The sequence below is a fragment of the Salmo trutta genome, unplaced genomic scaffold, assembly GCF_901001165.1.
Source record: "Salmo trutta unplaced genomic scaffold, fSalTru1.1, whole genome shotgun sequence".
In the NCBI taxonomy this organism is placed as follows: Eukaryota; Metazoa; Chordata; class Actinopteri; order Salmoniformes; family Salmonidae; genus Salmo; species Salmo trutta.
Genome location: NW_021822911.1, coordinates 11,467,657 through 11,539,745, shown reverse-complemented (window position 1 = coordinate 11,539,745; position 72,089 = coordinate 11,467,657). Strand labels below are relative to the sequence as shown.

Sequence of the window (72,089 nt, the reverse complement as noted above, 5' to 3'; positions counted from 1 at the left end):
CTGTAATGACCTGGCTAGATCATAAAGGGGATACTAGTTTTGGTGTCTGTATAGGGTAGAGATACTGTATATACTGTAATGACTGGCTAGATCATAAAGGGGATACTAGTTGGTGTCTGTATATGGTAGAGATACTGTATATACTGTAATGACCTGGCTAGATCATAAAGGGGATACTAGTTGGTGTCTGTATATGGTAGAGATACTGTATATACTGTAATGACCTGGCTAGATCATAAAAGGGATACTAGTTGGTGTCTGTATATGGTAGAGATACTGTATATACTGTAATGACCTGGCTAGATCATAAAGGGATACTAGTTGGTGTCTGTATATGGTAGAGATACTGTATATACTGTAATGACCTGGCTAGATCATAAAGGGGATACTAGTTGGTGTCTGTATTATGGTAAGATATACTGTATAATACTGTAATGACCTGGCTAGATCATAAGGGATACTAGTGGTGTCTGTATATGGTATAGATACTGTATATACTGTAATGACCTGGCTAGATCATAAGGGGATACTAGTTGGTGTCTGTATATGGTAAGATACTGTATATACTGTAATGACCTGGCTAGATCATAAAGGGGATACTAGTTGGTGTCTGTATATGGTAGAGATACTGTATATACTGTAATGACCTGGCTAGATCATAAAGGGGATACTAGTTGGTGTCTGTATATGGTAGAGATACTGTATATACTGTAATGACCTGGCTAGATCATAAAGGGGATACTAGTTGGTGTCTGTATATGGTAGAGATACCGTATATACTGTAATGACCTGGCTAGATCATAAAGGGGATACTAGTTGGTGTCTGTATATGGTAGAGATACTGTATATACTGTAATGACCTGGCTAGATCATAAAGGGGATACTAGTTGGTGTCTGTATATGGTAGATTATACTGTATATACTGTAATGGCCTGGATAGATCATAAAGGGGATACTAGTTGGTGTCTGTATATGGTAGAGATACTGTATATACTGTAATGACCTGGCTAGATCATAAAGGGGATACTAGTTGGTGTCTGTATATGGTAGAGATACTGTATATACTGTAATGACCTGGCTAGATCATAAAGGGGATACTAGTTGGTGTCTGTATATGGTAGAGATACTGTATATACTGTAATGACCTGGCTAGATCATAAAGGGGATACTAGTTGGTGTCTGTATATGGTAGAGATACTGTATATACTGTAATGACCTGGCTAGATCATAAAGGGGATACTAGTTGGTGTCTGTATGGTAGAGATACTGTATATACTGTAATGACCTGGCTAGATCATAAAGGGGATACTAGTTGGTGTCTGTATATGGTAGAGAAACTGTATATACTGTAATGACCTGGATAGATCATAAAGGGGATACTGGTTGGTGTCTGTATATGGTAGAGATACTGTATATACTGTATTGACCTGGCTAGATCATAAAGGGGATACTAGTTGGTGTCTGTATATGGTAGAGAAACTGTATATACTGTAATGACCTGGATAGATCATAAAGGGGATAATAGTTGGTGTCTGTATATGGTAGAGATACTGTATATACTGTAATGACCTGGCTAGATCATAAAGGGGATACTAGTTGGTGTCTGTATATGGTAGAGATACTGTATATACTGTAATGACCTGGCTAGATCATAAAGGGGATACTAGTTGGTGTCTGTATATGGTAGAGATACTGTATATACTGTAATGACCTGGCTAGATCATAAAGGGGATACTAGTTGGTGTCTGTATATGGTAGAGATACTGTATTACTGTAATGACCTGGCTAGATCATAAGGGGATACTAGTTGGTGTCTGTATATGGTAGAGATACTGTATATACTGTAATGACCTGGCTAGATCATAAAGGGGATACTAGTTGCTGTCTGTGTATGGTAGAGATACTGTATATACTGTAATGACCTGGCTAGATCATAAAGGGGATACTAGTTGGTGTCTGTGTATGGTAGAGATACTGTATATACTGTAATGACCTGGCTAGATCATAAGGGGATACTAGTTGGTGTCTGTATATGGTAGAGATACTGTATATACTGTAATGACCAGGCTAGATCATAAAGGGGATACTAGTTGGTGTCTGTATATGGTAGAGATACTGTATATACTGTAATGACCTGGCTAGATCATAAAGGGGATACTAGTTGGTGTCTGTATATGGTAGAGATACTGTATATACTGTAATGACCTGGCTAGATCATAAGGGGATACTAGTTGGTGTCTGTATATGGTAGAGATACTGTATATACTGTAATGACCTGGCTAGATCATAAAGGGGATACTAGTTGTTGTCTGTATATGGTAGAGATACTGTATATACTGTAATGACCTGGCTAGATCATAAAGGGGATACTAGTTGGTTGTCTTGTATATGGTAGAGGATACTGTATATACTGTAATGACCTGGCTAGATCATAAAGGGGATACTAGTTGGTGTCTGTATATGGTAGAGAATACTGTATATACTGTAATGACCATGGATAGATCATAAAGGGAATACTATGTTGGTGTCTGTATATGGTAGAGATACTGTATATACGGTAATGACCTGGCTAGATCATAAAGGGGATACTAGTTGGTGTCTGTATATGGTAGAGATACTGTATATACTGTAATGACCTGGCTAGATCATAAAGGGATACTAGTTGTGGTCTGTATATGGTAGAGATACTGTATATACTGTAATGACCTGGCTAGATCATAAAGGGGATACTAGTTGGTGTCTGTATATGGTAGAGATACTGTATATACTGTAATGACCTGGCTAATCATAAGGGGATACTAGTTGGGTCAGTATATGGTAGAGATACGTATATACTGTAATGTCCTGGGTAGATCATAAAGGGGATACTAGTTGGTGTCTGTATATGGTAGAGATACTGTATATACTGTAATGACCTGGCTAGATCATAAAGGGGATACTAGTGGTGTCTGTATATGGTAGAGATTACTGTACTATACTGTAATGACCTGGCTTAGATCATAAAGGGGATAATAGTTGGTGTCTGTATATGGTAGAGATACTGTATATACTGTAATGACCTGGCTAGATCATAAAGGGGATACTAGTTGGTGTCTGTATATGGTAGAGATACTGTATATACTGTAATGACCTGGCTAGATCATAAAGGGGATACTAGTTGGTGCTTGTATATGGTAGAGATACTGTATATACTGTAATGACCTGGCTAGATCAAAAGGGGGATACTAGTTGGTGTCTGTATATGGTAGAGATACTGTATATACTGTAATGTCCTGGCTAGATCATAAAGGGGATACTAGTTGGTGTCTGTATATGGTAGAGATTACTGCATATACTGTAATGACCTGGCTAGATCATAAAGGGGATACTAGTTGGTGTCTGTATATGGTAGAGATACTGTATATACTGTAATGACCTGGATAGATCATAAAGGGATACTAGTTGGTGTCTGTATATGGTAGAGATACTGTATATACTGTAATGAGCCTGGCTAGATCATAAAGGGGATACTAGTTGGTGTCTGTATATGGTAGAGATACTTTATATACTGTAATGACAGGCTAGATCATAAAGGGGATACTAGTTGGTGTCTGTATATGGTAGAGATACTGTATATACTGTAATGACCTGGCTAGATCATAAAGGGGATACTAGTTGGTGTCTGTATATGGTAGAGATACTGTATATACTGTAATGACCTGGCTAGATCATAAAGGGGATACTAGTTGGTGTCTGTATATGGTAGAGATACTGTATATACTGTAATGACCTGGCTAGATCATAAAGGGGATACTAGTTGGGGTCTGTATATGGTAGAGATACTGTATATACTGTATGACCTGGCTAGATTCATAAAGGGGATACTAGTTGGTGTCTGTATATGGTAGAGATACTGTAATATACTGTAATGACCTGGCTAGATCATAAAGGGGATACTAGTTGTGTGTCTGTATATGGTAGAGATACTGTATATACTGTAATGACCTGGCTAGATCATAAAGGGGATACTAGTTGGTGTCTGTATATGGTAGAGATACTGTATATACTGTAATGACCTGGCTAGATCATAAAGGGATACTAGTTGGTGTCTGTATATGGTAGAGATACTGTATATACTGTAATGACCTGGCTAGATCATAAAGGGGATACTAGTTGGTGTCTGTATATGGTAGAAGATACTGTATATACTGTAATGACCTGGCTAGATCATAAAGGGGATACTAGTTGGTGTCAGTATATAGTAGAGATACTGTATATACTGTAATGACCTGGCTAGATCATAAAGGGGATACTAGTTGGTGTCAGTATATGTAGAGATACTGTATATACTGTAATGACCTGGCTAGATCATAAAGGGGATACTAGTTGGGTGTCCTGTATGTGGTAGAGATACTGTATATACTGTAATGACCTGGCTAGATCATAAAGGGGATACTAGTTGGTGTCTGTATATGGTAGAGATACTGTATATACTGTAATGACCTGGCTAGATCATAAAGGGGATACTAGTTGGTGTCAGTATATGGTAGAGATACTGTTTAAACCTTAGTGTGATTGTAGTCTGTCATTGTCTCCGGTTTCTTCTTCTGGTCACTGACGGTGGCAACAGTGGGGTGAATGGAAGAAAACACTCTCCATCACACTGTGAGTGTTGCTTTACCACTCTCCATCACACTGTGAGTGTTGCTTTACCACTCTCCATCACACCGTGAGTGTTGCTTTACCACTCTCTACATACTGTGAGTGTTGCTTTACCACTCTCCATGACACTGTGAGTGATGCTTACCACTCTCCATCACACTGTGAGTGTTGCTTTACCACTCTCCATCACACTGTGAGTGTTGCTTTACACTCTCCATCACACTGTGAGTGTTGCTTTACCACTCTCCATCACACTGTGAGTGTTGCTTACCTCTCTCCATCACACTGTGAGTGTTGCTTTACCACTCTCCATCACACTGTGAGTGTTGCTTTACCTCTCTCCATCACACTGTGAGTGTTTGCTTTACCACTCTCCATCCACACTGTGAGTGTTGCTTTACCACTCTCCATCACACCGTGAGTGTTGCTTTACCACTCTCCATCACACTGTGAGTGTTGCTTTACCACTCTCCATCACACCGTGAGTGTTGCTTTACCACTCTCCATCACACTGTGAGTGTTGCTTTACCACTCTCTACACACTGTGAGTGTTGCTTTACCACTCTCTACACACTGTGAGTGTTGCTTTACCACTCTCCATCACACAGTGTGTGTTGCTTTACCTCTCTCCATCACACTGTGAGTGTTGCTTAACCTCTCTCCATCGCACTGTGATGGAGAGAAGCTCGGAATCGTCTGTGGCCGATGATTGAGAGAGCAAGGAAGGAAGGGAAAAGTGCATACTTTGCCGGAGCTAAGGCTTTTGGTAATGGAAGGGAAATTCACGCTGACGCCTAGTTTGTTGACTGCTGGATTTATCAAGTGAGTTGTGCAGTACTGAGTTTTATTTGCATCTGATAAAACTTTATATTTCTTGAGGAAAGAGCATTGTTTGTGTCAGCCAAACTTATTTTATATCTAAAAAAAAATTTATGGCAGGGAAATTCGCACTGACACTTAAAGCTAGCTTGATGGCTATTCGTTTTTACCAATCTATGGTACAATGTTATTTGCTATTGTATAAAAATATGTATATATATAATTTAGGTCAACCACTTGCGTGGTGCAAAGGACTGTTTTTATTTGCAACTAGTAAGAACTTTTCTTTTTGTGAGACCCTGATTCGTGTGAACGTATACAAGTTTAATATTCTTCATATAGTCACTGATAGTAAATGTCCATTTCTGTTTTTTCTATTAATGCCAGGGGAATCCGTAATATTTTGAAAAGGAAATATTATTTCTTTTGTATTGTAAGGGTAAGAGTGCCGACTTTTATTTCATTCAAGAAACTCATGCCTGTTCCACAGATACTGCGTTTTGGGAGTGTCAATGGGGGAATGATATTTGGTTTTCATTTGGTACTAATCGGTCAGCAGGTGTCGCTATTTTAAAAGGCAACTTTAAGGGTCATATATTGAGTCATGAAGCAGATAATACAGGGAGATGGATTATACTATTGGTAGATGTCAACCATGTTCAATTCATTGTTGTAAATACTTATGCTTCCAATAACAAGTCAAGTAACTGTATTTTATTTAGAGACATTGAGAGGAAAATAAGTCAAATTATGTCTAAATTCCCATTGGCCAAAGTAATATGGGGTGGAGATTTTAATACATGATAATCTAGATAGATGACCTCCTAAGGATAGCAATTCTGTTTGTGAGATAAGGAATATATGTCTAAGGTTAGGTGTTCTAGATATTTGGAGACATAAGAACCCAGATAAGATTATGTTTACATGGAGTACTAAAGATTTATCTATACAATCCCGTATTGATTTCTGGCTGATATCTGAAGATATGGCTGACAAGGTTGAAACAGTCTCGATTGAACCATCGATTTTAACAGACCACAAAGGGATCTCAATAAAGATAAATATGCATGGTTTGTCAACAAAAAAAGTTAGCAAAGGTTACTGGAAATGAACAAGACTTTACTAGAGAAGGAAGTAGCAGGAATTAATGATAAATACTGGAATTGTGCCTGTGTATGAATACGTTTGGAAGTTACTGGGAGCTAATGAAATTTGATTAAGGCTTTTGGCTATTTCAATGGGGAAAGAAATTGCTCGTGCCAAGAGAGAAAGAATATGACATCATAAGGAATAATGGATATACTAAAAAAGTTAACTAACTAATCAGAATTACTGGAGCTATCATCATGCAAATACAGTTAGACTGTATCTACGAGGAAAAGGCCCGGGGAACGTTTATAAGGTCAAGACGAAAATGGATGGAAAAGGGAGAGAAAAATACAAAATATTTCTTTAATTTAGAAAAAAAGGCAGGCGAAAAGACTTCCATATGTAAATGAATGATTAATAATGCTCCCAATGAAAATCCAAAAGAAATCTCTCAGCATGTTGCCCAGTTTTATCAGAATCTGTATACATCAGCCCAGCCAACTTCCAATATGGATCTTTTCTTAGACAATGTAGCAAACATTGCTAAGAAGATAGATAATGATTTCAGGGATTTTTGTGATGATGCGTTATCTGAAATTGAGATAAAAGACTGTATTAAAAGCCTTAAGGACAATAGGTCCCCTGGAAATGATGGTTTATAAGCAAGTTTTATAAAGCATTCAATGATAAATTGATTCCTTTCATTCTTGCTATGTTTCAAGAATCAATAGAAAAAGGGGAGTTACCGGCTTCAAGGTGTAATTACTTTGATTCCCAAACCTAATAAGGATACTCTTTATACAGACAACTGGCGACCCATTAGCATATAATTGATGAACAATCTGGTTTTATGCATGCTCGACACATTAGTAATAACATCAGGTTGATCTTAGATATGATTGACTATAATGACCTCATCCTTGATGATAGTTTTCTTATGTTTGTTGATTTTATAAAGCTTTTGACACTGTAGAAAATGAGTTTATGTTCAAAGCAATATGTTTTTTGGGGTTTGGTGACTATTTTTTGAAAGCAGTCCAAACTTTATATAGTGGTTGTACAAGCTCTGTAAAATTAGCTCGCGGGAGATCCCAAAGATTTGATATTGGCCGTGGCATTAGGCCCAATTAGTCCATTTGTATTTTTATTGGTTACTCAAATTATGGCCTTTCATATCAAAAAAGGGAATTTATGGTGTTTCAGCACTTGGCAAGGAATTTAAACTATGTCAACTGGCTGATGATACCACCATATTTTTAAGAGACAGGAATGAGGTTTCTAAAGCAGTTTCCTGTATTGAAGAATTTTCCTTAGTTTCGGGTTTGAAAATTAATATCAATAAGTTAGTCTTATTTCCACTCAAGGATTGTTTTTTACAGGAAGTATATGGTATCCCAATTAAAGATAAGGTTACTTATCTTGAATTGTTATATCCAAGGATGAAAAACAAAGGAGTGAATTGAACTTTAACCTCCATTATTGAGAAAACAAAGAAGAAATTGAACTTCTGGTGATGAGAGATATTTCGTTATACGGTTGGGTTTTATTTTCCAAAGCTGAAGGGTTATCCATATTGGTTTATGTCTCGTTATCACTTGGCTTACCCCCTAAAATTGTAGAGGACTTAGATAAGATTCTTTATCATTTTATTTGGAGGAACAAGCCTCACTATCTACGAAAATATATTCTCACTAATACCCAAGAACAAGGTCTTGAGGTTTTAGATTTCAATACTCCAAATAATACTTTTAAAATCAATGTAAAATAAATGTTAAAAAAAAATGGATTCTGAAGTATGTTAAGAACCAGAACAGTATTTGGAATGTTTTCCCTAAGTATTTATTTGACTCTGTTGGTGGTTTAGAATTTTGCTTCGATGTAATTTTGATATTGATAAAATCCCAGTAAAGTTGGCCAAATTCCATAAGCAGACAATTCTAGATTGGATGTTAGCGTATAAACACAAATACTTTTTATGGAACAAAGATATATGATTTAAAAATAAGTATTTTTTATAACTGGTTTGAGAATACAATTATTTAGTTGGTCAGTTACTGAATAAGGATGGATATCTACTCTCATATGGGGAATTTCTTGATAAGTTTAAAATTCCAATTACCCCAAAAGAATATGCAATTGTTTTTGATGCGATTCCAAGGGGGGGGTTGTCTCCTTTAAATTCCTCTGTGGTTGATGTAACAGATTTACATGAAAATATATTCATTGGCATTGGTATTGGTAGAGCATGGTGTTTGCAACACCAGGGTTGTTGGTTCGATTCCCACGGGGGGCCAGCACAGAAAAAATAAATAAAAAATGTATGAAATGAAATGTATGCATTCACTACTGTAAGTCGCTCTGGATAAGATGACTAAAATGTAAATGTAAAATAAATGTAGTAATAAACAGATTAGGAATATTGTTTATGATACTACAATTCTCTCAGCAAGATTCTTTTGGTCAGATATCTATGGTGATATACAATGGGGGAAAGCATGGAAAATTGCTAACAAATATTGTATCAGTAACAAAGTAAAGGAAGTTTCATTTGAAATGTTACATAGAATTTATCCTGTGAAACATGTTTTGGAAAGATTCAAGCTGTCACGACCGTCGTATGAATAATTAGACCAAGGCGCAGCGTGAGTAGAGTTCCACATTTTAATAATAGTGAAACTTCCAAAACAACAAAGCTATAACGATCGTGAAACACGTAGCGCACATAGGCACTCACACAAAACAATATCCCACATCGCAGGTGGGACAAAAAGGACACACTAAGTATGATCCCCATGAAGAGGTAACGATTATCAGCTGCCTCCAATTGGGAACCATATACACACACCAACATAGAAATATAATACCTAGAAACCCCCCTAGTCACGCCCTGACCTAAAACACCATAGAGAACCCGAGGGCTCTCTATGGTACAGGGCGTGACACAAGCTGAATATTGAATATAACTGTGATTTCTGTGGAATGGAAAAGGAGACCATTTTGCATTTGTTTTTTACCTGTATTTATAGCAGAATGTTTTGGATTGACATACAGAATTTTGTTACAAAATAAATTGGGCCGGTTGTACTATTTAATGGTTTTGATATAATGATTTATTTCAGAAATTCTGACGAGATAAGATGTAGCATATTTAATTCAACTGCTATAATACTAGGTACATTTCATATTCACAAATGCCAATGGCCTAATTCAAAACCTAACTTTTTTCACTTTATAAATGAGTTTAAACAATATGGCATCACTAACTAAATGAAAAACAAAAAGGCAATTAAACTTGTAGTCTTAAGGAATATGATTTGTTTGTTTAGGATTCCTGGCAATGTAAATAGTTTGTTAGTACGCTTGTTTGCATGTGACTATTCCTCTTTGTTTGATGATATTTGTTAATAAAGAAAAGTAAAAAAGAGTGCCCTGTAAAAGTTGAAATCATATTGAACAACTACCAGAGAGAACCTTCTCTACATAGGAATTGCATACCATATTTTTTCCATACATCAAAATAATACTTTATTGTCAATCAGCAATTACTTACTTAGATAAGGCCTCAACAAGGCCCCAGTTCATGGTTGAAAATAACTTATGTCAGTGCCAATGAGTTACACTGAGTGTTAAAATATTAGATCACCTGCTCTTTCCATGACATATGCTGACCAGGTGAATCCAGGTTAACGCTATAATCCCTTATGGATGTCACTAGTTAAATCCACTTAAATAAGTATAGATAAAGAGGAGGAGAAAGGTTTAAAAAAATATTGTAAGGCTTGAGACAATTGAGACATGGATTGTGTATGTGTGCCATTTAAAGGGTGAATGGGCAAGACAAAATATTTACATGCCTTTCAACGGGGCATGGTTGTATGTGCCAGGGGTACCAGTTTGTGTCAAGAACTGCAATGCTGCTGGGTTTTTTACGCTCAACAGTTTCCCGTGTGTATGAAGAATGGTTCACCACTCAAAAGACAATTTGACACAACTGTGGGAAGCATTGGAGTCAACATGGGCCAGCATCCCTGTGAATGTGTTGTACACTCAGTACATTAATAGTATTGGTACCGTGTTCTTGCCGTAACCTGTAAAGCTGGAGCAGCCTGCGAGGCAGGGGGAGGTGTAGGTGATGCCATTGTCTGAACACACAGGGTCCCACTCCCCAGCCAAGCAGGAGCAGTCTCTGTTACACTCTGACAACAGGCTGCCATCGTACACCAGGGGACCTGGGGGACAGAGAAAATGGCTGGTAATAATGATGTTTAAATAATTGTGTCTGAACTATCATTGACATAGGCACAGTGACAAAACAGCCAGGAATCCTGGCTCAGTAACAACCATACTGTATATTCCCACAAGAGGGAGCCCAGGAAGAGGCCCATGTGTGTTTTGGTCTAACTCTCCCTCATATTCCACTGATCAAAACTTTTGTTTTTATCAACCCACACACCCCCCAACCAACCAACCAACCAATCAGATGTCATATTTACCCGTTGTAGGACACGGTCAGACCAGCCACCTTAACGTTGTCACACTTAGTGCCAGACTGCAGAAGGAGGAGGTGGTAGGCCATGAAGGAGGTGACGAAAGACAGCTGGGTTCCAGACACAACGCCAAGCTTATACCTCTTCATCAGTAGACCTCCCAGGAATATCCCCACCGCACCCACAGGCAGGTTCACCTCACCTGGAAAAGTTATACTCACACGTCTTTAGTGCTGCCAGTGTGCTGGAGTTTCATTTCCACTCATGTTCAACAACCTACAGGGGATGGGAGAAAACAAAAAAAATAGAATTTAATGCCATTCAACATCAATACTGACAGGATGGAACATTTCAGTTGGAGCATGTCCATGTTTCTATGGCTTCGTTAAGACAGGCAGCCCAATTCAGTAGTTTTTTGAGTAATTGGTATTTTGACCAATCAGATATGCTCTGAAAAAGAGCTGATGCGAAAATATGTAATGTGATTGGTCAAAAGATCAATTAGTGGAAAAAATATCATAATTGGGCTGCCTGTCTAAACGCATCCCTTGTCTCTCTGTCTCTGACCCAAACCTCAGTCCTTGCATCGATTACAGAGGGCTGAAAAGGATTACGATCAAGAATCGTTACCCCCTACCCGATGTCCGCCACCTTGGAGTTGGCCCTAGGAGCCCAATTCTTCACCAAACTGGACCTCCGCAACGCTTTAAATCTGGTGAGAATCAGGGAGGGAGATGAGTGGAAAACTGCTTTTAACACCCCTAGTGGTCACTGAGTATTTAGTCATGACCTTCGGAATATCGAACTCACCGGCATTCTTTCAAGCATTGATCAATGACACTCTTAGGGATATGTTGAATGTGTTCGTCTTTGTTTACCTCGACGACATCCTGATCTTCTCCAAAAACCCTTCCGGAACACATTCGGCCCTGTCCCACCTCACTCAAGCAGGTTTTTGCTGGAATCTCGAGGCTGACAGGGCATTCATAGAGCTCAAGGACGTTTCAACTCCGGACCCATCCTCGTTCATCCTGATCCTACTCGTCCCTTTGTGGTAGAGGTGGACGCCTCGGACACCGGAGCTGGTGCGGTCCTTTCACAGCGGAACGAGGAGGACAAGAAACTGCACCCATGCGCTTATTTTTATTTTTTACTAAAAATGGACATATCAGTTTGGATACTAGGCTGCAACAACATAGCAGCACATAAAACAATGTTAGGGGCTTTGACAGTAGAGTCATGGACAAACGCCAGTCAATCAGTTAATAGGAACAACTAGAAAACTGGACAGTATTGAGAGCAGACTCTGAACCACAAGAAAAACGGATCATACTGTCGTCTGTATCTAGTTTTTTACTACATGAATTCTCAAGCAACTCAATGTTATTGTTGATACCCATCTCAAAGCTGCAGTCTATGAGTCCTGATGAGAGAGCTGGACAGGTCAAAGTGTCTCTCTGAGTGATGGCACACTTCATGTAGGTCCCTGACAGAGCTTTGGTGAAGGAGGCGAACGACAGGGCCACAATGAACTGCTGACAAACACAAGAGACAGAACATTAGTGTGTGTTTGTCCGTGTGTATGTGCATGCGTGGATGCGTGTGCAGACAGAGTGCATGTGTAGCTGAGGTGGCCTGCAAAAGTAAAAAGAACGGACACAAGTTTACGTCTGCAAAGTTCTGGCGCTTTCTTTATTCTGAAGAATGTTTTTTTCCTCTTGTTCAATTGTCTATTTTCTTGTTAGTACTTTGAAAATATTCACATCAAACAAGTGCACATTTTAAATTACACAACATAATGCACTTTACCTAAAGCACAACTCAAAAATGTTCCACAAATAACCCTGTCTTAGTGTATGGTTTCACATGAAAACCACAATGTATTTCACATTCATACAATAGAAACACCTATATATGAAAACATAACTGAATGTTTTTCTATATACCGCTACCTCTATAGAAAACTGACAACAATACATTCAGCTTTAAGATAGTGGCACCTCCAGAAAATCGTCTCTCTCTCACTGTATGCACTAAAGTCCACCAGACTGAGCGTGCTCGGCCAGTTTACCAGCTAGTGAGCACAATTTTACACAAAAAAAACAATAACATGTAAAACCAACTCAGAAATCCCTAACAAATGGATTCTTTATAAAAAATCTCCTAGACAAAATCCAGTACAAGTAAGCTACTCAGTAACATAGTCTCTGTGACTCGTAAATCGTTTTTTACCTCAGCTAGCATCAAGCTAACATATACTCTCACTCAATGTAAATCACGTTCTTCTCTCACTCAGTTCGACACAAAGCCAAAACAAAACCTTTCCTAACGTGATAATACCTTGACAGAGTTGTTAAATAGCATGTTATTACATATTGTGTATATATTTGAACGTTTGGAAGTTCTGTTACATACCTGTAATAGTAAAAAGAACAGACCCCAGTTTAGCTCAGTAAGTTCTGATCCTTATTCAGCAGAATGGTGAGCGCTTGGCCAGAACTTGCTGTTTCTCCTGCTACAACAGTGCAACAGCGCCATCTATTGGCCTGATGGACTGCTAACGCTAAAGTATGTAGAAAATACAATTTAGATTAATTAAGACAAATACATAAACAAATTGGGGGGGAAATAAATAATAAAAGAGTGTCCGTTTTTAGTGACTTTGTTTTCAACCCATTACACAAGCACAATCGTACATGTGCATTTTAAAGCATAATTAAGAACCTTGAGTGTGGAACTGCAGGGCGTTTGGTGGCCTGCTTGTCAGGGACACACAGTTCCTGTTGGCTGGTCAGCTTCGCTCTGTCCTCTGCTGAATCACCCATCCTATCCAGTCAGATACGCAAAAACCACATCAATTTCACATGTGAACACGGGAAGTGTTCCAAAAACATGTTTTCATGTATTCTTCACATAAAATGTAAGTTGAAATCATGTGGTTTTTCTGTCAGGGCAGGAATATAAGATGCATTTTCATGTTATGTTTGATGTTGCATGATCTTGAAAATGCAATGTTCTTTGAGGTTCTTCCATTTGCTTTTCCATGTATTTCCATGTATTTTCCATTTTACATTCCCTCAGTCCTTTTCACTTTCCTTGGCAAAATCAAATCAAATCAAATGTATTTATTTAGTCCTTCTTACATCAGCTGATATCTCAAAGTGCTGCACAGAAACCCAGCCTAAAACCCCAAACAGCATCGGTAGCCCTGCCCCCCTGGTAAACAGCGTATGATCGCTGGATGATTCGTTTTAAGTCTAATACTACAGGTAATGGAGAATGGAGTCGCCAATGACTAGGGTTTTCAATTTGTCAGAGCTAATGCTGGGAGCCTTCGGCGTCTCAGACCCCGTAACGGGAGGAGTAGAGACCTGAGAAAGCTCAGACCCCGTAACGGGAGGAGTAGAGACCAGAGAAGGCTCGGCCTCAGACTCCGACTCGCTGCTTAATGGGGAGAACTGGTTGAAAGTTTCTGTCGGCTTTAATCGCTGCCAAAAGTGATTCTAACGTGTATTGTGAATACTTATGTAAATTAGATATTTCTGTATTTCATTTTCAATACATTTGAGAAAAAACCTTTTCACTTTGTCATTATGGGGTATTGTCTGTAGCTGGGTGAGATGATAAAAAAACTATAATTTAATCCATTTGGAATTCAGGCAGTAAGAAAACAAAATGCGGAATAAGTTAAGGGGTATGAACACTTTCTGAAGGCACTGTATATCTGCAAGAAAGTGATAAATGAGCAACTCTTTGAAAGGGGGTCATATAAACATTGCCTTATTTAAAAAAAAAAATTGCTATCATGCTATAATCGGCATAGTTTCTCAGGCCAAATCTTCATTCTGTAAAATAAAGTAAAATACACGCTACAGGGAATGCAAAAAAAAAATGGCTTCTGCAAAGCACATATACATTGTCCAATCAACATCCACACATTGATTTCATTCTTCGGGTCTTCATTCAAACACAAACACTCTTGGAATAACATGCTCTTTCAGTGTCTTGTTGCAGGTTGTGCAATGTTCAAAAGCGTGTGAGAGATTAGCATGAATGTGTGTGTATGTCTGAGGGGTCAAGTTTGGATGGTCGTACATATGCAAATAGACTAGATTGTATATTTCAGGACCATGGACAGCAGCGATATCGGCATAGTGATATCTGTCATCCAGCACCACATGACAGTAAACAGCGGCCATCTCATGTGAAGTTGGCACTGGGGAAATCCCATGTAATGAGAAACGAGGCCTAGGAGGCAAAAAGACTGAAGGAGAAGATTCCCACAGGAACTCTATGCTAAACTGTTCTGCCACATTCATTTCAAATGTTACATCTTTCGAATTGTAAATAATAGGGAATACATCTGCAAAAAATTGAAACTGACTATTCAAACTACACTGTACAGCTTTAGTGTGACTGTGCATCAAAGGTACATCTGTAAACAATTCCGTTCTCAGATGTCTGTTTAATGTGAGAAACAAAATGAAAAACAACTGTTAGACCATTACAATGCGGACTGTCATGCATTTTTAGTATTACCAACAAGACAACGAAGTGATACGTGCCATGGACACTTATAACGGATACTTTCCCAACACCAAAAGTTCCCACGCTGAGCGATATTGTTTACTACACTATTATGCATACAATCCAAGTCATACGTTTATTGTCATTCATACTCTTATTTGTAACCGAATATCTTTGCAAAAGTGTTCATTGTGTCAATTCAGAGCTCGGAAATATTGGAATAATGTGCTTAAGGGGACTGACACTCAAGGCGCACAACAGGATAACACAACTACCACATTTTCAATTGACAATCATTTTTTTAAATGGATGTGGTCAATAGATTTGTATAGGCACATATAAACAATGTATTTAACTTGTAAACCAAGGTTGGATTGGTAGGTCTAAGCAACATGCACCTGGATAATCACGTCATGAATCGGGACGGGCTCCTACGTCCTCATATACACATTATGACATAATAAAGAGCTTAATCTTTCACGAAATAAAGACATAGAAGCATACCCAATTATACAGGTTCTACACATTCCATTTCTCCATGGCAATAGAATGTAAACATTCTATTTCGCGCAAAACATCGCCTGCAACTCAATTCTAAGTGCAGCATATTGGACGACTCCACAGTCATTGATCATTCGCGACTTTAAGTCATTCTTGTTATCTCTAGAGCATCCCGTATATCTATAGTGCTGTATTTCTTCCCCATCTTACCATGGATAGGGTTTGGTGCATTCCGGAGTTCACTTATGGTCCCACAAAGGTAATCTTAGGAGAAATTAATTTTAGCATAGTGTAAATGCCTGTGCATAATGTGCATAACAAAGCATCATTATTTTCATTATCTTCAAAGGAATTCTGTAGAAGCAGCCTTTATTTTCAGACTCTGCAGGCCTGCTGGGAGGAAACATATTACAACAAACAGGTAAGATTCATCCCACAAAAACATAAACAGAAAGAGAGTTGTCTTTCAAGACAGTTTAGAGAAGTTGGTCATAAGAGTTCTTAATATCACTTGCAAATTGTCAGGCATGAGTAGTTGTGAAATGTTGCGAGAGGCCCTTCTGAAAGCACATGATATGGTATTTCGTGGCATGGTCTCACACCTTACCTCATCTTGCAGAAGAAGCTCATGGTCCATTATCTGCTGCTCCAGAGTCAAGGCCAGGTCCCGCCCCATGTCACCACGGAGCACATGAGCAACTGGCTGGTGTCTCAGGGCAAAAAATCCCTTAGGGAGAGGTGAGCACCACGTCAGCACTCACCTTCACTGCCATTCCCTGCCACCAGCAGCACTAAGGAGGTGTGGGTAAAATAAACAACAGAAAAATCACAAGCCAGGAAAGTTGAATTGCTCTGTGTTTTATTTGAAGGGTGTGGAAGGAAACCCTGGAGGAGGGAAACGACCTCGCTCGGCTGGTAAGAGAATGAGAGTTAGAGACATACTACAAGTTAGTGAGCTCTTTACTAGCCTTTCAACAACGAGTTAGCACAGCAGGATAGATCTGTTGTGAAACTACACTAATGGGACTTCCTGTTTCATACTGCAGGCCTGGGCAGTAAACACTTGCCTAAAAATGATGGACATAGAGCACGAGGCTTTCTGCAAGCTCCGCCGCTCCATGCACTCCACCTCGCCAGCTGACATGTGAGTTCCATGTACTGCCCTGCATATGACTTGATCCATTTATCTACACATCTGGAACTACGCAGAAACAGACTAAGACAGTGTTCTCTGTGAGCACATTGCACATCGTTTAGCTTTGTCTTCTCCTTTTTGTTGATTTCAGCGATCCTAAAGCCCACAGCATCGTGGAGAGAGCTGTGAGGAGCATTCTGGGCGAGCAGTCCAATGAGGCCCGTAGCAACCCAGCCCATCTCAGGTGGTGGTGGAGGTGGTGCCCAGGCTCCTCCTGGCCCTGTGGCTTCAGCCAGAGGAAGGCCATTCAGAGCACCCAATCCTAATAAGCGGGATGGCCGTGGGCATGGTGGCGGCCGTAGTGCAGAAGCTCTCCTACATGTTAAAGGACCCTTCACATCACATCCCTTTCTCCCGGGCTGCTGCTTTTGACTCTGTGCGGTCGATCCTCGGGAGAATCAGTCAGTCCTTCTCCACGGATGACCTGCAGAGCCCTTTTTATATGAGCTCTGTCTGTGCCTTTGTGGCGGACGAGGTGCAGAGCTGCTTCCAGCCCCCTGCAGCCACCCTACCAGTCCCCCCTGTCCTCCTGGTGGCCGTCTCCACCACACAACCAGCTGACATCCAAGCAGGTGAGTAGCAATGATAGAGAGCACTCTGACAGATGCCTGTTTTGATGACATCTTGGTGCCTTGTAGTAGTAGAGCTCATCAGGATTGTTATTGTCACCCATAACACAGACCTGGCATCTTCCCACCTGGAGGTTGTGGACATCACCCCAAAAACAGAGGCAGACCCGGCTTGTTCCCACCTGGAGGTTGTGAATATCACCGTTAACACAGAGGCAGACCCGGGTTCTTCCCAACTAGATATTGTGGACATCACCCCCAAAACAGAGGCAGACCCGGCATCTTCCCACCTGGAGGTTCAAGACATCACCCAAAAAACAGAGGCAGACCCGGGTTCGTCCCACCTGGAGGATGTGAACATCAGCCGTAACACAGAGGCAGACCTGGGTTCGTCCCACCTGGAGGATGTGAACATCAGCCGTAACACAGAGGCAGACCCGGGTTCGTCCCACCTGGAGGATGTGAACATCAGCCGTAACACAGAGGCAGACCCGGGTTCTTCCCAACTAGATATTGTGGACATCACCCCCAAAACAGAGGCAGACCCGGCTTGTTGCCACCTGAATGTTGTGGACATCCCCACTAATACAGAGGCAGAGCCCATCTCTTCCCTCTTGGAGGTTGTGGACATCACACCTGAAGAAAGGACTCTCACGATGGCCGTCTTCACCACTCTGCCAGCTGACATCCAAGCAGGTGAGTAACACTTAGTGAGCATTCTGACAGGTGCCGTTTGTCATGACATCTTAGTAGAACCTTTCAACTGGCCAGTGTTTAGAAGCTACGGTTTGCATTTGTTTACATTATGTTCCTCCTTTTCCCCTTTTCAGAGGATGTTGATGTGGTCATCCCGGATGTCACCCCACACGTCACCAAGGACGTGACACTGGATGTTCCATGCAGAGCTAGGAAAGGAGCAGTCAGGCGATTTTTCTGCAGGCTTTGGAGGGCAGTGTGCTGCTGCGCCTGCCAGAAGGAAGAGGAGGAACAATATTAATTATTCATCAGAACTTCAGAAATTATATTGAACCATAGACCATTAAAATTTTTCACATTATAATTGGACTCAATTCTGCTTTTCTTCTGTTTACTACTTAGTTTCAGAACTTTTCTATAAACTTTCACTTTGCAAGTGTGGAGTAAAATCTAGCATATTTATCCGCAAATATAAAAAAAATCATGCGAAATCCTGGAGAGATTCACCAGAGTATGAAAATGTATACACTCACTACTGTAAGTCGCTCTGGATAAGTGCGTCTGCTAAATGACTAAAATATAAAAGTAAAATGGAGCTAAACCTGTTGTATGTAGAAAATGCATGAAAGTAAACTTTCACTTTGCAAGTGTGGAGTAGGTTGTGTAAATAAGTGGGAAACATCCACATTTTAATGCTTTTAATAATTTACTTAGTACATTTAAAAAAGATTATTTGACAACAAAAAAACGAAGGGAAAGGAAAATGGCAGACGGAAGGGAGGGTGGTGTGGCAGGTGCCGCTTCTCATACGAATGCTGTTATTTTATCTAAAACATCAGGTGTACGCCGATCCCAGCAAAGTAACTCATGCAAAGATTTAAAGCGCAATGATGTGTTTTATCTCCAGTACATTGCCATGATTGTCAGTTATGTAGCTGCTCTACTGATAATCTCAGTGCGTCCTTGCTGGGATGACGCAATCAATCTACTGCCGGAGAATATCAACACCAAACACATTGGTTCACCGTTCCACGGGAGCGGACAGTACACAGCATACCATAATGTTCTGAATAATGGCCAAGTCTACCTCGCTCCCTATTCCACTGACCTGCTTAGGCGGAACAAACACAAGTCCAACATTTATCGGAAACTGTTCAACTACCTGTTCACTACCCTCCTGCTCTCCGGGGATGTGCAACTCAATCCTGGGCCTAACATCACCGAGCCAGCGATACTCACTGCAGTGGATGGCCTCGTCCAATTATCGTCGCCGCTGCGGAAGTGGGGGAGTGCTATGGTCTCATGGTTTCTCTCGACTCTTCAAACATACACAAGTCGCCATATGCGATCCCTGACTTTGCTTCTGGTACGCAAGCTGTTTTAATTAGTTCCCCGCATCCAGTGCAAGCGGGAGGGATTGTTAATTGCGCTACCGAACTGCCCCTATTCAAAACAAAACAAAACGGCCTAAACCCAGCCGTCAGAAAACACAGAAAATCTAACTTTTTTCAATGTGTCAATCACACTATCTGAGCAGCTAACCGATCGCTGCAGCTGTACATAGTCCATGTGTAAATAGTCCACCCAATCTACCTACCTCTTCCCCATATTATTTATATTTACTTTGCTGCTCTTTTGCACACCAGTATCACTACTTACACACCATCATCTGCTCATCATCATCTGCTCATCTATCACTCCAGTGTTAATCTGCTTAACTGTAATTACTTTGCTACTACGGCCTATTTATTGCCATACCTCCTCATGCCATTTGCACACACTGTACAAAGACTTTTTTTTTCTATTGTGTTATTGACTGTACGCTTGTTTATTCCATGTAACTCTGTGTTGTCGTGTCTGTCGCACTGCTTTGCTTAATCTTGGCCAGGTCGCAGTTGTAAATGAGAACTTGTTCTGAACTAGCTTACCTGGTTAAATAAAGGTGAAATAATAAAAAAACTAAAAAACTCTTAAGTCATCTGGGAGCCATGAGCTAAGCCCAAGGGACTACCAGGGGGGCACTTGAACATTCGTAGTGTCGTTCCAAAAAGTGATCAAATTCAACATCTTCTCACAGACTCCAACCTTGACTTCCTCTGCCTTTCAGATACATGGCTCCATAAAAACTCTCCATATGCTGCTTTGATTGTGCCTGGCTACAATGTTTTCAGGAGAGACAGGATTGAAGGAAGAGGAGGGGGTCTGATGATTTACATTAAAGAACATATCCGATGTAAACAAATTGAGTGGTCATGTGATAATGAACTAGAATGTATTGGCCTGAACGTTACACTGTCTCCCCAAATGTCTTTTACCCTTATTGGAATGTATAGACCACCTTCCCCCAAAAGTGTGTTTTTTGATCAGTTTAATAACATGCTTAGGGAATGTGATTTTGGGAACGAGGTCATCTTAATGGGAGATTTTAATATTAATTATGAAGACAAGTCTTGTAGGAAAACCCTCAAATGGATCACTAATACCTTTGACCTTACACAACTAGTTAAAGGGCCAACCAGGGTGACTTGTTGCTCTAAAACACAGATTGATTTGGTGTTCAGTAATACACCAGAGAGAGTGACGAAATCATTCAATATGGTTACTGGGCTGTCTGATCATAAGCTGACACTTATAGCCAGAAAGCTTTCTAAGAGCAGGTTTACCCTCTCTACTGTTAGAAAGACGGATCAACTAAGAATTCCTAAGAGTGAATTAAACTATTTTGAAATCACAATTAAGGGAATTAACTGGAATGATCTCTTGTCCTATACAGATGTGGAAGCTGATAGTCAGGTTTTTCTATCCACAATCCAGACTACAATAAATGGTTTCCTAAAGAAAATCAAATCCAAACCTGGCCAAAAGAGCACTCTAGCTTGGCTAAATGGAGAAATCTGTAAATTGATGAAAGAACGAGATTATGCTCTAAAAACAGCCCTAAAATCCAAATTAGAGCATGACAGACGTAGGTTTACCATGTTGAGAAATAAGGTGATGAAAGAAATCAGACAGGCCAAGGCAAACTTTTTTATTAACATAATTGGTGAAGCAAAGGGAAATTCTAAATTGATCTGGGAGAATCTAAAAAAGTTAACAGGGAAAGACCATAGTAACACTGCAAAAAGACTAGAAATCCTGGTGAATAACAATCTAACACAGGATGCAGTCGAAATAGCAATAGCCTTCAATTCCTACTTTATTGACTCTGCCAGGGTACTGACACAGAACCCTTCCACTGGTTTCTTGGGCTCAGTGCTAGTAAATGATGCTCAACCTGTCTTCATCATAAGGGAGGTTTCTGAGTCAAAGGTGAACAAGGTGATTAGCTCACTAAAGAACTCTAAAGCCAAAGATGTTTTTGGGCTGGACTCTACCATTCTTAAAAACTACAAAGAGTCACTCATTGGCCCCATTACTAAGGTCACCAACACATCTATTGGTCTGGGGGTGTTTCCAAGGGTATGGAAGTCGGCCATAATAACGGCTATCTTTAAATCGGGCAACCCTGCTGACGTGAGTAACTACAGGCTCATTAGTATACTACCTGTGGTGTCGAAGGTTGTTGAAAAGTGTGTAGCAGAACAACTGATTGCCCACCTCAACAACAGCCTCTTCACATTACACTCCATGCAGTTTGGCTTCAGAGCGAAACACTCCACAGAAACGGCCGACTGCTTTCTTCTGGAAAATGTGAAGTCCAAGATGGACAAAGGGGGCGTTATTGGGGCTGTGTTTCTGGACCTAAGGAAGGCTTTTGATACTGTTAACCATGAGATTCTCGCCACAAAATTGTCCAAGTTCAACTTTTCCCCCCGATGCCTTGAGATGGATGAAATTATACTTTGAAGGCAGAACTCAGTGTGTCAGAGTGAGCAGTGAGCTGTCGCCCACTCTTAGCTATGATGTGGGTGTGCCCCAAGGGTCAATACTGGGGTCCCTCCTGTTCAGCCTGTAAATTAATGATCTGCCTTCTGTCTGTACTGGGTCTGAAGTTCAAATGTATGCAGACGATACAGTGATATATGTGCATGCAAAGAGCAAACAACAAGCTGCACAAGAACTCACAACTGTAATGGTCCAAGTTACAAAGTGGCTCAGTGACTCGTGTTTGCATCTCAATGTGAAAAAAGCTGTCTGCATGTTCTTCACAAAGAGGGCAACAGATGCTACTGAGCCAGATGTCTATGTGTCAGGGGAGAAGCTCCAGGTGGTGAGCTCCTGAGTTGGGAAAATCTTGTGCAATACACTGACGCATGTCTTGTATTCAAGATCCTAAATGGCCTGGCTCCCCCTCCACTCCTTATTTTTGTTAAACAGAAAACCCAAACATATGGCAGCAGATCCACAAGGTCTGCCATGAGAGGTGAATGTATAGTTCCCTTAAGGAAAAGCACCTTTAGTAAATCCGCTTTCTCTGTGAGAGCTTCCCATACCTGGAATACACTGCCATCAGACACACATAACTGCAACACCTATCACACTTTCACAAAAAACATGAAGACATGGCTAAAGGTCAATCATATTTGTGAACATAATCCCTAGCTGTGTATTGCCGCTTTCCATGTTGTCTGTAGCTTGTGAGGTGTGGAAACACTGTTGCTTTAATGGATTTTGTCTTGTTGCTTTTTCTTCTATGTTGCTCTGTCTGTATGCTATGTCTTGCTTGTCCTATGTTGCTCTGCGTGTGCTCACTGCTCAATGATTGTCTATTTGTAATTGTTTTTTAATAACCTGCCCAGGGACTGCGGTTGAAAATTAGCCGGCTGGCTAACTGGCTTAACTGAAACGTTGATAAATGTGCACTGTCCCTGTAAAAATAAAATAAACAGAAACCAACGTTGAGTTGAGGTGCAACCAAAAACTTGAATGATCATAGAAAAGGAAAAAGCGCAACTCTTGCTCACTATAAAAAATGCATTGCTTTATTCAAGCAAGGTTAAAAGATTAACGTTTCGGCCTAGTCTATGACGATATGCAAGTTGTGTTTGCCCAGGAAAAGGGAGACCCAGACTCACCCTGGTTCTTGAGGGTTGAAGACAGCGAAAAAGTATCATTAAGTAAATGGGACTTTTCAATTCTTGAATACAAATCTTTAATGAACATGAATTTAAATACAATTGACTTGAGGATCAGAGCAGGCAGGCTGACTGGCTAGCCCTGAAGGCCCTCTGCCTCTACCTCTGTGTGGTTCATCTCAACCAAGAGGTTGTGTGGGTTGTCTTTCTCTCTGTGGGTGTGAATCACTATGACCTCTCCCTCTGCCTGCCATTTGGCTGATCAGAAGCCTTCTGCTCTTTCTTGCTCACATGAACAGGAGGAATGGCCTCTGGGGTCAGGACGGGATAGGACGGGATAGGACACATCACAACACTGCTGCTCATTCATATTCAAACACACCTCAGAGTACGCATACAAATGTGGACGCCCCCCCCCCCACACACACAATGAGATTACCTGTACATATCAGAATCATATATTCCACAGCCACCTCTTCCCCCACATGTATTGGGGCCAGGGTCCGAAAGTCCAGGGCGAACTCCTGGGCGCTCCTCGTCCCCTGCCTCAAGTGGAAGAGACATTCACCCGCCGCTCTACCCTCGGGCGGGTGGTCGTGGTCCAGTGCTGCATCTCCTTCTAGCCACATGGCGTTAGCCCACTCCAGGGCTTTCCCCCGAGAGGCACGAGACGAGGGCGGACACCCTCTCACGTCCCGAAGGAGCCGGTACAGGTCCAGCTGCAGCAGGAAACCCTGGCAGCATGCCGCCGTCCCATCATACTCCCCGGGAACAGCGAGACGAATCCCACTGGGACCAGGTACAGGAGGGGCGAGTAGTGGCGACCCCTGTTGTGCTGGTGGAGGCGCTGGAGGGACTCCCTGTCTCTCCCAGCGGTCCATCGTCTGAACGACGCGGTCCATAACGGCGCCGAGATGGTGAAGCATCGCCGTGTGCTCTCGGACGCGCTCCTCGACCCCTACATCAGGGGTACCTGCTCCTGCTGACTCCATAAGGCAGGGTGTGGTATTCTGTCAGAGTGTGCAGTCAGGTGCAGGAGAGCAGAGATGAGTGAACAGGCACGCTTTATTAGGCAGAGGAAAACAGCCGGACGCAACTGCGTAACAACACTCCGGCCCAAGGAAAAAGCGAGCGCACAAATACACAAAATAGTGCAAAATACAAAAACCACGGGTTAACATAATACCCGGCGCAAAACTAGCCTGTAGCGTCACACACAAAACGAACTAACAATACCACACACAGACACGAGGGGACCTCAGGATAATATACACGTAGAGTAATGAGGGGATGTAAACCAGGTGTGTGGAAAAACAAGACAAAACAAATGGGAAATGAAAGGTGGAGCGGCGATGGCTTGAAGACCGGTGACGTCGACCACCGAACGCCGCCCGAACAAGAGGAACCGACTTCGGCAGGAGTCGTGACACCATGGGAAATAAAGAAATATAGTTTAAGTGAATTGGAAAGAGTAAGAATGAAAAACTAAAGAAAAGCTGTAAACGGCTGTCATCTGTGCTGACATGATTAAAAGTGAAGTAAACCTTACTTTTCGCGTTGTAGTTTATATGATAAGCTCATTGGAAGGGTAACAAATTTGAAGGCAGCGCTGAGATTTATTTTCATATGAGCACCAGCCCATATTCCTGGAACGGACAACGAGTGAGAGACATTGGGAGAGCAGCTAGCTAGCTAACGTTAGCAGGCTAACCACCTAACGGAGTGTAGCTATCTTGCCATTGCCTGCATTGTCGTTGTTGCCACATGAGCAGGACAATATGAGTCGAGAGAGGGAAATGTTGTTGGATGAAATCGAACAGAGTTTATGGACTTTAACTGAGGACAATTTACGGCACTTGTGTGTACGTTGTGGAATAGGAGGTGTAGATGACTGAAGTAAAAGGAAAGAGCCATCGCGCTTTGCGATGCAAATTGATGGAAGATTACTGTGAGAAGGAGGATTTAATGGAATCAGAGGATGAGGGAATGTCTTGGCTGCTTCAACTGAAAGGCGAAATCAAAGGAATGTCGGACTCTGAGGATACTGTGAAAGTCTGCCTACAAGTCCCAGCCAGTCGGCGACAGCGAACCCAGCGGAGAGACGGGAGCTGCGGCAGAACGAAAAGAAGAGGGAGGGGCTCCTCAGCCCAGCAGAGAAGTGGTCTCAGCTCCAGAAAGGCACCCACCACAGAGAGAGAATGGAGTGAGTATGTCCAGTTGGAAAGACTATAAAATTCATGGACAGATCGGAGATCAAAATCAAAAAGATAAGCTCAGCTTCAGCAGCCTAGAACATCATATTGAAAATGGACGGAGAAAAGGATACCATGAATTAGAAATCATAGAAGCAGTAATCAGAGCTGTGAGCCCAGGGCTTAAGATGAGGAGTTATCTGGGGGACACATATCTTGAGGACACATTATGCAGAGAGGGATGCTACTGAACTGTATCACAAGTTGACTAAAGCAACACTGCCTTGGACTTCCTAGTCCGAGTCTTTAACCTGAGACAGAAAGTGTTATCAGCCTCAGCTCGTGCCCAAGCAGGACTGAAATATGGCACAGTTAGTCAAGAGTCAATGCCTGCAGGCCATTGTTACAGGATTAACAAATGATAATGTCAGGGCAGAGATGAGAGTGCATCTCCAGAATATTAACACTAGTGATGAACTGTTGCTTGAGAAAATGCAAATTGCCCAGGGCAATGAAAGCGAACGCATGCAAAAGGCCAGGATTTCCCGTAAGTTCACACTCACACGAGTGAACGAAGTATAGAGTGAGGATAACTGGGATAGAGGAAAGGAATGTGAAGAGGCAGAGCCCTCACAGACCACAGTCCGAAAACAAAATAAATATATTGCTCAAAAAAATAAAGGGAACACTAACACAACACAATGTAACTCCAAGTCAATCACACTTCTGTGAAATCAAACTGTCCACTTAGGAAACAACACTGATTGAAAATAAATTTCACATGCTGTTGTGCAAATGGACAACAGGTGGACATTATAGGCAATAAGCAAGACACCCCCAATAAAGGAGTGGTTCTGCAGGTGGAGACCACAGATCACTTCTCAGTTCCCATGCTTCCTGGTTGATGTTTTGGTCACTTTTGAATGCTGGCGGTGCTTTCACTCTAGTGGTAGCATGAGACGGAGTCTACAACCCACACAAGTGGCTCAGGTAGTGCAGCTCATCCAGGATGGCACATCAATGCGAGCTGTGGCAAGAAGGTTTGCTGTGTCTATCAGCGTAGTGTCCAGAGCATGGAGGCGCTACCAGGAGACAGGCCAGTACATCAGGAGACGTGGAGGAGGCCGTAGGAGGGCAACAACCCAGCAGCAGGACCGCTACCTCCGCCTTTGTGCATAGAGGAGCACTGCCAGAGCCCTGCAAAATGACCTCCAGCAGGCCACAAATGTGCATGTGTCTGCTCAAACGGTCAGAAACAGCCCCCTGGCCTCAACAGGATAAGGATCAGAACTTTACTGAGCTAAACTGGGTCTGTTCTTTTTACTATTACAGGTATGTAACAGAACTTCCAAACGTTCAAATATATACACAATATGTAATAACATGCTATTTAACAACTCTGTCAAGGTATTATCACGTTAGGAAAGGTTTTGTTTTGGCTTTGTGTCGAACTGAGTGAGAGAAGAACGTGATTTACATTGAGTGAGAGTAAATGTTAGCTTGATGCTAGCTAAGGTAAAAAACGATTTACGAGTCACAGAGACTATGTTTACTGAGTAGCTTACTTGTACTGGATTTTGTCTAGGAGATTTTTTTATAAAGAATCCATTTGTTAGGGATTTCTGAGTTGGTTTTACATGTTATTGTTTTTTTGGTGTAAAATTGTGCTATCTAGCTGGTAAACTGGGCGAGCACGCTCAGTCTGGTGGACTTTTAGTGCATACAGTGAGAGAGAGACAATTTTCTGGAGGTGCCACTATCTTAAAGCTGAATGTATTGTTGTCAGTTTTCTATAGAGGTAGCGGTATATAGAAAAACATTCAGTTATGTTTTCATATATAGGTGTTTCTATTGTATGAATGTGAAATACATTGTGGTTTTCATGTGAAACCATACACTAAGACAGGGTTATTTGTGGAACATTTTTGAGTTGTGCTTTAGGTAAAGTGCATTTATGTTGTGTAATTTAAAATGTGCACTTGTTTGATGTGAATATTTTCAAAGTACTAACAAGAAAATAGACAATTGAACAAGAGGAAAAAAACATTCTTCAGAATAAAGAAAGCGCCAGAACTTTGCAGACGTAAACTTGTGTCCGTTCTTTTTACTTTTGCAGGCCACCTCAGCTACACATGCACTCTGTCTGCACACGCATCCACGCATGCACATACACACGGACAAACACACACTAATGTTCTGTCTCTTGTGTTTGTCAGCAGTTCATCGTGGCCCTGTCGTTCGCCTCCTTCACCAAAGCTCTGTCAGGGACCTACATGAAGTGTGCCATCACTCAGAGAGACACTTTGACCTGTCCAGCTCTCTCATCGGACTCATAGACTGCAGCTTTGAGATGGGTATCAACAATAACATTGAGTTGCTTGAGAATTCATGTAGTAAAAACTAGATACAGACGACAGTATGATCCGTTTTTCTTGTGGTTCAGAGTCTGCTCTCAATACTGTCCAGTTTTCTAGTTGTTCCTATTAACTGATTGATTGGCGTTTGTCCATGACTCTACTGTCAAAGCCCTAACATTGTTTTATGTGCTGCTATGTTGTTGCAGCCTAGTATCCAAACTGATATGTCATTTTTAGTCAAAATAAAAAATGCGCCTGGGTGCAGTTTCTTGTCCTCCTCGTTCCACTGTGAAAGGCCCGCACCAGCTCCGGTGTCCGAGGCGTCCACCTCTACCACAAAGGGACGAGTAGGATCAGGATGAACGAGGATGGGTCCGGAGTTGAAACGTCTCTTGAGCTCTATGAATGCCCTGTCAGCCTTGAGATTCCCGCAAAAACCTGCTTGAGTGTGGTGGGACAGGGCCGAATGTGTTCCGGAAGGGTTTTTGGAGAAGATCAGGATGTCGTCGAGGTAAACAAAGACGAACCCATTCAACATATCCCTAAGAGTGTCATTGATCAATGCTTGAAAAAATGCCGGTGAGTTCGATATTCCGAAGGTCATGACTAAATACTCAGTGACCACTAGGGGTGTTAAAGGCAGTTTTCCACTCATCTCCCTCCCTGATTCTCACCAGATTTTAAGCGTTGCGGAGGTCCAGTTTGGTGAAGAATTGGGCTCCTAGGGCCAACTCCAAGGTGGCGGACATCGGGTAGGGGGTAACGATTCTTGATCGTAATCCTTTTCAGCCCTCTGTAATCGATGCAAGGACTGAGGTTTGGGTCAGAGACAGAGAGACAAGGGATGCGTTTAGACAGGCAGCCCAATTATGATATTTTTTCCACTAATTGATCTTTTGACCAATCACATTACATATTTTCGCATCAGCTCTTTTTCAGAGCATATCTGATTGGTCAAAATACCAATTACTCAAAAAACTACTGAATTGGGCTGCCTGTCTTAACGAAGCCATAGAAACATGGACATGCTCCAACTGAAATGTTCCATCCTGTCAGTATTGATGTTGAATGGCATTAAATTCTATTTTTTTTTGTTTTCTCCCATCCCCTGTAGGTTTGTTGAACATGAGTGGAAATGAAACTCCAGCACACTGGCAGCACTAAAGACGTGTGAGTATAACTTTTCCAGGTGAGGTGAACCTGCCTGTGGGTGCGGTGGGGATATTCCTGGGAGGTCTACTGATGAAGAGGTATAAGCTTGGCGTTGTGTCTGGAGCCCAGCTGTCTTTCGTCACCTCCTTCATGGCCTACCACCTCCTCCTTCTGCAGTCTGGCGCTAAGTGTGACAACGTTAAGGTGGCTGGTCTGACCGTGTCCTACAACGGGTAAATATTACATCTGATTGGTTGGTTGGTTGGTTGGGGGGTGTGTGGGTTGATAAAAACAAAAGTTTTGATCAGTGGAATATGAGGGAGAGTTAGACCAAAACACACATGAGCCTCTTCCTGGGCTCCCTCTTGTGGGAATATACAGTATGGTTGTTACTGAGCCAGGATTCCTGGCTGTTTTGTCACTGTGCCTATGTCAATGATAGTTCAGACACAATTATTTAAACATCATTATTCCCAGCCATTTTCTCTGTCCCCCAGGTCCCCTGGTGTACGATGGCAGCCTGTTGTCAGAGTGTAACAGAGACTGCTCCTGCTTGGCTGGGGAGTGGGACCCTGTGTGTTCAGACAATGGCATCACCTACACCTCCCCCTGCCTCGCAGGCTGCTCCAGCTTTACAGGTTACGGCAAGAACACGGTACCAATACTATTAATGTACTGAGTGTACAACACATTCACAGGGATGCTGGCCCATGTTGACTCCAATGCTTCCCACAGTTGTGTCAAATTGTCTTTTGAGTGGTGAACCATTCTTCATACACACGGGAAACTGTTGAGCGTAAAAAACCCAGCAGCATTGCAGTTCTTGACACAAACTGGTACCCCTGGCACATACAACCATGCCCCGTTGAAAGGCATGTAAATATTTTGTCTTGCCCATTCACCCTTTAAATGGCACACATACACAATCCATGTCTCAATTGTCTCAAGCCTTACAATATTTTTTTAAACCTTTCTCCTCCTCTTTATCTATACTTATTTAAGTGGATTTAACTAGTGACATCCATAAGGGATTATAGCGTTAACCTGGATTCACCTGGTCAGCATATGTCATGGAAAGAGCAGGTGATCTTAATATTTTAACACTCAGTGTAACTCATTGGCACTGACATAAGTTATTTTCAACCATTAACTGGGGCCTTGTTGAGGCCTTATCTAAGTAAGTAATTGCTGATTGACAATAAAGTATTATTTTGATGTATGGGAAAAAATATGGTATGCAATTCCTATGTAGAGAAGGTTCTCTCTGGTAGTTGTTCAATATGATTTCAACTTATACAGGGCACTCTTTTTTACTTTTCTTTATTAACAAATATCATCAAACAAAAGAAGAATAGTCACATGCAAACAAGCGTACTAACAAACTATTTACATTGCCAGGAATCCTAAACAAACAAATCATATTCATTAAGACTACAAGTTTTAATTGCCTTTTTGTTTTTCATTACAGTTAGTGATGCCATATTGTTTAAACTCATTTATAAAGTGAAAAAAGTTAGGTTTTGAATTAGGCCATTGGCATTTGTGAATATGAAATGTACCTAGTATTATTAGCAGTTGAATTAAATATGCTACATCTTTATCCGTCAGAATTTCTGAAATAAATCATTATATCAAAACCATTAAATAGTACAACCGGCCCAATTTATTTTGTAACAAAATTCTGTATGTCAATCCAAAACATTCTGCTATAAATACAGGTAAAAAACAAATGCAAAAATGGTCTCCTTTTCCATTCCACAGAAATCACAGTTATATTCAATATTCAGCTTGTGTCACGCCCTGACCATAGAGAGCCCTCGGGGTTCTCTATGGTGTTTTAGGTCAGGGCGTGACTAGGGGGGTTTCTAGGTATTATATTTCTATGTTGGTGTGTGTATATGGTTCCCAATTGGAGGCAGCTGATAATCGTTACCTCTTATTGGGGATCATACTTAGTGTGTCCTTTTTGTCCCACCTGCGATGTGGGATATTGTTTTGTGTGAGTGCCTATGTGAGTGCCTATGAACCACACAGAGGTAGAGGCAGAGGGCCTTCAGGGCTAGCCAGTCAGCCTGCATGCTCTGATCCTCAAGTCAATTGTATTTAAATTCATGTTCATTAAAGATTTGTATTCAAGAATTGAAAAGTCCCATTTACTTAATGATACTTTTTCGCTGTCTTCAACCCTCAAGAACCAGGGTGAGTCTGGGTCTCCCTTTTCCTGGGCAAACACAACTTGCATATCGTCATAGACTAGGCCGAAACGTTAATCTTTTAACCTTGCTTGAATAAAGCAATGCATTTTTTATAGTGAGCAAGAGTTGCGCTTTTTCCTTTTCTATGATCATTCAAGTTTTTGGTTGCACCTCAACTCAACGTTGGTTTCTGTTTATTTTATTTTTACAGGGACAGTGCACATTTATCAACGTTTCAGTTAAGCCAGTTAGCCAGCCGGCTAATTTTCAACCGCAGTCCCTGGGCAGGTTATTAAAAAACAATTACAAATAGACAATCATTGAGCAGTGAGCACACGCAGAGCAACATAGGACAAGCAAGACGTAGCATACAGACAGAGCAACATAGAAGAAAAAGCAACGAGACAAAATCCATTAAAGCAACAGTGTTTCCACACCTCACAAGCTACAGACAACATGGAAAGCGGCAATACACAGCTAGGGATTATGTTCACAAATATGATTGACGCCCACTTTTTTTGCACTATGTTTGAAGGCTGTCAAATTCTTGTCAGGAGGAGAATCACTTAGCCTTTCAACTCATTTTCAAATGATAGGATGCCTATTTAAAAACACTTTTTCCACATTTCAAGATAGCAGTTAGTTCAGTTTGATCTTATTAAAGACAGCTGTATCATTTTTTTATTCATTTTGACATATTGTTTGGGACCACTTTTTTTGCTATGTTTGAAGGCTGTCAGCTTCTTCTCAGGAGGAGAATCACTTAGCCTTTCAACTAATTTTCAAATGATAGGATGCCTATTTAAAAACACTTTTTCAACATTTCAAGATAGCAGTTAGTTCAGTTTGATCTTATTAAAGACAAATGAATCCACTGTGTCTGCCTTTCCACTGTGAAGACAGGTTCTACTGCCCCCTGCTGTCTGTTGATGGTACTACTACTAGACACAGTGGCAGAATAAATTAAACTAGACATTTGTTTTCATCTCAAAACCAGAGAGCAACCGCTGTCCGGTGAAGTCCACACAAAGCTTATTGCATGTAACCAAACAGTTAGGTGACCTGCAGCACGGTCAAAGCAAAATATATGTTTCAGACATTTTAGGGACGACAAAACGACTATTGCTTTAAAACGACACAGAGAGTTCAGCACCTACAGTTACGATCTGTCTTTAATTTTGCCCTTTTTTAAAACCATAAATTTGGATTAGCACATCTAACACAGCTAGCACAGCTAATGCAGCTAGCACAGCTAACACAGCTAGCACAGCTAACACTGCTAACACAGCTAGCACAGCTAACACAGCTAGCACAGCCAACACAATCAAAGGAAGCCAAATGCTCACTGGCTTCCCTTGCCTTCAACGCTACGGGCAGCAACAATGTTATACTCTTTATGTCCAGACAGCATCAGACAGGACTGAGACAGACTGTTTCACTGTCTAGACAGCATCAGACAGGACTGAGACAGACTGTTTCACTGACCGGACAGCATCAGACAGGACTGAGACAGACTGTTTCACTGACCGGACAGCATCAGACAGGACTGAGACAGACTGTTTCACTGACCGGACAGCATCAGACAGGACTGAGACAGACTGTTTCACTGACCGGACAGCATCAGACAGGACTGAGACAGACTGTTTCACTGGCCAGACAGCATCAGACAGGACTGAGACTACCCCAAAGACAACGTGTGTGAAGCAAGAGCTTCCTGTGACAACCGGAAGTTGTTAAAAACAGCCTAGAGCTATTGTCATATGGCCACCTGCAGATAGTGAAAATTATGCAACTCAACCATGTGTCATTCAGTCAATTATTAAGGTAGAGACTTCTTATTCAGGATTCTGTTTATGTCTACCCCAAAGACAACATGTGTTGAGTAAGAACTTCCTGTGACAACCGGAAGTGGTTAAAAACAGCCTAGAGCTTTTGTCATATTTCAACATGACGGAGAGTAAAGTCAGTCAGGAGTCCCTGACCTTGTCTTCTCTCAAGATGTCTGGTAGGCCCATTTAAATACCTTTTTTGGACATTTCAAGATAGCAGATGTTTGAGTTGGGTCTATTAACACAGCTGTGAGCTGTTATTTTTTTCATTTTTTCATTTTTGACAAAATGAGCAGTCCTGGAAGTGACAGATTTTGACTCATATTGAGTGATAAGACTGAGCTATTTAGAAAATCCCTTAGCCTTTCGACTAATTTTGGTTTAGTTGGACTAATTTTGGGTTAGTTCTCTCAAGAAGAACTAACCAATCTCAACATGACAGAAAGTAAGACAGGGAAACCAATCTCAACATGACAGAAAGTAAGACAGGAGAACCTATTTCAACATGACAGAGAGTCAGTCAGGAGTCCCTGACCTTATCTTCTCTCAAGAAGATGTCTGGTAGGCCCATTTAAATACCTTTTTTGGACATTTCAAGATAGCAGATGTTTGAGTTGGGTCTATTAACACAGCTGTGAGTTGTTAATTTTTTAATTTTTGACAAAATGAGCACTCTTGGAAGTGACAGATTTTGACTCATATTGAGTGATAAGACTGAGCTATTTAAAAACACTTTTTCAACATTTCAAGATAGCAGTTAGTTCAGTTTGATCTTATTAAAGACAGCTGTATCATTTTTTTATTCATTTTGACATATTGTTTGGGACCACTTTTTTTGCTCTGTTTGAAGACTGTCAGCTTCTTCTCAGGAGGAGAATCACTTAGCCTTTCAACAAATTTTCAAATGATAGGATGCCTATTTAAAAACACTTTTTCAACATTTCAAGATAGCAGTTAGTTCAGTTTGATCTTATTAAAGACAGCTGTATCATTTTTTTATTCATTTTGACATATTTTTTTTTCTCTGTCATTGAACCATGTTGAGCCGTGTGCCTGGTGATTGAACAGGTTACCAGGTGTGTTTTTGAATATAGTTATTAATGGCTTCAGTGGTGTGCTGGGGTCCATTGCTTGCTAAGGGGGAACCTCCCACCCGGGTTCAGCCAACAGGGGGCGCACCCAGCCCCTCTAGTTAAACTGAATGTCTCTCTCTCTCTCTCAGGCTATGAAAAAAGCCCCACCTCCTCTCGCTCAGCCATTCTAACAGTGGAAGCCAGGATCTGTGAGAAACTATGATAATAAACTGTGAACAATAATGAAGCCATGTTTGTCTTTGTGAGTGAGGATTTATTATTTAATTGTGTGATAACTTTAATTATGTGATCCATCCTCTGTTTCCTAACTGAATAAACATTTTAAGATAGCAGTTGGTTCAGTCTGATCATCTCATGTACTGTTGGAACTTTATTTGAATCCTTTTTCACAATTTTTATTTTTATTTTTTTTATGACAAATTCCAGAGCCTCTGTATACATTTGTACACATTTTTTCCCCACTCTCTACTTTGTACAATGACAGAGAAAGTGGGACTCTGTCGTTTTTTCTGACAAGTTCTCTCATTGATCTCAGGTTCAGCCACCAAGGGGGTCACCCACCCTCCATGAAAACTTTCATAGGCTCTCTTTCACTCAGTAATCATGTAACAAGTGGACAGGCTCCCAGAGGCAGGGCAATCAAAGGCTCCAAGTCACTGAAGTGCCCATCAGCCCAGCCATTGTTATTATTCCTACCAGCCGTTCTACATGCAAACAATTTAAAACACTATAGTAAAAATTATTTATATTTTCTAGTCTGAGAGGTTCTGAATAGAACCTGTTTCCAAACAGTATGAATAATAACAATGGCTGGGCTGATGGGCAGTTCAGTGAGTTGGAGCCTTTGATTGCCCTGCCTCTGTATTACTGAATGAAAGAGAGCCCAGCCCTGAAATGAATCACCCTGATGATCTTCTAACCTCAACATAACAATGACGTAGGCAACCACCTTGGATGGACAATCAATGCAAGGTGTTAATCTCATCTCCTGAATGATCAATTTAACACAACTTTAAACACAGGGTTTTTTCTTGTTTCGATATTTAAATGTTGAAAAGGGTTGTGCCTATCTGAGTGTGTATATAATGGCCTTCTCCAGAGAAGTCATTCTCAATAGAACTTTATACTGAGAGAGAACACACTTCCAAGGAGCTGATTTTGGATTGGTACCTTTGCTGTATTCTGAAAACATTTCGTTGAGAAATTACTTGGAGCAAGATGGCATCTGCTACTGGTTCAAGGTAAGATATCTCTTGATTCATTCAATATATATATTACTGTAATTGTCTTGCTGTTAATAAAAATGTTATTAGTAGTTCTGCCAGACTTAGGAAGGTTGGAATTAGGGCAGCAGGCAATGTATTCCTATTGGAAGAGATTTAGAGGTCAAGGCTGCACCCTGTTTTAACTCTTAACTGTATTGTTGGTTTAAGAGCTTGTATTCAGCATTTGACAGTAAGGTCACCTGTTGTATTTGGCACATGTCACAAATTTAAATTTGATTTGTTTGGTAATAATGTTTTGTGTTTTTTTCCAGGACGGTCTCAATGAACTGTGGCAACCCAGACAGGGTTTGGCCACGAACCCAGAAGGAGGGGCTAAGACCCATGTAGACAAACTAACGGACCGATTGGTCCTGTTCTCCGCTAAACTCCTCCCCCTCTTGTATGGAGCTGGCCAATAGGATTGCAGGGTGAAGTCGATAGGCCGTTCCAGGTTACAGCCAGGGCTGTTGCCCTGATAGAAACACACGATTCCCCTCTCAGATAGACATGTTTGTTCTACGTTCCATATTTTTATCTGAACGTTTCTAAAACGTTTTGTCCTGCTGAACGCATCCCCCTCCCAGGGTTCTCTGAACTACCCGCTGGGAAGGCTTCTCCTCCAGCCCTGCTTTAACACGCCTGGTTCAGATACTCTTCACCGGGACCGTGGTTGAGTTAGAGCAGGGACGGAGCTAAACCCTGCAGTTGAATTAGGATGTTACGTCTGTCTGTCTCTGTCTGTCTGTCTGTTCAGTAACACCTCCTAACCTGTCTGCCTGTCTGTCTGTCTGTCTAGTAACACCTCCTAACCCTAATCTGTCTGTCTGTCTGTCTGTCTGTCTGTCTGTCTGTCTGTCTGTCTGTCTGTCTGTCTGTCTGTCTGTCTGTCTGTCTGTCTGTTCAGTAACACCTCCTAACCCTAACCTGTCTGTCTGTCTGTCTGTCTGTCTGTCTGTCTGTTTGTCTGTCTGTCTGTCTGTCTGTCTGTCTGTTCAGTAACACCTCCTAACCCTAACCTGTCTGTCTTTAGGAGACTGGGAGTAGATCTGGGGGAGACTGACGTCTACCAGGATTCTAATGGAGGTGAGGAGGAGGATGATGATGGTGGTAGTGATGGTTCTGTGTGACCCCTGACCTGACCTCTTGTCTCCATAGAAACGCGTATCCAGATCCAGGAGTCGGTCAGAGAGAGAGACGTTTATACTGGATACACCGGATGTAAACCGTTTAGTATATTCTGAATACACCTGGTGTACACCATTTAGTTTATACTGGATACACCGGGTGTACACCGTTTAGTTTATACTGGATACACCGGGTGTACACCGTTTAGTTTACACTGGATACACCTGGTGTACACCGATAATTTATACTGGATACACCGGGTGTACACCGTTTAGTTTATACTGCATACACCGGGTGTACATCGTTTAGATTATACTGGATACACCTGGTGTACACCGTTTAGATTATGTGATCTGTCTGTCTGTCTGTCTGTCTGTCTGTCTGTCTGTCTGTCTGTCTGTCTGTCTGTCTTTATAGTAACACCTCCTAACCTGTCTGTCTGTCTGTCTGTCTGTCTGTCTGTCTGTCTGTCTGTCTGTTCAGTAACAACTCCTAACCCTAACCTGTTGTCTGTCTGTCTGTTCAGTAACACCTCCTAACTCTAACCTGTCTGTCTGTCTGTCTGTCTGTCTGTCTGTCTGTCTGTCTTGTAACACCTCCTAACCCTAACCTGTCTGTCTGTCTGTCTGTCTGTCTGTCTGTCTGTCTGTCTGTCTGTCTTGTAACACCTCCTAACCCTAACCTGTCTGTCTGTACAGTAACACCTCCTAACCTGTCTGTCTGTTCAGTAACACCTCCTAACTCTAACCTGTCTGTCTGTCTTGTAACACCTCCTAACCCTAACCTGTCTGTCTGTCTAGTGACACCTCCTAACCCTAACCTGTCTGTCTGTCTGTCTGTCTGTACAGTAACACCTCCTAACTTTAACCTGTCTGTCTGTCTGTCTGTCTTGTAACACCTCCTAACTCTAACCTGTCTGTCTGTCTGTCTTGTAACACCTCCTAACCCTAACCTGTCTGTCTGTCTGTCTGTCTGTCTGTCTGTCTGTCTGTCTGTCTGTTCAGTAACAACTCCTAACCCTAACCTGTCTGTCTGTCTATCTGTCTGTCTGTCTGTCTGTTCAGTAACACCTCCTAACCCTAACCTGTCTGTCTGTCTATCTGTCTGTCTGTCTGTCTGTTCAGTAACACCTCCTAACTCTAACCTGTCTGTTTGTCTGTTCAGTAACACCTCCTAACTCTAACCTGTCTGTCTGTCTGTCTGTCTGTCTGTCTGTCTGTCTGTCTGTCTGTCTTGTAACACCTCCTAACCCTAACCTGTCTGTCTGTCTGTCTGTCTGTCTGTCTGTCTGTCTGTCTGTTCAGTAACAACTCCTAACCCTAACCTGTCTGTCTGTCTATCTGTCTGTCTGTCTGTCTGTTCAGTAACACCTCCTAACTCTAACCTGTCTGTTTGTCTGTTCAGTAACACCTCCTAACTCTAACCTGTCTGTCTGTCTGTCTGTCTGTCTGTCTGTCTGTCTGTCTGTCTGTCTGTCTTGTAACACCTCCTAACCCTAACCTGTCTGTCTGTCTGTCTGTCTGTCTGTCTGTCTGTCTGTCTGTCTGTCTGGTAACACCTCCTAACCCTAACCTGTCTGTTTGTCTGTTCAGTAACACCTCCTAACCCTAACCTGTCTGTTTGTCTGTTCAGTAACACCTCCTAACTCTAACCTGTCTGTCTGTCTTGTAACACCTCCTAACCCTAACCTGTCTGTCTGTCTGTCTAGTGACACCTCCTAACCCTAACCTGTCTGTCTGTACAGTAACACCTCCTAACCTGTCTGTCTGTCTGTCTGTATAGTAACACCTCCTAACCTGTCTGTCTGTCTGTCTATCTGTCTGTCTGTTCAGTAACACCTCCTAACCCTAACCTGTCTGTCTGTATAGTAACATCTCCTAACCCTAACCTGTCTGTCTGTCTGTTCAGTAACTCCTCCTAACTCTAACCTGTCTGTCTGTCTGTTCAGTAACACCTCCTAACCCTAACCTGTCTGTCTGTCTGTACAGTAACACCTCCTAACCTGTCTGTCTGTGTAAAAGGATTTCTATATCTTTGATGATAATAATCAAGAATCAATTCGCCTTGACTAATGCCCAAGGTTTGTAAGACAATGGGTTAAAATAATTAGGCAAGGACTCAGCTTTCTGCAAAAGGTATCTGTAGCTTTTATTCAGAGAACGTTCTCCCGTCCGGATAACAAAACAGTCATTATATAGTTCTTGCTTTCTTACGCACATGCATTTACACACACTGTTGGTGACCTGTCTCCCCCACAAACGTCTCACACTCTTTATCACTCTCCCGAGCTCGCCTGTTCCTTTCCCTCAAGATAAGAAATGCTTTGAAGCTTTCACTCCCAGGAACATGTGTCTCCTGGTGTCCCTCGTAATTGCATATACACATTCCTTTCCCTATCACATGGTTCCTGAACTTTCCAGAACTAATCAAACTTATCTATCCCTACATTGATCATTACATTGATTATTCATTAACCATTCTGTGTGACTAATAATTCATCATGGTCTATTGATTCATTTACCTTTAATAGATAATTCTCTTATCAATTCCACCCTTAAATGATTCAATAATTCTCCATGATTTGATCAGATGCTATATGAGAACCATACTAATCACACGCTATATGTAAATGCAATAATCACTCGTTACATGGAAATACATCACACACTATATGGAAATACATCACCTCACACACTATATGGAAATACAATACATCACACGCTATATGGAAATACAATACATCACACTACAATGATTTAAACAAGTCCAATACATGAATATTCCTCATATTCATCCATTAATGTCCTAGGCCTATTTCCAATTATGACACTTCTGTTTAGGATTTTCATCATAATTTTCATTTAAGGAACAGTGTATCTGAATGTTGAAAATTATTTCATCAAACATTGGCTCCTCGTTGTCGAAAGAGACGGAATCATCTTCCTGGCCTGGAGGCCCGTAATCGCCATTCCACTGATCGGAGCTCGGAATCGGTCCATATCTCACCATCTGCTGCGTCATCGATCTCTCTAGAGTCCTGGTGATTAAACCTCTCACACATGGGACGAGACAACATCCACACAACACAAACACACTCATACAGGTGAAAGCAGCCCATAATACAGTTCTTACAACACTTTTCCATTTCCCAAACATGGGATGTATTATCAGGAATGTACGTGTAGCGCTGAACCTAATTATTCTACCTACACTGCCCTCTTCTGCCAATAACGTATCGAGAGTCAGTCTATTTTACCAGGTCATGAGGGAGGTGGCGGATAATTGATCAGAGAACCTCTTTACTGCATCCTCGTTTTCATTCATGAATCTCTGTTGATTATAAAAGATGTCATTAATCCAATCCACATTTCTATTTATTGTCAACCACCAAAATAATGTAGTGTTAAAACCTTCACATATTTGATTCATAGCTTTGTATTCATCTGGAACTTCCCTGAGGATGCCAATAGCATCCATCTAGACAAAGCTACTCCAATCCTGGTCAAAACTCCTTCTGTGCCTACTTTAGCCTCCTATAACTGGCCTCTGATGACTAACTTGACTTGGTTGGACCTATAACCCCAGGGCGCAAGTTCCTAACCACCCTTTGTGGTAATTTCCGTCGTATGCGTCCTTTGCTGGTACTAGCCCACCCTTCATCAGTTATAGGTGCTGTGAGGTTAAGAATGTTCTATTCATCTCTCAAACCTAAGTCAGTCACTTTACCAATTACCTTTCAGTCATTAAAATCATCTAAGTTCTCGGTGCCATTCTTGTATCTATAACACTGGTATTCATTTGGAATTTAGGTGAACCGAGGTGGGTTGGCTGAGTACTTCAATCTGGCCAACCCCAATTCCTGTACAGTTGTCTTCTTTCCCAGGAAATTGTTTAATGTTTACCTTAAATTCTACATCTTGATCTTCTTTGATTCCTTATTCTGTAAGTCACTCATCAGTGTATTATATAGTTTATCTTCTACTTCTTCTCAATGACAACGGTATCGTATGATTAGTACCAGAAGGTGGTGGTTCTGAATGTATCAGAAAGATTAGACTATGATGCAGCTCAGAGTCTCTACTCTTCTCAAAAACCGCCAACCCTCTCCTGCCCTTAGTCGATCTGCTAGGTACCACCCCATACTCACACCTCTAGGAGCACACACAGTGATGAACGGTCGGGATAGGAAATCTTCGTTAAGGAGGTAACCCCCGGACCCTATTGGTATCGGTTCTTCTCCTAACTCTGTGTGTGATCAACAGTGTTCATATGTGTACATACCTCCTTGCAGTGGGTAACGTGGACCCAAGTGACTCTCTCAGCTTTTCTAATGGCAAAGGCAGTGGTTTAACAGAACCTGGTATGGGCCTTCCCAACGGTGTTGCTTCCAATTTCCTCAGGGACTGGATCTACACCCAATCTCCTAGTTGGATTGAGTGAATCACCTTCTCCTGTAATTCACCTGTTGGACACAAAATCTTGGACATACGGGTTTGGTTAACAAACAGTCTTCTCATGTGCTCTGCTAGTATATCTTTAACTTCTATGTCTACCAGTTCTGGTATTTCTATTCTCCCTAACTCTGGCATTCTATAGGCTCTACCTGATTAGCTAAACTGTCATCCATCATTTAAAGAGATGGCTCCTAGTAAACCAACTCTAGGGATAATATCTTGGCTTAATATTTTAGCTACCATAATCATGTCCACCAAGTAAGTTGGGAATGCTTCTACCCATTTGCTATACTTATCTATTCTTGTTAAAAACCCCTTCTTCCCCTCCCTTCGGAATATTTCAATAAGTCCAATTCCAAATGTTGGAATGGAGCTTCTTACAAATTTTATTTTTTATTTTTAAGTAATTATCCTCTAGGCCAACACTCTTTCCTAACTACTCTACTATACTCCCTTCCCCTTGATACATTGCTTAACCTATGTATCAATATTGCTGCGTATCCATACAATTTCTTTGGTAGGATAAGTAAATTATCCTTACGTCAGATCTTCTCTTGTAGGATGCCCCCTTTCATTTTATACATGTCCAATTCTCCCTGGGGCCTTCATCCTTGGCTATCATTTTACAATCCTCTGTCAAGTGTCTTATCTTCTTTAAGATGTATCTGTGCTGTTTTGTATGGTTTTAAATGTCCATGTGCTTGTCTGTGTAAATAGTAACTTTTCTCTCCTTTCTTATTTCACCGGTTCTAGTCAATGCTACTATTTCGGCCTACTGTGCAGGATAGTGTCTGGGCAATGGTTCAGTGTCTAACACCTGAAACCAACTAAGCTTTCATATCTCCTCCTAGCGAATTTACCAACATAAACTAAAATCAAAACTAAAATACATGCCTGCCAATGGAGCCGATAGTCTCTCCATGAATTAATATCCTAAAGCTAAGTGAACCAAATTCTCTTCCTATCTACTCCTGCTGGCCCCCCTTCTTTCTTCCCGCTACTCCCCAACCCTCAAGGTTACAGCAGTGCAGGGGAGGATCTCTCTGTCTGCCCTTCTATCTGTCTCCAGCTTTTTCTCATAACAGAAAGTAGCAAATCTGGGTTGTTTCCAAATATTGACTAAATGTCTCATTGACTCCTTGGTTGCACTCCTGAACTTTAGAAAAATCAACCTGTCTAGATATTGCATATCTACTTAAATTTATCTCGATACCCTCAATAATCCTGGATCACCTACAGATGTCATGTATCCCTGTCCTGTTGACCTAAGTCTACCATTATTAAACTTCTTCACAACAAAATATAGTAATACTAGTATATCAATTCCACAGCCTTGTTGTGTTAAATCTCTTACACTGAATTCAACAACAGCTGACTTCCTAAGGGAAAATAAATGTATCTACATCATGTAAAAAAATACCCCTGCTACTGGTCAAAATATTTTCAAATCACATAATCAGATCAAAATGACTAATCTGATTTACTCCACCCAGGAAAATTATTTTACCCTTATTGTTCTAGGAAAATAGACTTAAAGAAGCCTACCCTTAGTCTAAGGCTTTGCCCTTTTAGTCTTCTCATTGGTTCAAATTATCAATTGTGTCTAAGAACTTTAACTCCATCATTATTATCAGTTCTTCAAATTCCCTTAAAATCAATATCACCAATGACCTTAATTCACCATCCAAATGGCTTTTCAATGTGGCTGATCAGACCACACAGGAAAAGTCACCAGAGGGGTTAAAAAGTCATACCACCCTTTCAGAACCGTGTTTCTTACTACATTAAACAAATTAAAGCTAAGAACTTTATCTACATTTGTATCCCAGGTTCCCAGAACATCCCTTATCAAAAGAATTTCGTGTGTTTATTAAAACTCAGAAAACAAAACTTCCAAAATGCCATGTGTGTATACCCCTTTAAGATATCCTGTCCCTAGGATTTTTCCAAAGACAGTTAAGCGCTCCATTTTCCATAAAATAATCACTTGGTCAGCATTTCCTCATACTACACCGATTCAAAAACCCAAACGTTAACTACAAACAAAACCTAAAAATACTTTATAATTCCATTATACTCCCCCCGGTCATTGGTTTTAAACTTATTTGAACATGCGCTACCCTTGGATACAATACTGTACTTCAAACCTATTAAACTCCCCTACTTTAACATACTGCTTGACTAATTTAACCCAAGATTGCTTAAAACCTTAAACCCCTTCAGTTTGTCTGCAAACCAGCCCATTCTGTTTGCTAAGAATACCCTGCCATTATACACAACTGTGTTTAATGTGCACCGTCCCTGTAAAAATAAAATTAACTCCTCCTGCAATTCACTTTACTAACTTAATATTTTTCCATGCAATGTTCAAATCACTGGTGTCAATCAACGAATCAACATTCTCCACCAGTGAGAGCTCCTAAGGATACTCCGGCAATGATTGTGAAAATAACAAACAGGGGAGCTGATATCCCCAGCCTCTCCCAGGGAGGGAGATAACCCGACCCTGGGCGTGGCGCCTTAGGTCGTGAAAACGGGATCTGTGGTCCCATTTTCCCCAACTAAGGTTTCAGTGGTTGGAATCGAATTTTAGGGCGCGCAAATCGGCCCTGGTTTCAGTCAAAGTTCTGGAAGGGGTTGGGGCCGGAGTGCAGTGTGTAAGGTGGTGCCAAGGCGCGCCTGATCTGCCTTTGACCTGGACAGAGTGTGAAGTAACTTCCTTCACTTCGTACGGCCCAGTCCACCTGGGTTCCAGCCACTTTCTCTTGTGGACTTTGACCCTCACCCAGTCCCCAACTTTTACCTTAGGTGACTGGTCCTCCGGCAGCTCCCCCTCTTGGGCCTTCCGTACCTGCGCAGAGAGAGCTACAGAGAGTTCTGTCAATTTCTTTACATAGTCAGACATTCCTACCCTAAATACGTCCAGAGAGGGCATATGACCTCCCTCTCTGGGCGGCCCAGGCATGACTCTCCCTGTCATTATCTCATGGGGAGAGAGATGGGTCCCTGCCCCTGGGGAAGACCTCATGGCCATTAGTGCCAGCGGCAGGGCTTCCACCCAGGTCAACTTAGACCCTGCACATACCTTGGCAATCTTTGCCTTGAGGGTTTGATTTGCGCGTTACACCAGACCCTGAGATTGTGGCCTGTACACGGAGCCGAATTTATGTACAATTCCGAACCTCTCTTCCACCTGTTTCAGGTGTTTGTTGCTGAAGTGCGATCCGTTGTCGGACCGGATTTGTCTCGGAACCCCATATCTAGGTATGAGTTCCCTTTGCAGCCATTTAATGACTGACTGAGCATCCTCCCTTGCCGTTGGTATTGCCTCTACCCATCTAGAGAATCTGTCCACCATCACTAGCATGTACCTTTTGCCCCCTACCACATTGTCTGCTCCCATGTCTGTGTATCTAGATACGCACTAAAAGTAAGTTTGGTTGGCGTGGTGGACGTCATCTCTTCTTTCATATGCCTATCCCTTTGTATACTTAGCCCGTCGCGATGTTTATTTCACGATGTATTCACGGTGCTGACCCAGTACTCTACTGGTGCCCCACCCTCGTATCCAAAAGTACCAACAACGGGAGAGCCTGGTCGAATTGCTTCCCAAAACGGGGTCAACTTACAGCGCTTTTAGGTGGCGAAAAACGACACGTCAAACCCCCATGACAAAATGTCTAATCTAAACCTATTATTCAAACTTATACTACAGGGACATTTCATTAACATTTAACCAGTCCAAAACGGTTCCCTATGTTGTCTTAAACCGAAACCGGACTAATACCGGAGATTCGGGACGAAACTACCCTGTCTTAAACCGAATCCAAACTAAGTCGGATATTCGGGACCCAACCTAAAATTTAGTGGAGTTACATCTATATAATAAGTTATTATTTACTTTAACCGGCTACTTATTCTGAGTGTTCCCCCCCGGTCAGCCAGTACAGGAGGCCTTCTCAGTTAGAGCCGTTACTATCAATACTGTATCACACAGTCTGTCACTTTTAACCGGGAAGAGTCACACAGACTCTTTAGGTCCCATCACGGGATCTTTTCCCATCACGGGATCTTTTCCCATCACGGGATCCTTTCCCATCACGGGATCCTTTCCCATCACGGGATCCTTTCCCATCACGGGATCCTTTCCCATCACGGGATCTTTTCCCATCACGGGATCTTTTCCCATCACGGGATCCTTTCCCATCACGGGATCCTTTCCCATCACGGGATCTTTTCCCATCACGGGATCCTTTCCCATCACGGGATCCTTTCCCATCACGGGATCCTTTCCCATCACGGGATCCTTTCCCATCACGGGATCTTTTCCCATCACGGGATCCTTTCCCATCACGGGATCCTTTCCCATCACGGGATCCTTTCCCATCACGGGATCCTTTCCCATCACGGGATCCTTTCCCATCACGGGATCTTTTCCCATCACGGGATCTTTTCCCATCACGGGATCCTTTCCCATCACGGGATCTTCCATCACGGGATCTTTTCCCATCACGGGATCTTTTCCCATCACGGGATCCTTTCCCATCACGGGATCCTTTCCCATCACGGGATCTTTTCCCATCACGGGATCTTTCTCTATTCCTTTTTTATATGCCTCTCAGGCTCTCTTATTCTCTTTATCTCTTATCTCTTAACTTTTTAATATTAGTCAAATATCTTTGTAACCCGCCTTGTTAACATAATAAAATTTAGTATAAAATTTAACAACAATTCATACTCACGCCCAGTACTACTGTTCAAAAATTTGGATAAGACTATAGTACAATATGCAGATTTTTGTTTTAACAGGCTCTGCTTACCTTATTTAGTCGAGCTCGTTGATCAGTTTCCCGGGGCAAGCAGAATCGCCGATGACTCCTGCGGACAGGTCACCCGTTCCCTCGAGATTGCCCTTGACTTGTCCCCTCTCTCATCAACCTTTCATGGACCGAATTCAGAAGTGTGAAACCATCCTCTGCTACCAAGTTTTGTTGATGATCAGTTTCATGAGACGGAGACCAAGTCAAGACGCCGGACAGGGTGGATTCAATTATCGTAAGGCAGCTTTATTAAGATACAAAGATATTTGGCATAGCGTGCACGGACTCGTTCTGTCACCTCTTAAGGAGACAGCAGAAAAGAGCCCCGAGAACATGTTGTGTTTACATTTTATACAGTGTAACAATAATGAAATGACGTAGGTTGAGTCTGGTAGATTCGCTCTCCTGACTGGTCGATGAGTGTTGAGGGCGGTCACGTCCCCGACTGATGTCGACTTCTCATTGGCTCTTGACAGTGTTCTTTGTTCTTGAAACCCAGCCCTCAGGGATGTGTGTGTGTGTGTGTCACGAGTCTACTCAGCCTACACTACATCTAGCTTATCTTCATGTGTGTACCCGAGAGTCAGACACCCAAGGACAGTGCCTGTTTTTATGCTACAGTTAGGACAGTTTCTGCTACCAGCCCCTCCCGTACACCTGTCCTTGAGCGGCCCCACAACCAGGCATTGTGTGTGTGTGGGTGGTTAGGATTAACTGTTCTGCAAGATGTTATCTTGGTATAATGATTGTGTAAGGTTACTGGCAGTGTTTAGGCAATATCGCATTAGTATCAAGAGACATAAAGAATATATTTATTACAGTACTAAATATTTTTGTTTATTTTCATTTTTTTTATTAGTTTTTTTCCTGTGAAGCCATTGTGTTGCATCCATGTCTGAAAGGTGCTGTATAAATAAAGCTTGATTTGATTTCAACAAATTAACCCAATGACTGACCAATCAACAGACTCCTGGACCATCTTAGTATGAAAAACAGTATCAATTCCACTTTTCCAGCCTGCTGAAGGCGTGGTGGAGTGGTAAACACCACCCCCGGCTCTACCAGGGGCTTGAGGTGGTCTCCCACAGCTCTGCGTATGTCATGTTCTGTGGCCTTGCTGTTCCATTTCTTGACTGTCCCTGCAACACAGAAAGAAACACATTTAGTCATATTATATAAAACACTCCAAGTAATGGATATGGAGCATCTATGGCCTCAGTTACACCTGGCACCTAAATGTGACTTCTGTCATCTGATCACTCCAAGCTGCATTAGGTTCAGATCTACCAAGTTGGGCCTTTGACATCGTCTGGATGCAGTCAGGCCACTGAATATGCATCAGCAATGTAAAGAGATGGGGTGAATGAATGGGGAAAAGTACATTTGACACAAATGATCTTCATAATATCAAAGAACAAATGTGTGTGCCTGAGAGGAAATTAACTTTCATACATCCCAAAGGGATGAGAAATTACACCAATATCAGTGGACAATTTGCACTAATGTAAATAAACATAGATGATGGAACATATTCCCTTTAGCTGACGTGATGAACCGCTAAGGGAATATAAATATTTACCATCTAAACCATGCGTGACCTCTCACCTCTCTGGCTGTATAGGTGTTCTTCCTAACCAGTCCCTCAACAGCTCTCTGACTGAGCTCCACCCTCACTGGGTCTTCAGAGGAGAGGAAGGCTGAGGAGCAGTGGTGATTTTAACATGTAAATCTTGGTTGGGCAAACACAGCACTAAACAATACATTAATTGCACTATAACGGTGACAAACGGTGCCCACAGACTGTTAAGGCATACATAAAGCTGTCCCAACATCTTACCACTGCAACACCTGTCTATCAGTGGATCCTTGTCTGGCAGTTCATTCAGCTTCATTTACTGACTTTAAAAAAAACATAGCTAATATGGCTGACTTGCTTAAACAAATGTGGTTTCTACTGACAATTGAGATGTACAAACTATGGCATAAGGGGACGACAAGCAGATAAGAGGCAATCCGTAATTTCGATGAAGGCATTAATGAGCGAGCTAGGACCGACGTAGTCAATATAACTATTTGTTTAGCACTTTCGAAATGTACAGTGACAGAATTCAGAACATGGGCCGTTCTTACAATGTCCTCCCTGTACACCAAGTCATAACCGTAGGATAAATAAAGGGGGCAAATAAGCAGACAATTAAAGTTTTTACAATATTCAACGATTACATTTCTCTAAAACAGGTTATAGGCTACATGTGCACCACCAAGTCAGAACAGTAGGAGAAATTAAGAGGGGAAAATAAACAAATTATTAGGGTGAGGCACATGGGCTACTAACATCTTACTACACAACATACACTTATTATTACTTTCTTAGCTACAGTATACATATCTCTGGCATATTACATCATTTATGCAGCAGCATAGAATATATTATATTCCAGATATTTTTGGACTCACTGAGTTGTTCTGTGCTCACTTGAACAGGAAGGTGACCTTCGTGGGCAAATTTTGTCATCAAAGTCTGTCATTCTCTGGATTTATGGTGATTTCAAGACAACTGGGAACTCGGGGGGAAAAAACAAGGTTGAATCCTGATGATGTCAGTGATCTTCAGGTCGTAGCTCGAGAAAGAGTCCCGAGTTCCGGATTTACAATTCCCAGTTGGATGACCGATCAAAACGTATTTTCCCAGTCAGAGCTTGGTTTTTCCTGAGTTCCCAGTTGGATGACCGATCAAAACGTATTTTCCCAGTCAGAGCTTGGTTTTTCCTGAGTTCCCAGTTGGATGACCGATCAAAACGTATTTTCCCAGTCAGAGCTTGGTTTTTCCTGAGTTCCCAGTTGTCTTGAACTCACGTTTTCATAGTTCCTGAGTTAACAGTTGTTTTGAGTGTGGCACAAACAATGCTTCATTGACAATTCATTAAAATTGGGTTTGATTCAGACCCTGCCAGTGTGCCAGGTGGACATTGGGTTTGATTCAGACCCTGCCAGTGTACCAGGTGGACATTGGGTTTGATTCAGACCCTGCCAGTGTGCCAGGTGGATATTGGGTTTGATTCAGACCCTGCCAGTGTGCCAGGTGGATATTGGGTTTGATTCAGACCCTGTCAGTGTGCCAGGTGGACATTGGGTTTGATTCAGACCCTGTCAGTGTGCCAGGTGGACATTGGGTTTGATTCAAAACCTGCCGGTGTGCCAGGTGGACATTGGGTTTGATTCAGACCCTGCCGGTGTGCCAGGTGGACATTGGGCTTGATTCAGACAGTGTCAGTGGACCAGGTGGACATTGGGTTTGATTCAGACCCTGTCAGTGTACCAGGTGGACATTGGGTTTAATTCAGACCCTGCCAGTGTACCAGGTGGACATTGGGTTTGATTCAAACCCTGCCAGCATGGCCAGAAATGTATTCCAAGGTCAGTAACTTATAACCACAGAACCACCCCAGACCTTTCATGCATGACTAAAAACACCTAAGTATTAGATTTACTGCCATGGTCTAGTATGTCACTGCATCAGACACCATTCACAATGCTGGCTGAGGTACGAGTAAAACATGAAATATTATTTCCTAACCATTCACAATGCTGGCTGAGGTACGAGTAAAACATTACATATTATTTCCTAACCATTCACAATGCTGGCTGAGGTACGAGTAAAACATGACATATTATTTCCTAACCATTCACAATGCTGGCTGAGTTACGAGTAAAACATGACATATTATTTCCTAACCATTCACAATGCTGGCTGAGGTACGAGTAAAACATGACATATTATTTCCTAACCATTCACAATGCTGGCTGAGGTACGAGTAAAACATGACATATTATTTCCTAACCATTCACAATGCTGGCTGAGGTACGAGTAAAACATGACATATTATTTCCTAACCATTCACAATGCTGGCTGAGGTACGAGTAAAACATGACATATTATTTCCTAACCATTCACAATGCTGGCTGAGGTACGAGTAAAACATGACATATTATTTCCTAACCATTCACAATGCTGGCTGAGGTACGAGTAAAACATGACATATTATTTCCTAACCATTCACAATGCTGGCTGAGGTACGAGTAAAACATGACATATTATTTCCTAACCATTCACAATGCTGGCTGGGGTACGAGTAAAACATGACATATTATTTCCTAACCATTCACAATGCTGGCTGAGGTACGAGTAAAACATGACACATTATTCCCTAACCATTCACAATGCTGGCTGAGGTACGAGTAAAACATGACATATTATTTCCTAATTGTAAAAAATTCCCCAATCTTTTAAAAAAGATCTGAAATGGCAAGGCTTTAGTTCAGTGGGCTTTTCCATTGTTGAGGAAAGCAGGGGAAGTGTTGTGAGTAACAGAACTGCCTACGGTGTGGGGGAAGGGACGCTGCTCACTGATTGGCTGTAGTGACAAGGGTCCCTCCAAAAATCTATCACTTTTCCAACTCAAATTCTCCCCCAAATCTACCACTAATAGGCCAAGCCTCCACAGACCCTGTCTTGTTATGACAAACAGAACAAATCATTTGACATTCAAATATGTCATTTTAAATAGCTCAATTCAACCCAGCTGGGCCTTTTAACACAGACAGTTGTTCCTGCTGTAGATGTTATGCCTTTGTACAGATCTAGGATCAGTTCTCCTCCACAATGCATATTCAGTACCGGTCAATTGTTTGGACACACCTACAAATTCAATGTTTTTTCTTTATTTTAACTGTTGTCTAAGTTGGCCTTCCCTGTGGCTCAGTTGGTAGAGCATGGTGTGTGCAACGCTATGAAATAACTCATATGGAATCATGTAGTAACCAAAAAAGTGTTAAACAAATCAAAATATATTTTATATTTGAAATTCTTCAAAGTAGCCACCCTTTGCCTTGATGACAGCTTTGCACACTCTTTGCATTTTCTCAACCAGCTTCACCTGGAATGCTTTTCCAACATTCTTGAAGGAGTTCCCACATATGCTGAGCAATTGTTGGCTGCATTTCCTTCACTCTGCGGTCCGATTCATCCCAAACCATCTCATAGGCATAGTTATTGTCTTCACAGTTAACTCTAATGAACTTATCTTCTGCAGCAGAAGTAACTCTGGGTCTTCCTTTCCTGTGGCGGTCCTCTTGAGAGCCAGCTTCATCATAGCGATGGATGGTTTTTGTGACTGCACTTGAAGATTCATTCAAAGTTTTTGAAAGTTTCCGTATTGACTGACCTTCATGTGTTAAAGTAATGACGGACTGTCATTTCTTTTTGCTTATTTGAGCTGTTCTTGCCATAATATAGACAAATAGGGCTATCTTCTGTATACCACCCCTACATTGTCACAACACAACTGATTGGCTCAAATGCATTAAGAAAGAAAGAAATTCCACAAATGAACATTGAACAAGGCACACCTGTAAATTGAAATGCATTCCAGGTGACTACCTCATGGTAGATGATAGGAGATGGTCAAAAGATAAAAGTTTTTATATTTTTTTAAGTCCAAATAAAACATAATAAAAAGTACATTTGAATGACACTAAGTGGCAGTGCTTTTACAACTAATGCCGGTTTGCCTGAGGCTGATGCCGTGCAGGTGTTGGAACACATGCATATTCACACACTCTCATTCAAACAAACACATACAAGAACACACACATACATGTAATAGTGCCAGACATGCACAAAAACATATACAGTTGGCATTGCTGTTATGATTTTAGTTGTCCTTGATGTCCTTTGTATTAAATTTATTATTTTATTATTTTTTACATTGTTGTTTGCTGTTTTCTTCTGTCTTTTCCTTTTTTCTCTTTAGTTCATTCTGTTGGTTGTTGGTGCATTGGGGGGGTTCTTGGAGGTGGGGAATGGAATTAACTGTCTTTTTTTATTATGGGGGACTGTGTGAGGGGTCTCGAATGGTTGAGGGACAGCTATTGGGGAACTGTGGGGGGATCTTGGAGGGTTGAGGAACAGCTATTGGGGAACTGTGGGGGGGATCTTGGAGGGTTGAGGGACAGCTATTGGGGAACTGTGGGGGGGGGGGGGGTCTCGAATGGTTGAGGGACAGCTATTGGGGAACTGTGGGGGGATCATGGAGGGTTGAGGGACAGCTATTGGGGAACTGTGGGGGGGATCTAGGAGGGTTGAGGAACAGCTATTGGGGAACTGTGGGGGGGATCTTGGAGGGTTGAGGAACAGCTATTGGGGAACTGTGGGGGGATCTTGGAGGGTTGAGGAACAGCTATTGGGGAACTGTGTGGGGGATCATGGAGGGTTGAGGGACAGCTATTGGGGAACTGTGGGGGGGATCTTGGAGGGTTGAGGGACAGCTATTGGGGAACTGTGGGGGGGATCTTGGAGGGTTCGGGTTTCACTAGATTGTGATCATGAAAAAGGAAACTATGACACACATTTTATATCACTATCATGCACACGCACCCTCACACATAAGGATGGCTCTGTTGTGGACAGACTGATACATGTTTGATAGTGTCTTGATGCTGTATTGTTTGTCCTTCATGTTCTAATACTTTAATGTTACCCCTTCCTTGTGTTGTTTGTAATAAATAATAATATATATATATATATATATATTTAAATCAGTCGGGGTCTAAACTTACTGTTGAGAGTTAGAATAGAAGAATAGACCAGGTGTCATTTAGAAATGTGCATCAGCAGTTTTTCTCTTGGAATAATAAAGAGGAGGGGAAAAGTACATTCTACACAAATGACCTTCATTATATCAAAGAACAAATGTGTGTCTGAGGGGAAATTAACTTTCATACAGCCAAAAGGGGTGAGAAGTTATACCAATATCAGTGGACAATTTGCACTGCTGCTGAAAAACATCCCCACAGCATGATGCTGCCACCACCATGCTTCACCGTAGGGATGGTGCAAATTTTCCTCCAGATGTGACACTTGGCATTCAGGCCAAAGAGTTCAATCTTAGTTTAAGCAGACCAGAGAATCTTGTTTCTCATGGTCTGAGAGTCCTTTAGGTGCCGTTGGCAAACTCCAAGTGGGCTGTCATATGCCTTTTACTGAGGAGTGGCTTCCATCTGGCCTCTCTACCATAAAGGCCTGATTGGTGGAGTGCTGCAGAGATGATGGTCCTTCTGGAAGGTTCTCCCATCTCCACAGAGGAACTTTGGAGCTTTGTCAGAGTGACCATCGGATTCTTGGTCACCTCCCTGACCAAGGCACTTCTCCCCCGATTGCTCAGTTTGGCCAGGCAGCCAGCTCTGGGAAGAGTCTTGGTGGTTCCAAACTTCTTCCATTTCAGAATGATGGAGGCCACTGTGTTCTTGCAGACATTTTTTGGTACCTTTCCCCAGATCTGTGACTTGACACAATAATGTCTCAGAGCTCTATGGACAATTCCTTTGACCTCATGGCTTGGTTTTTGCTCTGTGTTACGTTTTTCTTGTTCCCCATTTTCCCCTGTTAGTGTGTTTGTGTCCTGGGCATTACAGGTGTACCGAGTTGTGGCTAACGATGGTGGGCGTGGCTGTAGCTGATTACAGAGAGGATATCTGTTTGCCGTGTGAGAAGAGAAGAAGAGAGGGGGAGAGAGAGAGGACACTTGTTTTTTGTTTGATTATTTGTGTTAATTTCTTTGTTTGTGTGTCAGCCTGTCCTCTTGAGGTACTCCACCCTACCAAGGTCCTGGAGAAGGGAAAAGGTAGATCTGCCCATGGGTGTACATTCCCACGTAGATAACCCATTGTTTTATACACTAGGTTAGCCGGGCGGGTGTCACCCATGTATTTTCTTGGAACCAGGTAGGACAGTGGGTTAGGGTTTAGAGTGTGTTAGGAAGGATTAGGTGTGTAGAAGAGGAGGGACCTTTTGTTTATTTTCATTACTTGGACCCCGATCCCAAACATTCCCTTGTTGTGGTTGTTTTGTTTCTTACTGATTATTTCTGGGTGTTTTATATTATTTATTTAACTAATTCACTAAACATCCCCTGAGGGTTAAAATTGAGTTCTGGTTGTGGTCTGATTTATTCATCGCTCATTGCACCCCACATTTCTTCCCCTTTCATCCGTGTTACCTGGTGTGTTTAGGCCCAGACGAGCTACACCCGAGGGGAGAAGGTAAGACTCTGACATGCACTGTGAACCTTATATAGAGAGGTGTGTGCCTTTCTAAATCATGTCCAACCAATTTAATTTACCACAGGTGGACTCTAATCAAGTTGTACAAACATCTCAAGGATGATTAATGGAATCAGGATGCATCTGAACTCAATTTCGAGTCTCATAGCAAAGGGTCTGAATACTTAAGTACATTTGTAAAAATGTCAAAAAAACGGCTTTGGGATTGTGTAGAGTTTTCAACAACAAAACATTTTAACCTTTATTTAACTAGGCAAGTCAGTTAAGAACAAATTCTTATTTTCAATGACGGCCTATGAACAGTGGGTTAACTGCCTTGTTCAGGGGCAGAACAACAGATTTGTACCTCGTCAGCTCGGGGATTTGAACTTGCAACCTTTTGGTTACTAGTCCAACGCTCTAACCACTAGGCTACCCTGCCGCCGAATTAACAGTTTTGTACACAGTCATGTGATACGTGGCATAGAAAAGTCCAATCTTAGGAGAGTATATGGGAGGCACTATACTGTGTATCTGCAGGTGTCTATCTGGTCAAAACCACTGATACAGGTGCCCCTCCACCCTCTGGTGGGATGGATCATGTCTACAGAGAAACCTAGATTCAAATACTTAGATTTGTGTGTATTGGGTATATGTTGTGAAATTGTTAGATTTTACTTGTTAGATATTACTGCACTGTCGGAGCTAGAAACACAAGCATTTCACTACACCCGCAATAACATCTGATAAACATGTGTATGTGACCAATAAAATGTGATTTTGAAATAAATGTCCCATTTATCAAAGGTGCTTTTGTCTGGGGTAAAAATGACTCCAAAGGATTTGAATTTGTTAAAAGTCCATATTGATACAGAAACACTAAACCATGATTTAGATGTATTAACAACCAGTTGATTGACAAAGTCATGAAAAATTGGTAGAATTGAATAAACCACAATTTGACTATGATCAAAGATATGCCTCTGAGGGCAAAATGATCCATGTCAGAAGTATGGTTCAATGCAAATATGTAGTGGGTGTAAAGTTTGTTTCAATTTCTCACTCATTAAACACGAATTAATCAACACATGCTTCTCTTTGAACGACTTAATATAATATTAATATTCTCTGAAATAAATGAAAAATACACTTTTGGTTCCTCAACTGCGTTGCCAACTCCAGTCAGCAGATGGCGATGTGCGTCTTTTAGGTTCAGGCGATGCTGCCAGTGTGACGTACAATCTAGTGGACGGGACGCTCCTTCAACAACAACAGCTAGTCAGACACCTCGGTAGCTTTCTAGCAAACATAGCTACAACATTCACGCTCTGTACACTGGTTTGGTGTATATTAGTCGCTGTGTATTAAACACACTTCTGTCGTATGTACTTGTTGGCCCATTTAATTATATATTTACGTTGTTTATCAGCTAGCTGGTTTGCTAAGTTAGCTTAGAACTAGGCTAGTCGCTAATGCTAGCTAGCTAACATCTCCGACCATGAGTTCACTAAGCTACTCTCCTCCTGTTAAAGAGGAGTTCTGCTGGACGGAGAAAGAAGCTATAGTGAAAGAGGAGGAAGAAGAGAAGGATGTTACAATACAAAAACAAGTAGAGGGTGAGGCTGTTACAGTGAAAGAAGAAGAGAAAGACGTTTCAGTGAAAGAAGAGGAAGACGCGTTCAGAGTGAAAGAGGAGGAGGATGTTACAGTAAAAGAAGAGGAGGAAGAGAAAGAGGAGGATGTAGTTTATGGAGTGAAAGAGGAAGGAGAGGAGGAGGAGGAGGCAAAAGGTCAGATTAATAACACCAGTAAATACTAATATTTAATAACGGGGCACAAACCCTGCAGTTGTTGAACTGATGAACACACACGTGGTTTTAAAGCAGCAGTGGTTTTGTTTTCCATACATTTTAACATGCAACAATTTCAAAGATTTTACTGAGTTACAGTTCATAAAAGTCAATTGGGGCACAAGACCCAGCCAAACAGAATGAGTTTTCCACACAAAAGGGCTTCATTACAGACAGAAATACACCTCTGCACCCCCCTCCCTCAGACGATCCCGCATGAAACATGGGACCAACACTTTCCATGTTGCGTTTATATTTTTGTTCAGTATATAAACTTAGGAACACTTATCAGCGTAGAGCCCTGAACTATAATAATAAGGCAGCAGTTTATCTGGCAGGACAGTGTGGTGTGTAGTGATCAGCAGTTTATCTGGCAGGACAGTGTGGTGTGTAGTGAGCAGTTTATCTGGCAGGACAGTGTGGTGTGTAGTGATCAGCAGTTTATCTGGCAGGACAGTGTGGTGTGTAGTGATCAGCAGTTTATCTGGCAGGACAGTGTGGTGTGTAGTGATCAGCAGTTTATCTGGCAGGACAGTGTGGTGTGTAGTGATCAGCAGTTTATCTGGCAGGACAGTGTGGTGTGTAGTGATCAGCAGTTTATCTGGCAGGACAGTGTGGTGTGTAGTGATCAGCAGTTTATCTGGCAGGACAGTGTGGTGTGTAGTGATCAGCAGTTTATCTGTCAGGACAGTATGGTGTGTAGTGATCAGCAGTTTATCTGGCAGGACAGTGTGGTGTGTAGTGATCAGCAGTTTATCTGGCAGGACAGTGTGGTGTGTAGTGATCAGCAGTTTATCTGGCAGGACAGTGTGGTGTGTAGTGATCAGCAGTTTATCTGGCAGGACAGTGTGGTGTGTAGTGATCCGCAGTTTATCTGGCAGGACAGTGTGGTGTGTAGTGATCCGCAGTTTATTTGGCAGGACAGTGTGGTGTGTAGTGATCAGCAGTTTATCTGGCAGGACAGTGTGGCGTGTTGTTATGTTATTGAGGCACTTTGGTGATTCTTGATGTTCACTTGTACAACTGTTCATCATTACTATTGTATCTAAATTAATTATTTTAACACATTGGTTAAAAGACTCTTGTCACAAAAATGTAATTACATTGAGCAATATACCACATTACTTCTTACTTACATTCCTTGTTTAACAAACATTGCCAAGCTGCTCATTAGTTTCTTGTTGTTGTGATTTTTGGTGTGATCAGTCATGGCCAAAAAATATTTGGGCTGGTAAAAAATCAGTGGCGGGTATATTCTATCATCAGCTTGCTACAGTGGCTGGTATATTCTATCATCTGCCTGCTACAGTGGCTGGTATATTCTATCATCTGCCTGTTACAGTGGCTGGTATATTCTATCATCTGCCTGCTACAGTGGCTGGTATATTCTATCATCTGCCTGCTACAGTGGCTGGTATATTCTATCATCTGCCTGCTACAGTGGCTGTTGGACCAAAATCAAACTAAAACAAGACTTTTGTCAAAGTTTGTAAAAACATTTAACCATTCACTACATTGACTGTCTGACTTTGACCTTCACACAGGAGAGAGACAGGACTATCGTGGATCCTCTGAAGAGCCTCAACAACACCGTGAAGCTGACGAAGCAGAGAAGAGTCTCTCCACATCAGGACACCTCAAGAAACACCAGCAGAGACGCACAGAAAGGAAACCTCACTGCTGCTCTGACTGTGGGAAACGTTTCAAATCTTCATCAGAACTTAAAAAACACCAGCGAGTACACACAGGAGAAAAACCTTATAGCTGTAATCAATGTGGGAAGAGTTTTACTCATTCAAGTAATCTGAAAACACACCAGAGAACACACACAAGAGAGAAGCCTTACACCTGTGATCAATGTGGGAAGAGTTTTACTCAGGCAAGCAACCTGGTATCACACCAGAGAACACACACAGGAGAGCAGCCATATAGCTGTGAGCAATGTGGCAAGAGTTTTACTCAGTCAAGCAACCTGGTATCACACCAGAGAACACACACAGGAGAGCAGTCATATAGCTGTGAGCAATGTGGGAAAAACTTTTCTCGGGGAGAACGCCTCAAAGAGCACCAGAGAACACACACAGGAGAGAAACCTTATAGCTGTGATCAGTGTGGGAAGAGTTTTACTCAGTCACGCAACCTGGTATCACACCAGAGAACACACACAGGAGAGCAGCCATATAGCTGTGAGCAATGTGGCAAGAGTTTTACTCAGTCAAGCAACCTGGTATCACACCAGAGAACACACACAGGAGAGCAGCCATATAGCTGTGAGCAATGTGGGAAAAGCTTTTCTCGGATAGAACACCTTAAAGGGCACCAGAGAACACACACAGGAGAGAAATCTTATAGCTGTGATCAGTGTGGGAAGAGTTTTACTCAGTCAAACAGCCTGAATAGACACCAGAGAACACACACATGATAGAAACCTTATAGCTGTAATCAGTGTGGGAAGAGTTTTACTCAGTCAAACAGCCTGGTATCACCAGAGAGCACACACAGGAGAGACACCTTACCACTGCTCTGACTTTGAAGAGCTTTGTTTCCCTAAGAAACCTGACACAACACCAGAGAACACACACAGGAGACAAATCTTACCACTGCTCTGACTTTGAAGAGCTTTGCTTCCCTAAGAAACCTGACACAACACCAGAGAACACACAGGAGATAAGCCTTATAGCTGTGATCAATGTGACAAGAGATACTCTCATTCAAGTGGTCTGATTAAACATCAGAAAATACATGCAGGAGATCCACGGAGTGTGGAATGACCTCCAACACCAGACCTGGGTAGTAAGAACACAGAGTGTGGCATGATCTCTAACACCAGACCTGGGTAGTAGATCACAGAGTGTGGAATGACCTCCAACACCAGACCTGGGTAGTAGAACACAGAGTGTAGAATGATCTCCAACACCAGACCTGGGTATTAGAACACAGAGTGTGGAATGATCTCCAACACCAGACCTGGGTAGTAGAACACAGAGTGTAGAATGATCTCCAACACCAGACCTGGGTAGTAGAACACAGAGTGTAGAATGACCTCCAACACCAGACCTGGGTAGTAAGAACACGGAGTGTGGAATGATCTCCAACACCAGACCTGGGTAGTAGATCACAGAGTGTGGAATGACCTCCAACACCAGACCTGGGTAGTAGAACACAGAGTGTAGAATGACCTCCAACACCAGACCTGGGTAGTAGAACACAGAGTGTGGAATGATCTCCAACACCAGACCTGGGTAGTAGAACACAGAGTGTGGAATGATCTCCAACACCAGACCTGGGTAGGAGAACACAGAGTGTGGAATGTAGTGAACATTTTTTTATTCGCACTAATCAATCAACACATTCAGGTCTTTGTAAATGTAAGTATTTAGTTAATATTGCCTGCTAACATGAATTTATTTTAACCCTCTCATGCGTGAGTTCCAAATATCTCTAACGGTCGCCTCAGCGTGAGATTTTTTTATGCACGTGATGTTCGAACGTTCTCTCCATTCCAGAATGTGATTGTTACATAAACAACAACACTGAACAGCTCAGAGTGGGAGTGAGAGGTTACCGTGATTGATTGCCTGCACCGCCATTTGTATCAATAAATCACTGTCAGAAAATGTTTTGTGTGGTAATTATTTGTGTATTTACTGTTTTATTCACGTTTTCAATTCTAGGTGACAAATCATGCATTCCGATTCTTGCGTAGATTGTAATGGGCGCATATTATGTGTGTAAAATACTTTTTTGAAGGTTGTACTGATTATGATGAGCCAAGCTGTTTCCAGCAGTGCAGCAATGTTTGTTGACATACAATGCATTCTGGGTTTCACGTAATCGTCTGTTTGACCAAAAAATGTTATAACAAAATTAGGTGAGTAAGAGTTCACTCATTTTTTGAGGACTTCTGGAAATGAATGGTGGGATGTGAACGACGGTAGATGACACACCCCTTCAACATGCATACTATAAACAGACCAAACTCATCTTGTCTTCGGTTTCTGTGAGGAAAAAATTTATGGCTGCTCGCTGAAACTAATCGACGGATTACTTTCGATTTCTAGAAAGTGTTTTACCTAATTATTTTGATCAATGGTGAGCTCACCCGTGATGTGATTAATTATACATAGTAATTGCTATTAGCTAATTCATATTGTAGTTTATGTCAGCCCAGAGTTAGATAAATATGACCGCTTGTGTTGGGTCAATCTTTCCTCAGTTAGCGCTAGGACAAATGTAGCCTACATTTTTCCGGTTAGGATGATCGTGTTATGCTATAGATACTTCTGTGAATATCTAAACATTGCATCCAAAAATAAACTGCTCACATTCTGGACATAACTTTGTAAGGACTGTGTTTGTGTAAATAGTTTCTGAAAAAAAGTGTGGCCAGCTCAAATGTTGATTGTTGCGTCATTCGAAACTGGCCGTTCTAAATGACTGTTCTAATCACACGGGGTGTGATCGTACGCTTCAGGGACCACTGTAGAATGATCACACCCCGTGTGATGGTACGTGTGAAAGAGTTAACTAGGGAAAATGTGTCACCTCTGCAACAGTCAGGGTATATGCAGCAGTTTGGGCCGCCTGGCTCGTTGCGAACTGTGTGAATACTATTTCTTCCTAACAAAGACAGCCAACTTCGCCAAACGGGGGATGATTTAACAAAAGCCATTTGCGAAAAAGCACAATCGTTGCACGACTGTACCTAACCATAAACATCAATGACTTTCTTAAAATCAATACACAGAAGTATATATTTTTAAACCTGCATATTTAGTTAAAAGAAATCCAGGTTAGCAGGCAATATTAACCAGGTGAAATTGTGTCACTTCTCTTCCGTTCATTGCACGCAGAGTCAGGGTATATGCAACAGTTTGGGCCGCCTGGCTCGTTGCAAACTAATTTGCCAGAATTTTACGTAATTATGACATAACATTGAAGGTTGTGCAATGTAACAGCAATATTTAGACTTAGGGATGCCACCGTTAGATAAAATACGGAACAGTTCTGTATTTCACTGAAAGAAAAAAAATGTTTTTTTTTTCAAGATGATAGTTTCTGGATTCGACCATATTAATGACCAAAGGCTCGTATTTCTATGTGTTATTATATTATAATTAAGTCTATGATTTGATAGAGCAGTCTGACTGAGCGATGGTAGGCAGCAGCAGGCTCGTAAGCATTAATTCAAACAGCACTTTCGTGCGTTTTGCCAGCAGCTTTCGCAATGCATTGCGCTGGTTTTGACTTCAAGCCTGTCAACTCCCAAGACGAGGCTGGTGTAACCCATGTGAAATGGCTAGCTAGTTAGCCGGGTGCGCGCTAATCACATTTCAAACGTCACTCACTCTGAGACTTCCAGTAGTTGTTCCCCTTGCTCTGCATGGGTAACGCTCCTTCGAGGGTGGCTGTTGTCGATGTGTTGCTGGTTCGAGTCCAGGTAGGAGCGAGGAGAGGGACGGAAGCTATACTGTTACACTGGCAATACTAAAGTGCCTAAAAGAACATCCAATAGTCAAAGGTATATGAAATACAAATTGTATATAGAGAAATAGTCCTATAATTCCTATAATAACTACAACCTAAAACTTCTTACCTGGGAATATTGAAGACTCATGTTAAAAGGAACCACCAGCTTTCATATGTTTTCATGTTCTGAGCAAGGAACTTAAACTTTAGCTTTCGTACATGGCACATATTGCACTTTTACTTTCTTCTCCAACACTTTGTTTTTGCATTATTTAAACCAAATTGAACATGTTTCATTATTTATTTGAGGCTAAATTGATTTTATTGATGTATTATATTAAGTTAAAATAAGTGTTCATTCAGTATTGTTGTAATTGTCATTATTACAAAGAAATTTTTCAAAAATGTCCGATTAATCGGTATCGGCTTTTTTGGGCCTCCAATAATCGGTATCGGCGTTGAAAAATCATAATCGGTCGACCTCTAGACTGTAACTAAACAGCTACAGTCTTAAGTGTAATTATTGAAGAACTGTGTTAATGACAGTATCCATTTGGGTGTCAATAAAGTTAAGGTGACTCTCGGTTAGAACCATTGGATTTAGCAAACTCTGAAATGATTTAGCATTTCTGTGCCCATAAACTGTTTCCCAGCGTAACATAAGCAGCCACTAAAAGTTACATAGTTCGAGTGCATTTTTTTTAACTTAGAAATTGCACTGTTGGTTAGAGCCTGTAAGTCAGCATTTCACTGTACACCTGTTGTATTTGGCGCACGTGACAAATACATTTTGATTTGATAGCAGTAGGACTAGTCTACCTGTCCTGCTCGCAAATGTAGGCCTATAAATGTGCCCATTTGTGGATGTCTGATAGTATTTCTGGTTGTCTTAACACACCACCACTAATGAGTTGTGGAGCTTCTCAAATACATTTTTTCTTCACCTCAAACAGCAAGTAAACAAAGTCTTACTAAAATCAATTGCCTATGACAATATTTCCTCAAAGTATTTTCGTAAAATATTTCCAGCTCTCGCCCTTTCGATAACCACTCAGCATAAAAGGGAAAAATGTAATTCTCTGATCCAGTGGAAATGTCATAAAATACCTGATTACTTCTTATTCTTTGCACAAATAGCCGACAGCTGTGTCTGTCCAGAACTCACTGGAGCAGGAAACTGAGGGCCCAGAATATTTAGTAAAAAGATTTAGTAAAAAAAAAATCAACTAAAAAAAATCACACATTAGTTCAACAACTGCAGAGTTTGTGCCCCTGTTTTATAAGATAGTACTCACTGTATTTACTGGTGTTAACCAGATCAATGTCCCTGTTTTATAAGATAGTACTCACTGTATTTACTGGTGTTAATCAGATCAATGTCCCTGTTTTATTAGATAGTACTCACTGTATTTACTGGTGTTAATCAGATCAATGTCCCTGTTTTATTAGATAGTACTCACTGTATTTACTGGTGTTAATCAGATCAATGTCCCTGTTTTATTAGATAGTACTCACTGTATTTACTGGTGTTAATCAGATCAATGTCCATGTTTTATTAGATAGTACTCACTGTATTTACTGGTGTTAAACAGATCAATGTCCCTGTTTTATAAGATAGTACTCACTGTATTTACTGGTGTTAATCAGATCAATGTCCCTGTTTTATAAGATAGTACTCACTGTATTTACTGGTGTTAATCAGATCAATGTCCCTGTTTTATAAGATAGTACTCACTGTATTTACTGGTGTTAATCAGTTCTCCAGTCTTCTCTTCTTCGTCCTCCTCTAATGTGACAGTAATCTCCCCCTCTTCATCCTTCATTCCAAAAACGTCTTCATCTTCTTTCACTTCATCCTCCACTCCAAAAACTGCATCTTCCTCCTCTTCTTTTACTGTAACATCCTCCTCCTCTTTCACTCTGAACGCGTCTTCCTCTTCTTTCACTGTAACATCTTTCTCTTCTTCTTTCACTGTAACAGCCTCACCCTCTACTTGTTTTTGTACTGTAACATCTTCTTCTTCCTTCTCCTCTTTCACGACAATGTTCAGCCCCAGAGCTTCTTTCTCAGTCCAACAGACCTCTTCTTCTTTAACAGGAGGAGAGTAGCTTAGTGAGCGCATGGTCGGGGATGTTAGCTAGCTAGGCTAGTGCTAACTTAACCAGCCAGATAGTTGACTTACAACGTAAATATTAAATTAAATGGGGTAGCTAGTTGTTTCCACATAAGTATGTTTAAATCACAGTTACAATTAAACCAGGAAAGTGTCTAAAGAACTTGAATGTTCCGACTTTGTCGGCTAGCGAGCTACCGAGGTGGCTGCAGTTGTTGAAGAAGCGTTCCGTCCACTAGATTATACGTCACACTAGAAACATCGCCTGAAAGACACATATCGCCATCTGCTGTCTGGAGGGAGGAAACGCAGTTGAGGAGGGACAACTATTTTTATTCTTCATTCAATTATAATATTATAAAGCAGTTTAGGGAAACGTTTTTTCACTCTCCATTAAATATTAATATTATATCAACACGTATAAAGAGCAACAAGTGTTGTTTGATTAGTTCAGATTTTTTTATGATAATTTAAAACAAACTCTACATCTACTCCACATCTGTATTTCTGATTCAGTCAAATAACTAGATATCAAAATAAGCACCTAGTTATTGATACCCTAGATAAAGATGAGCAAAAATTACTGTATAAAATAAATAAATAAACTTTACCCACTACCAGGATATTTTAGCCCAAAACCTGGTTACCTCTCTGCTAGGAGGCTGAAACTTGGCCATAAGTGGATCTTCCAGCAAGACACATCAACATCCACAAAGAAATGGTTATTTGGGCACAATAATCAACATTTTCAATGGCCATCTCAGTCTTCGGACTTGAACTCCATTGAAAATCTGTGGTTTGAATTGAACAGGGCAGTCCATAAGCGCAGACTAAATAAATCAAGGACCTGGAGAGATTCTGTTTGGAGGAATGGTCTAAGGTCCCACCCAATGTGTTCTCTAATCTCATAAAACATTTCAGTGTCGTTATCCTCCCAAGGGGAGGGTGTTGGAGTATTGAAAACAAGGGTGTCAATAATTCAGACCCCTACCTTTTGAGAATTACATGTTAAACTAAATCTCTTTCTCTGAGCAATTGTATTAGTGTAAAATAATATAATTTCCCTTTATTTTTTATACAATATAGCTCAGTATTTTAATTCTTGATTTTATAGAGTCGTTTTTGCTCATCTTTATCAAGGGTGTCAACAATTTTGTCCCCCACTGTACCTCCATACTGCTGCTACATGGTGTAACAATACATCATGTAGATGTATATAATGAACAGACTAGGTCTATACTGCTCCTACATGGTGTAACAATACATCATGTAGATGTATATAATGAACAGTCTAGGTCTATACTGCTCCTACATGGTGTAACAATACATCATGTAGATGTATATAATGAACAGACTCGGTCTATACTGCTCCTACATGGTGTAACAATACATCATGTAGATGTATATAATGAACAGACTCGGTCTATACTGCTCCTACATGGTGTAACAATACACCACTACCGTTCAAAAGTTTGGGGTCACTTTAAAAAAAATATTAAAGCACATTATTTGTAAACAGTGTTTTTGCATGCAGCAATTCAACCATGAAGGCCTGATTCACGCAGTCTCTGACTAAATCACAGACAGTGTCACCAGCAAAGCACCCCCACACCATCACATCTCCTCCATGTTTCACGGTGGGAACCGCACACGTGGAGATCATCCGTTCACATACTCTGCATCTCACAAAGACACGGCGGTTAGAATCAAAGATCTCAAATTTGGACTCATCAGACCAAAGGACAAATTTCCCTGGTCTAATGTCTATTTCTTATGTTTCTTGGCCCAAGAAAGTCTCTTCTTATTATTGGTGTCCTTTAGTAGGGGTTTCTTTGCAGCAATTCGACCATGAAGGCCTGATTCACACAGTCTCCTCTGAACAGTTGATGTTGATATGTGTCTGTTACTTGAACTCTGTGAAGCATATATTTGGGCTGCAATCTGAGGTGCAGTTAACTCTAAGGAACATATCTTCTGCAGCAGAGGTAACTCTGGGTCTTCATTTCCTGTGGCAATCCTCATGAGAGCCACCCATACCTTGTCACAACACAACTGATTGGCTCAAACGCATTAAGAAGGAAAGAAATTCCTCAAATTAACATTTCACTAGGCACACCTGTTAACTGAAATTAATTCCAGGTGACTACCTCATGAAACTGGTTGAGAGAATGCCAAGAGTGTGCAAAGCTGTCATCAAGGCAAGGAGTGACTGCTTTGAAATATCTGAAATATTAAATGTATTTTGATTTGTTTAACCCTTTTGTCACAAATAATGTCGTGGTGTTGCAGGGAAGACCAAAATGCAGCAGAGTTGTGGATACTCATTCTTTTAATTCACAAAAACAAGAGTAAAGCATCCACAGAATAAACGATACTCACGACACCAACAGTTTTGCAGGCTATACTAACGCAGTGCAAAAACAATTCCCCACAAACACACAGACAAACACACCCAACTAATATAGGACTTCCAATCAAAGGCAACACCACACAGCTGCCTTCAATTGGAAGTCCACCCCAATTAACTCTACATAGAAACACCCAACCTAAACAGAACATAGAAAACACAACTTCTTCTACCACGCCCTGACCAAAACTATACACCTACTCCACCTGCTGGTCAGGACGTGACACCTTTTTTGGTTACTACATGATTCCATGTGTTATTTCATAGTTTTGATGTCTTCAATGTTATTCTACAATGTAGAAAATAGTCAAAATAAAGAAAAACCATTGAATGAGTAGATGTGTATAAACCTTTGACTGGTACTGTATGTAAATGTGATATTTCAGTTGTTGTTTTTGTTACATTTGCAAACATTTCTAAAAAACGTTTTTTGCTTTGTCATTATGGGGTATTGTGATGTTATTATGGGCTATTGTGATGTCATTATGGGGTATTGTGAAGTCATTATGGGGTATTGTGTGTAGATGGATTAAATCAATGTTTTCCTCATAAATGTTTGAATAATGTAACAAAATGTGTAAAAAGTGAAGGGGTCTGAATACTTTTTTTTTTTTTTTTACAGCACTGTATATATTGGGGCAGTACTTAGTGACATCACTTCCTGAAACAGGAGGTGCAAATATATATCATAGGTTCACAATATCAACATTCAATGTATCAAAATATATGACCAAGCTGGAAGTGTAAACGCCAGCCCAGCCACAATCCTAGAGGTTCACTGATGATCAACCTCCTCCTTCACATCTGACTCCTGATGATCAACCTCCTCCTTCACATCTGACTCCTGATGATCAACCTCCTCCTTCACATCTGACTCCTGATGATCAACCTCCTCCTTCACATCTGACTCCTGATGATCAACCTCCTTCTTCACATCTGACTCCTGATGATCAACCTCCTCCTTCACATCAGACCAGCTATCTATTTATCACTGTAAAAAACAAACTCCAAATGTAGAACAGCCATGGAGGAGGGTGAAAGGATAGGGCAGGTACTTTTGTGTAGTTCCTGTCCCTAGAAGTGAGGACGGAGATAATAGTAACATAATATTCAGTGTGGTGTAATTTGACTATAATGAAGTCTGTTTCTTGTGAGGTTGTCTGTCCTCAGATAAAGAGCTCTATGAAAGCCAGTCTACATATGAAGAGGTCCCAATGAAGAGCAGTGGTTCTCAGTCCTGGGGACTCAAAGGGGCACATTGTTGTTTTTGCCTTCACACTGCACAGCTGATTCAAATGATCAACTCATCATCAAGCTTCAAGTGGTATTTATGTATTCATTTGTGATGCCATGCTTGATATGATCCTGTTATTGTCCCATGCTACACATGTACATATGTGTGCCCATGCATTTATCAATCCAATGTTATCATGATTTGTTATCAGGGATATTATACTTTAGTAATCCACAATGACCTGGTGATGTAACAGTCTAATAATTACATTGTCTTCCATATTCCTACAGATACCTTGTAACTGGAGATTCCTTCATAACGATTGCCTACAGTTACCGTGTAGGGCACTGCAAGGTTGGGTGACCAGGGTCATCTGGGACTGCCTCCTGGAGGAATTCAGGTGTGTGAAGGCTACCTGTGTCCTGCGTAACTTCATGAGGATGGACACGAGGACCAGGAGGGGATCTGCAGCTCACCGCCGTGTGCCAGAGGAGAAGTCTGCTGCTCTGCAGGATGTTTCAAGGATGGGGTCCAACAACTCAGCAAGAGAGGCAATCCGTGTGCAGGAGATCTTCACCTCCTACTTCTTCAAAGAGGGTGCTATTCCCTGGCAACACCATAGACTACACTATGCACAACCAAAGGCTCTTTTAAGAGCCATTCACATTGCAATAAGAGTATTCTTCCATTTACTTAGCTATGTCAACTGCAGTTATTCAATTCCCAGTTTCTCTCCCTTTGATTTCTACTTCTCAGGTGAGGGTGCTGTTTAGGTAAGGGTGTGATGTCTGTGCAAAAACAAAAGAGGCTATTTTAAATCACCCATCTTGAAAAAATTTAGAACAATTAGACACCCTATAACCCACACCTACACACTCATGTATCAATCGGATTGATGGATTGTGTTGTGCAGTAAACAGGCTCAGGTGTATAACTGTGGCTCCTTCCACCTTCAAAGAATAGGCAAGAGGGCCAACCATGGAGAATAGTAAGACACTTCATTATTTCCATAACTATGCTATATTGTTTATCCTTGTATGTCCGATTGCTTTAACTACCTTATTTTCTCAATAACAGTCTCTCTTCTTCACTTCTTCCCTCTCTCCTCTTCTCCCTAAATGCTCTAGGTTATATCAGCTGTGTCGGTGAACCCCTCCTGCATCTGAACTGGCTACATAGAGGGCACAGCATGATCAGAGGTGAGAGGTCACTTGGTCAGGTCAACAGGAAGTATTATTAAAGAGATGCTTTACATTGAAATACAGATAGAGATGCAGTAGTCCCAGAGTTAATGATCCCAGGTCAGTTTATATTATACAGGAAGTATTATTAAAGAGATGCTTTACATTGAAATACAGATAGAGATGCAGTAGTCCCAGAGTTAATGATCCCAGGTCAGTTTTGCATTTCACCTCCTGATTGATGACTAACAATGTTAGAATAAAAAAATAAAAACACAAGGTTTAAACATGCTCTCTCTCCATCTGTCTCTCGTCTGCAGGTATGTTTTGATGTGAGAGGATGCCAACCCCCAGTCCTGTCATCGCCACCTCACCTGCTTTTAAGAACCTTTGGGCCGACGAGAGACACTATTATGTAATTGTGATGAACTGAGAGAATATTTATGTAGCACTGTGATTCATTAATCATGTGCTGCCTTCCCTGCTCCTATGTGCTTACCTCTTTCCCTTTCTGTCTTTTACACCTCTCTCACCACCTCCTCTTTCTTCCTCTGTTTTTATAATGCACAACAGATGTGCATTGAAGTACAGATTGAACTTGTATTTATAACACTTGGATAATGAGCTTTTCAATAAAGCGTTTCACATTCTCTACTGGTTGAAATGAAGTGTAATGTGATGAAATACTCTACCTATCCTGTGTTTATCAGATCAATGCAGATGAAGGACATTAGATGTTGAGATGAACCAGTGTTAGAGTCTTTACATGATACATAGGAAGTGTAGTGTTCTGTTTTTTAATATTATATTTCTGTATATATGAATTAACTAGTTAAATCCTGTTTCTAGTCTATTAGTTACAATGCGTAACCATTGATGTCCCAGGACCAAGATTGGTAAACACTGTTGAAGTGTATAATTGTAATACATACATGCAGACACAGCGTCATTCAAAGACTGGAATTTGATACTCCTGGTATTGGATATGACTGAAAAATAATCTGAAAGACATTCATACCTAAACTGCACCTTTATTTGCCAAGGTAGAGTACATGATCAGTGAATATATTAAATGTACAGGCTACAATGTGGGATCTCATGCATGGTAATAACTACATGTATATACGACTTGAATCCTTGGTACAACATGATATTATATTCTACTCAATCCATAGGCTTCATTAATGTCATTCAGGCTGTTTTGAAGTTGATACAACTGGCTATGATAGCTGAGGTTCATAGGTTCTGAACTAATATGTATACCAAACGTTTGGGTCCATACACAGATCGGCTAGATAGCTAGCTACACATCCATAGGCATACAGGTATTTTAATCATCCACTGCACAATAAGCAAGAACATAGCTATGTTATTTCATCTATCTGCATGGCAAATATCAGCAAGGCAAGCTTACACAATTGTACATTCAATTTACAGTAAATTCTTCAGCTAACTAGATTCTATACATTCACTGTTTCACAAAACGACAGCCTGGTTTGCTGGTTGTTTCAGAATTACAATTTCATACTCATGTCACAACACCCATAAAGCTAGCCAGCTAGCTGGCTAATGTTAGCTAGTCAGCTAGCTGGTTACTGTTAGCTAGTCAGCTAGCTGGCTAATGTTAGCTAGTCAGCTAGCTGGTTAATGTTAGCTAGTCGGCTAGCTGGCTAAAGTTAGATTGGGATTTTAAGTTAATGCTGTTAGTGTGACGTATAATGTAGTGGACGGAACGCTTCTTTCAACAGTAGCACCAGTTAGTCAGACACCACGGTAGCTTGCTAGACAAATTAGCCGAACAATAAAGCTCTTTAGACGCGTTAGTGTATATTAGCCTCTGTGTTTTAAACCCACTTCTGTCGTCTAGATAGTTATCAGATTTAATTTCATATTTACGGTGTTGTTATTAGTCAGCTAGCGGGCTGGTTAAGTTAGCATTAGCCTAGCTAGCTAACATCCCGACCATGCGGCCACTGAGCTACTCTCCTCCTGCTAAAGAAGAGGATATCACAGTAAGACAAGAAGTAGAGGGTGAGGCCGTTACTGTGAAAGAAGAAAAAGACGCGTTCAGAGTGAAAGAGGAGGAGGATGTTACAGTAAAAGAAGAGGAGGATGCAGTTTATGGAGTGAAAGAGGAAGAGGGGGAGATGACTGTTACATCGATAAAGGAGGAGGAAGAAGAGGAGGAAACTGGATATCTGGGCTCGGTTTCCCAAACGCATCTTAAGGCGTCCAATGGTTCTAACGGTGAACTTAGCCATAAGATGGTTTTGAGAAACCGGGCCCTGATTAACACTAGTAAGTACTGTCTTAAATACAGAGGCACAAACTCTGCAGTTGTTGAACTGATGTTTGGTGTTAAAGCAGAAATATGCAATAGCTACATCCATATTGTGACTTTTAAATTATAAATTTATAGCCATTGATTGTTGAAGAATATAACACATGCCTCATGAGCTTAGTTCAACTGTTGTACCCCATCAGAACCCCAAATAAGCTTTTTTTTACTCCAATGTTTAGAAATGTAAACCAACACTGTATAGCCTCAACATAGTTAAAACTATAATGTTGATATCATGGATGGTCAGTCCTTGCATCCATAGGTCTGTCTATGAATTTGAAAGTAGTTACATTTCCCCAACCCCATAATCATCTTATAACCAAAACAGTGGTGGAATGACAGCTTTGTTATTGTATGAACTGCAGATTGCTGGGTTGTGTGGGTTTTTTCAACAGTAACAAAATGGCTGCCCAGAGGCTTGGTTTGGTAAACAGCTGAGGGATGGGGGAAGGAGGAGTGTAACCACTCAGATTTATTCATCCACGATGTCATAATGATAGTTTAACCAGGTTTCTAGGATATATAGTATATTCTAGAATTCATCCATGATGTCATAATGATAGTTTAACCAGATTTCTAGGATGTATAGTATATTCTAGAATTCATCCATGATGTCATAATGATAGTTTAACCAGGTTTCTAGGATATATAGTATATTCTAGAATTCATCCATGATGTCATAATGATAGTTTAACCAGGTTTCTAGGCTATATAGTATATTCTAGAATTCATCCATGATGTCATAATGATAGTTTAACCAGGTTTCTAGGCTATATAGTATATTCTAGAATTCATCCAGGATGTCATAATGATAGTTTAACCAGGTTTCTAGGCTATATAGTATATTCTACAATTCAGCCAGGATGTCATAATGATAGTTTAACCAGGTTTCTAGGCTATATAGTATATTCTAGAATTCATCCATGATGTCATAATGATAGTTTAACCAGGTTTCTAGGCTATATAGTATATTCTAGAATTCATCCATGATGTCATAATGATAGTTTAACCAGGTTTCTAGGCTATATAGTATATTCTAGAATTCATCCATGATGTCATAATGATAGTTTAACCAGGTTTCTAGGATATATAGTATATTCTAGAATTCATCCATGATGTCATAATGATAGTTTAACCAGGTTTCTAGGCTATATAGTATATTCTATAATTCATCCATGATGTCATAATGATAGTTTAACCAGGTTTCTAGGCTATATAGTATATTCTAGAATTCATCCATGATGTCATAATGATAGTTTAACCAGGTTTCTAGGCTATATAGTATATTCTATAACTGCCAGTGTAGATTTCTGGTGGAGGCAAATTATTAGAGCTGTTGATAAGTCATTGTATAATATTCAGCCAATTGTT

At 41.2% G+C, this 72,089-nt stretch overlaps 3 protein-coding genes and 4 long non-coding RNA genes across 14 annotated transcripts in view; 3 read left to right on the top strand and 4 right to left on the bottom strand.

The window, feature by feature from the left end:
- Positions 1–10,687: 10,687 nt before the first annotated feature.
- LOC115186328 (solute carrier organic anion transporter family member 1C1-like) lies at positions 10,688–12,460 on the bottom strand. Of its 5 annotated transcripts, XR_003875688.1 has the most exons (5): positions 12,433–12,460; positions 11,847–12,159; positions 11,674–11,748; positions 11,043–11,238; positions 10,688–10,778 (listed from the first exon to the last, which is right to left on the bottom strand). XR_003875688.1 is itself a non-coding variant. In XM_029746010.1 (3 exons), exons 1-3 carry the CDS (start codon positions 12,434–12,436, stop codon positions 10,739–10,741), a joined length of 240 nt encoding a protein of 79 aa, XP_029601870.1. In that variant the 5' UTR covers positions 12,437–12,448; the 3' UTR covers positions 10,688–10,738. The 5 variants fall into 5 exon arrangements, 1 of the variants encoding a protein (XP_029601870.1); XR_003875686.1 differs by having other exon boundaries at positions 11,043–11,748; XR_003875687.1 differs by having other exon boundaries at positions 11,043–11,748; positions 11,915–12,159.
- Positions 12,461–15,481: 3,021 nt separating this feature from the next.
- On the bottom strand, positions 15,482–16,853 carry LOC115186334 (uncharacterized). Its single transcript, XR_003875704.1, has 2 exons — positions 16,672–16,853; positions 15,482–16,454 (listed from the first exon to the last, which is right to left on the bottom strand). It is a non-coding gene; the product is annotated as an uncharacterized LOC115186334 (long non-coding RNA).
- A 680-nt stretch (positions 16,854–17,533) lies between these two features.
- Positions 17,534–19,272, top strand: LOC115186471 (pheromone-regulated protein PRM7-like). The gene is made up of 3 exons (XM_029746094.1): positions 17,534–17,831; positions 17,940–18,524; positions 18,659–19,272. The coding sequence occupies exons 1-3, from the start codon at positions 17,534–17,536 to the stop codon at positions 18,823–18,825; spliced, it is 1,050 nt and encodes a 349-aa protein (XP_029601954.1). The 3' UTR covers positions 18,826–19,272.
- A 7,702-nt stretch (positions 19,273–26,974) lies between these two features.
- Positions 26,975–30,571, top strand: LOC115186331 (uncharacterized). Of its 4 annotated transcripts, none has more exons than XR_003875699.1 (5): positions 26,975–27,063; positions 27,948–28,085; positions 28,354–28,599; positions 28,766–29,473; positions 29,738–30,571. It is a non-coding gene; the product is annotated as an uncharacterized LOC115186331 (long non-coding RNA). The 4 variants fall into 4 exon arrangements; XR_003875697.1 differs by having other exon boundaries at positions 28,354–28,667; XR_003875696.1 differs by having other exon boundaries at positions 28,354–29,473.
- Positions 30,572–36,151: 5,580 nt separating this feature from the next.
- Positions 36,152–38,294, bottom strand: LOC115186335 (uncharacterized). Its single transcript, XR_003875705.1, has 2 exons — positions 38,249–38,294; positions 36,152–36,355 (listed from the first exon to the last, which is right to left on the bottom strand). It is a non-coding gene; the product is annotated as an uncharacterized LOC115186335 (long non-coding RNA).
- Positions 38,295–43,553: 5,259 nt separating this feature from the next.
- LOC115186333 (uncharacterized) lies at positions 43,554–46,592 on the bottom strand. The gene is made up of 2 exons (XR_003875703.1): positions 46,023–46,592; positions 43,554–44,067 (listed from the first exon to the last, which is right to left on the bottom strand). It is a non-coding gene; the product is annotated as an uncharacterized LOC115186333 (long non-coding RNA).
- Positions 46,593–57,701: 11,109 nt separating this feature from the next.
- Positions 57,702–72,089, top strand: part of LOC115186327 (zinc finger protein 180-like) — a gene marked incomplete at both ends in the record, with an annotated part of 22,790 nt that continues 8,402 nt past the window's right edge. The window contains one exon of the mRNA XM_029746009.1: positions 57,702–58,362. Within this exon, the coding sequence (XP_029601869.1) occupies positions 57,702–58,362 (661 nt within the window). The remainder of the gene's footprint in view (positions 58,363–72,089) is intronic.

What these genes read in the sequence shown, in the direction of transcription:
- LOC115186471 (XM_029746094.1), top strand. Translation starts at nt 17,534, where the DNA reads ATGGCCGTGGGCATGGTGGCGGCCGTAGTGCAGAAGCTCTCCTACATG. An exon ending in ACCAGCTGACATCCAAGCAG is followed by an intron (nt 17,832 to 17,939) that starts GTGAGTAGCAAT and finishes CCCATAACACAG; the next exon opens with ACCTGGCATCTTCCCACCTG. An exon ending in GCCAGCTGACATCCAAGCAG is followed by an intron (nt 18,525 to 18,658) that starts GTGAGTAACACT and finishes TCCCCTTTTCAG; the next exon opens with AGGATGTTGATGTGGTCATC.
- LOC115186328 (XM_029746010.1), bottom strand. An exon ending in CTGACCGTGTCCTACAACGG is followed by an intron (nt 10,779 to 11,042) that starts GTAAATATGACA and finishes TCTGTCCCCCAG; the next exon opens with GTCCCCTGGTGTACGATGGC.